The sequence below is a fragment of the Salvelinus namaycush genome, unplaced genomic scaffold (assembly GCF_016432855.1).
Source record: "Salvelinus namaycush isolate Seneca unplaced genomic scaffold, SaNama_1.0 Scaffold1436, whole genome shotgun sequence".
NCBI classification, from domain to species: domain Eukaryota; kingdom Metazoa; phylum Chordata; class Actinopteri; order Salmoniformes; family Salmonidae; genus Salvelinus; species Salvelinus namaycush.
The window spans coordinates 1-65590 of NW_024058160.1; the positions used below are offsets into that span (position 1 = coordinate 1).

A 65590-nucleotide genomic window follows, 5' to 3' on the forward strand; every position below is an offset into this window, starting at 1 on the left:
CGACCCGTGATAGTTGTTGATAATCCTAGTCATATTAGCGACCCGTGATAGTTGTTGATAATCCTAGTCATATTAGCGACCCGTGATAGTTGTTGATAATCCTGGTCATATTAGCGACCCGTGATAGTTGTTGATAATCCTAGTCATATTAGCGACCCGTGATAGTTGTTGATAATCCTAGTCATATTAGCGACCCGTGATAGTTGTTGATAATCCTAGTCATATTAGCGACCCGTGATAGTTGTTGATAATCCTAGTCATATTAGCGACCCGTGATAGTTGTTGATAATCCTAGTCATATTAGCGACCCGTGATAGTTGTTGATAATCCTAGTCATATTAGCGACCCGTGATAGTTGTTGATAATCCTAGTCATATTAGCGACCCGTGCTAGTTGTTGATAATCCTAGTCATATTAGCGACCCGTGATAGTTGTTGATAATCCTAGTCATATTAGCGACCCGTGCTAGTTGTTGATAATCCTAGTCATATTAGCGACCCGTGATAGTTGTTGATAATCCTAGTCATATTAGCATATTAGATCTTTCCTCTTTCTAAATTTCTAACTGATATTTTCATCTCTGTCACGTGAAACCGATTGCGTGTGCGGTGTGATTTTGACAGGTGTTTTCCCGCTAATTGCATTATGGAACAAACATTTGCACATAGCCTTGTGTGGCCTACTGCCTTGTGTGGCCTACTGCCTTGTGTGGCCTACTGCCTTGTGTGGCCTGCTGCCTTGTGTGGCCTACTGCCTTGTGTGGCCTGCTGCCTTGTGTGGCCTACTGCCTTGTGTGGCCTGCTGCCTTGTAAGGCCTACTGCCTTGTGTGGCCTACTGCCTTGTGTGGCCTGCTGCCTTGTGTGGCCTACTGCCTTGTGTGGCCTGCTGCCTTGTAAGGCCTACTGCCTTGTGTGGCCTACTGCCTTGTGTGGCCTGCTGCCTTGTGTGGTCTGCTGCCTTGTGTGGCCTGCTGCTTTGTGCGCATTGCTGCGCTTATAATGTGAAGAAATAATAATTTATCAACATTTTAAGCTGAACGTTCTGCTCTGTTGCATCAGACTCATTTGCTCTTTAACGTTGTTTTATGTAGCCTAGGCCTTACTGGTTGTATGGATGTGGGATCTATCGTCCCACAACTGTCCCAGAGTCTGTTTGGAATAGGCTTTATTTCTCCACAACCTGACCAATAGAATAGGTCAACTTTTCTACTATAGTATATTGACATGGGCTAGTGATTTAGCTGTTCGTTACTCGTCTTGTTGACTAGTGATTTAGCTGTTCGTCACTCGTCTTGTTGACTAGTGATTTAGCTGTTCGTCACTCGTCTTGTTGACTAGTGATTTAGCTGTTCGTTACTCGTCTTGTTGGCTAGTGATTTAGCTGTCCGTTACTCGTCTTGTTGGCTAGTGATTTAGCTGTTCGTTACTCGTCTTGTTGACTAGTGATTTAGCTGTTCGTTACTCGTCTTGTTGGCTAGTGATTTAGCTGTTCGTTACTCGTCTTGTTGGCTAGTGATTTAGCTGTTCGTTACTCGTCTTGTTGACTAGTGATTTAGCTGTTCGTTACTCGTCTTGTTGACTAGTGATTTAGCTGTTCGTTACTCGTCTTGTTGACTAGTGATTAGCTGTTCGTTACTCGTCTTGTTGACTAGTGATTTAGCTGTTCGTTACTCGTCTTGTTGGCTAGTGATTTAGCTGTTCGTTACTCGTCTTGTTGGCTAGTGATTTAGCTGTTCGTTACTCGTCTTGTTGGCTAGTGATTTAGCTGTTCGTTACTCGTCTTGCTGACTGGTGATTTTGCTGTTTGTTACTCGTCTTGTTGACTGGTGATTTAGCTGTTCGTTACTCGTCTTGTTGACTAGTGATTTAGCTGTTCGTTACTCGACTTGTTGGCTAGTGATTTAGCTGTTCGTTACTCATCTTGTTGGCTAGTGATTTAGCTGTTCGTTACTCGTCTTGTTGACTGGTGATTTAGCTGTTCGTTACTCGTCTTGTTGACTGGTGATTTAGCTGTTCGTTACTCGTCTTGTTGGCTAGTGATTTAGCTGTTCGTTACTCGTCTTGTTGGCTAGTGATTTAGCTGTTCGTTACTCGTCTTGTTGGCTAGTGATTTAGCTGTTCGTTACTCGTCTTGTTGGCTAGTGATTTAGCTGTTCGTTACTCGTCTTGTTGGCTAGTGATTTAGCTGTTCGTCACTCGTCTTGTTGGCTGAGGAAAAGTAAACGTGGACAGTTATTCTAACATGTTCAAAGTGGACATCAGAATTCAGTAAGAAGTACCGCACATCGATGGGTCCTCGACTTGTTCTGTTAATATGAATGACCTCATTCTAAATGTGATTTCTATCCTTCTTCATTAGCATAAGGCTGGTTTGACTATCCGTTAGCATAAGGCTGGTTTGACTATCCGTTAGCATAAGGCTGGTTTGACTATCCGTTAGCATAAGGCTGGTTTGACTATCCGTTAGCATAAGGCTGGTTTGACTATCCGTTAGCATAAGGCTGGTTTGGTTTGACTATCCGTTAGCATAAGGCTGGTTTTGACTATCCGTTAGCATAAGGCTGGTTTTGACTATCCGTTAGCATAAGGCTGGTTTGACTACCCGTTAGCATAAGGCTGGTTTTGACTATCCGTTAGCATAAGGCTGGTTTTGACTATCCGTTAGCATAAGGCTGGTTTTGACTATCCGTTAGCATAAGGCTGGTTTGACTATCCGTTAGCATAAGGCTGTTTGACTATCCGTTAGCATAAGGCTGGTTTGACTATCCGTTAGCATAAGGCTGGTTTGACTATCCGTTAGCATAAGGCTGGTTTGACTATCCGTTAGCATAAGGCTGGTTTGACTATCCGTTAGCATAAGGCTGGTTTGACTATCCGTTAGCATAAGGCTGGTTTGACTATCCGTTAGCATAAGGCTGGTTTTGACTATCCGTTAGCATAAGGCTGGTTTTGACTATCCGTTAGCATAAGGCTGGTTTTGACTATCCGTTAGCATAAGGCTGGTTTTGACTATCCGTTAGCATAAGGCTGGTTTTGACTATCCGTTAGCATAAGGCTGGTTTTGACTATCCGTTAGCATAAGGCTGGTTTTGACTATCCGTTAGCATAAGGCTGGTTTTGACTATCCGTTAGCATAAGGCTGGTTTTGACTATCCGTTAGCATAAGGCTGGTTTTGACTATCCGTTAGCATAAGGCTGGTTTTGACTATCCGTTAGCATAAGGCTGGTTTTGACTATCCGTTAGCATAAGGCTGGTTTTGACTATCCGTTAGCATAAGGCTGGTTTTGACTATCCGTTAGCATAAGGCTGGTTTTGACTATCCGTTAGCATAAGGCTGGTTTTGACTATCCGTTAGCATAAGGCTGGTTTTGACTATCCGTTAGCATAAGGCTGGTTTTGACTATCCGTTAGCATAAGGCTGGTTTTGACTATCCGTTAGCATAAGGCTGGTTTGACTATCCGTTAGCATAAGGCTGGTTTGACTATCCGTTAGCATAAGGCTGGTTTGACTATCCGTTAGCATAAGGCTGGTTTGACTATCCGTTAGCATAAGGCTGGTTTGACTATCCGTTAGCATAAGGCTGGTTTGACTATCCGTTAGCATAAGGCTGGTTTGACTATCCGTTAGCATAAGGCTGGTTTGACTATCCGTTAGCATAAGGCTGGTTTGACTATCCGTTAGCATAAGGCTGGTTTGACTATCCGTTAGCATAAGGCTGGTTTGACTCTGTGTTAGCATAAGGCTGGTTTGACTCTGTGTTAGCATAAGGCTGGTTTGACTCTCCGTTAGCATAAGGCTGGTTTGACTATCCGTTAGCATAAGGCTAGTTTTACTCTGACGTGGGCTTGTATGCACTTTAAAATCATAGGTTTGGACTATCTTCTGTCTCTTCTGACCAGCACGGGACTGTTTTAGGATTGTTTGATCACCATGTTGTCTGCTGTGTTTTGATCAAGCCTCTATCTCACTGTACAATTCCTCCTTGTCCTCGTCTCCTTTCCTCTTCCTGTCTTTTCTCCAGTCCGCAAGAGGCGAGTGGAAGGGGACCAGTAAGGGGCGGAGCCTGTCCTGTCTCCCAGCCTGTCCCGTCGTCTCATCTCGCCGTATGGAATACATTTTCAGCCAATCCCCTGGTCTCATCTCACCGTGGCGTGCGTGTGGACGTTGTGCCAAAACCCGGAGCAAGGCGCCCTCAACCAGACAGGGACTGAGTCCCAAATGGCACCCGTGTTCCCTACGTAGTGTACTACTTTTGACCAGAGCCCTAGGGGCTGTGATCGTGTACTATAGAGAATAGGGTTCCATTTGAGACTCAGCTAACATCATCTATCTGAGAAGAAGATAAATAACTGGAATAACCCTCTCCTCTAGTACCTACATATCTATACATACATGTTGTTATTATTATTGTTTATTATACTATTGTTAGAACTACAGCTGTACATCTTATTGTTGAGTTTTTTTCAGTTCATTTCAGGCGCTTTCTATTTTTCTTTTCTCTGAATGATTTATTTTCTGTTTTTTTTTACTGTGTTTAGAGCAACATGAACATTACTGTAACCTAACCAAGTAACCATGGGTTTAAACATACTATCCTAACCTCTGACCTCTTACCCCTACAGTGGTGTAGGGCCCTGACCTCCAACCCCTACAGTGGTACGGGACAGGCCTCCCTAGCTAGACTGCTGTATCTCTTGGTTCTGATCTGTAGATCGGTGCTTCCTAGACAGGGGGAAGAGAGAGTCAGGACCCACTGGTCACCTCTAGCAGACTGGTTCACCTGGTAGGCCTTTAGCCTCCTGGGGTTGATGTGGTGGGTTGTCCTGGTAGGCCTGTCTGTTTAGCCTCCTGGGGTGGATGTGGTGAGTTGTCCTGGTAGGCCTGTCTGTTTACCTCCTGGGGTTGATGTGGTGGGTTGTCCTGGTAGGGCTGTCTGTTTAACCTCCTGGGGTTGATGTGGTGGGTTGTCCTGGTAGGGCTGTCTGTTTAACCTCCTGGGGTGGATGTGGTGGGTTGTCCTGGTAGGGCTGTCTGTTAACCTCCTGGGGTTGATGTGGTGGGTTGTCCTGGTAGGGCTGTCTGTTAACCTCCTGGGGTTGATGTGGTGGGTTGTCCTGGTAGGGCTGTCTGTTTAACCTCCTGGGGTTGATGTGGTGGGTTGTCCTGGTAGGGCTGTCTGTTAACCTCCTGGGGTTGATGTGGTGGGTTGGTGCAGCTGGAGTGTACTCTGAGGAGTGTATGAGAACAGCTGCCTCTCTGAAAAAGTCTCAAGCCCTGAAGAACGTTTATAGATGTCTTAATACTGTCGTAAAGAATTTAAAGTCTTAAAGAATTAAACAAGTCTTACAATTAATAATACGGTGGTTCTCTTTCAATCTCAACAGTTTTTTTTTTTAATCGATTCAGACTCATATGTAATGTGTTTATTTTATTTCCCTCTTAATGTCACTGGGAAACGTATGTGGATGTTATTTAACCAAGTAAATATGATGAGGTTTTTAATCCACGGTGATGAAGCATTGACCTGATCTCCTGCTGTCCTTGGTTATTGGTCTGGCGTGAACGTCAGCTCAACCAATGGGCTTCTCCGATACTGAACCATGCCAAAGACTAATATGCAGCGCTTACATACGTACTGGACTTGTGAGGAGATACAACTCCATGTCACTATATTCTCTTTAGATTACACATATCCTGTCAGAGAGTAGGCCAGATTAGACAGAAAACAACATATGGGTTCATTACACTTATTTTTTAAATTTGATGTGCACAGTGTCGTGTACAATGTCGTCATCGTTTGATGTGCACTGTGTTCCTTCTCTCTGCTGGGCTGTTGTTGCTAACGGTGATGGAACAAGCAAAGATGGCCGTCAGTGGAGCAGTGTCTGTGTGAAGGAATGCCATGACAATGAGAGAGACGCAGGAGAGAGCTCCACACCACACAGTGGTCTGGAACAGGCTCCTAGCCCTGGCATGCTACTCATTATGGATGAAAGCATGCTGTGTTAAACTCAGCTGGATTCTCCTGAGAACACTAGCCTACTGTAAAACAGACTAAATACAGCCTGATGTTGACACTCACCATTTATAGAGAATTACAAACTGGGTGGTTCAAGCCCTGAATGCTGATTGGCTGACAGCTGTGTTATATAAGACCGTATACCACGGGTATGACAAAACATGTATTTTTCCTGCTGTAATTACGTTGGTAACCAGTTTATAATAGCAATAAGGCACCTCGGGGGTTTGTGATATATGGCCAATATACCACGACTAAGGGCTGTGTCCAGGCACTCCGCGTTGTGTCGTGCTTAAGAACAACCCTTAGCCGTGGTATATTGGCCATATACCACACCCCCTCCGGGCCTTATTGCTTAATTACAGGCTGGCCTCCTGGACACACATGAATCCTACTCCTGGACCAAAACTGCTGTCTGTGTCCAGGAAACTGGTCCTATGTGTTAATGTACTAATCTGGTGTAGGAAGTCATCATGTTGTGATCATGTGGTTTGTCTGGACCAATACTGTGGTCATGTTTCATTTCATAATCATATCTGGTGAACCAGCCAGTCAGCCAGCCAGCCTTGATTCTGTGGGTGGGATAGAGCGATGTGATTGGTTGACTAAGGTTATTTGGAGTGATGCTGTCTGCTATACTATAATGTCTGAATCCCAAATGGTTCCCTGTTCCTTATATGGTGTACTTCCTGTTGACCAGGGCCCATCGGGTGTAACCCAGGCGATAGTAACCTGGCTCTGTGCTCTGCTCTGTCCCATACTCTGATCTTAATCATGTATATTGTTATAGTTGACCATCTCAAAATGTTTACCCTCACATACATTCCACACCGTCTCACACACACACACACACACACACACATTCCACACCGTCACACACACACACACACACACACACATTCCACACCGTCACACACACACACACACACATTCCACACCGTCACACACACACACACACACATACATTCCACACCGTCACACACACACATACACACACACACACACACACACTCCTGTGTGTATCAAGTAAATGTAAAGCCCCTGATGCGGAGGGATTTTTTTTGTTGTATGATGAAGCTCCATGTCTGGACTGAAGAGAAGAGGAAGTAGGAAGCTGTACTGTTCATATTAACCACCAAGCCTGGTAAAAAAGGCCATGTCAACTATAATACGTCCTCAACCAATAAATGTTTTTACATACGCTGTCCCTCTCTGTTGTCTTCACTTTTGATCCATGTAGTTCACGTGCACTATGTTATAGTTGTACTGAATTCAGTAACTTTGTATTGTTCCCCAAGGTGAACTTATGGTGTAGTCAATGTCATTGTTCCAAGAAGAGCCATCAGTCTCAACATGATGCATTTATCAGGTCCAAAAACAACGCAGGACATCACACTGGCTGTTCAACAAGTACAGAGTTGTACTGTACTCTATTCAAGTGGAAATGAAGCCAGATCACAGTTGTGTGATTACCTTTTGAACTCACCTTGGGTTCAAAGGGCATTCCCATAGCGATAGTGATACGGGCAGGTCGTTATATACACTGAACAAAAATATAAACGCAACATGAAGTATTTTCAAAGATTTTCTCTGTTACATTTCATGTAAGGAAATCAGTCAATTGAAAAAATGCATTAGGCTCTAATCTAATCTATGGCTTTCACATGACTGGGAATACATATATGCATATGTTGGTCATAGATACCTTTAAAAAAAGTATATGTTGCATTTGTCTCATGCAGCGTAACACATCTCCTTCACATTGAGTTGATCAGGCTGTTGATTGTGGCCTGTGGAACGTTGACCCACTCCTCTTCAATGGCTGTGTGAAGTTGCTGGATATTGGTGGGAACTGGAACACGCTGTCGTACACATCAATCCATCCCAAACATGCTCAATGGGTGACATGTCTGGTCAGTATGCAGGCCATGGAAGAACTGGGACATTTTCAGCTTCCAGGAATTGTGTACAGATCTTTCCGCCATGCATTATCAAGCTGAAACATGAGGTGATGGCGGCGAATGAATGGCATGACAACGGGCCTCAGGATCTGTTTAAGGTTATTTCTGTGCATTCAAATTACCATCAATAAAAGGCAAATTTGTTTGTAGCTTATGCCTGCCCATACCATAACCCGACCATAACCCGACCACCACCATGGGACACTGTTCATAACATTGACATCAGCAAACCGCTCGCCAACACAACGCCATACACGCTGTCTGGGGTGACAGGTAGCCTAGTGGTTAGACCGTTGGGCCAATAACCGAAAGGTTGCTGGATCGAATCCCTGAGCTGACAAGGTAAAAATCCTGTCGTTCTGCCCCTGAACAAGGCAGTTAACCCACCGTTCCCCGGTAGGCCGTCGTTGTAAATAAGAATTTGTGCTTAACTGACTTGCCTAGTTAAATAAAGAAAAAAGAAAAAATACACAGGTGCACCTTGTGCTGGGGGACAATAAAAGGCCACTCTAAAATGTGCAATTTTGTCACCTAACACAATGCAACAGATGTATCAAGTTTTTAGGGAGCGTGCAATTGGCATGCTGACTGCAAAAAAATAAGCTTTTTGTGTGTATGGAACATTTCTGGGATCTTTTATTTTAGCTCATGAAACATGGGACCAACACTTTACATGTTGCCTTAATATTTTTGTTCAGTGTAGTTGGAAGGATTCTACAGGAGTGTGTGGGTGTACTGTGTGTGTGTGTGTGTGTGTGTGTGTGTGTGTGTGTGTGTGTGTGTGTGTGTGTGTGTGTGAGAGACGTCCTCTAATTAGATCCAGTTTCTGTGATTGTTTGCACATGCCTGCAGGATGATGTCATGAGTGACTACATTCCTCTCTGGGTTAACTGTGGCAGAGTGGAGTGTTGGTTCTCACTGCCATAGTGTGTGGAGGGGGGGGGGGTTGGATCTCACTTTCATAATGTGTGTGTGTGTTTGTGTGTGTAGCGTTGGATCTGGTTGCCGTAGCGGACCTCTGTGGAACTCTGGCCAGAGGGGAAATGAATGAGTCATGAGTTTCCACTCCCTGAGAAGACAGAGAGAGAAAGAAAGAAAGAAAGAGAGAGAAGAATGGAGAACAGATCATGAGAACAGTTTCCATCTCTCTCTCTCTCTCTCTCTCTCTCTCTCTCTCTCTCTCTCTCTCTCTCTCTCTCTCTGTCTCTCTCTCTCTGTCTCTCTCTCTCTCTCTCTCTCTCTCTCTCTCTGTCTCTCTGTCTCTCTCTCTCTCTGCTCTCTCTCTCTCTCTCTCTCTCTCTCTCTCTCTCTCTCTCTCTCTCTCTCTCTCTCTCTGTCTCTCTCTCTCTCTCTCTCTCTCTCTCTCTCTGTCTCTCTGTCTCTCTGTCTCTCTCTCTCTCTCTCTCTCTCTCTCTCTCTGTCTCTCTGTCTCTCTCTCTCTCTCTCTCATGTATGGGGTGTTATCACAGTAGAGGTCAGTACTGTAATAGAAAACACTGATGCAGCAGTTGTGGTGTAGCCATGGTTACCAGACAAGCTCTCTCTACTTTCCACAGAATATAATATAAACTGATAATAGAAATGGACACGTTATTGTCCACCCAGTGTCATACCCAACATCATAATCAAACATTAGGATATCACGAAGACAGATATCAGAGATATAGAGATATGGGCCAAGAGATATCAGAGATATAGAGATATGGGCCTAGAGATATCAGAGATATAGAGATATGGGCCAAGAGATATCAGAGATATAGAGATATGGGCCTAGAGATATCAGAGATATAGAGATATGGGCCTAGATATATCAGAGATATAGAGATATAGGCCTAGAGATATCAGAGATATAGAGATATGGGCCTAGAGATATCAGAGATATAGAGATATGGGCCTAGAGATATCACAGATATAGAGATATGGGCCTAGAGATATCAGAGATATAGAGATATGGGCCTAGAGATATAGGCCTAGAGATATCAGAGATATAGGCCAACAGATATCAGAGATATAGAGATATAGGCCTAGAGATATAGAGATATAGAGATATAGGCCTAGAGATATAGAGATATAGGCCAAGAGATATCAGAGATATAGAGATATATGCCTAGAGATATAGAGATATAGGCCAAGAGATATCAGAGATATAGAGATATGCAGAGAAGCCCTTCTCACAGTAGTAAGTGAATGCAGCTGAAGCCAGTAAGACTTGGATCAGTTTTTTGCCTGTGAAGTGAGGTCAGGCAAGCTGGAGCTCTTATGAGATTTATAGTTCTGTTGTCTGAAATCAGTTTTAATGAGAAGCTTTGCCAGATCAGGCCTGATAGGGTTTTACTGCAGTGGTAGAAGTCACCCCTAATCATAGATCTAGGTCCAGATTATTTCACTCCACAGTCCTAACCATTAGAGGGATGAAATACTGTAGACCTGACCCTAGATCAGTGGTTAGGGACAGCTCTGACCCTAGATCAGTGGTTAGGGACAGATCTGACCCTAGATCAGCGGTTAGGGACAGCTCTGACCCTAGATCAGTGGTTAGGGTCAGATCTGACCCTAGATCAGTGGTTAGGGACAGATCTGACCCTAGATCAGTGGTTAGGGACAGCGCTGACCCTAGATCAGTGGTTAGCGGCAGCTCTGACCCTAGATCAGTGGTCAGGGACAGCTCTGACCCTAGATCAGTGGTTAGGGACAGCTCTGACCCTAGATCAGTGGTTAGGGACAGCTCTGACCCTAGATCAGTGGTTAGGGACAGCTCTGACCCTAGATCAGTGGTTAGGGTCAGATCTGACCCTAGATCAGTGGTTAGGGACAGCTCTGAACCTAAACCAGTGGTTAGGGACAGCTTCTACTTCCTTGAGGAAATAACTGATCTGGACTCAGTTCATTGGTCTTTTCAGATACACCAGTCCAGTCCATTTCTCATAACATTCGTTCTGTATTTTTCTATCCATTTAATATTCCTATTGATGCCTTCCTATTCCTTCCAAATGTTCTTATGATTTTTGGTTGCACCTCGTCTCACGTTGGTTGAGCGTCTTCTATTCCTTTCCTTATTCATTAAACCACAGGGGTGTTTGTGTTATTAAATGTGACCATCATTACTGAGTGTGTGTGGTTTTGTCAAGATCATGGGCAGGGTAGAGGGTGGGGCATAGGACTCTGTGTGGGCTGTGATTATGTTGAGAATAAACTGGACTGAATCCAGGGTCAAGGTGAACAGGCATGATGTAACACGCACACGGCGTGGCAGCAGTGTGTTTGGTTTCCGGATGTGAAGCATGTGTGTGTGTGTGTGTGTGTGTGTGTGTGTGTGTGTGTGTGTGTGTGTGTGTGTGTGTGTGTGTGTGTGTGTGTGTGTGTGTGTGTGTGTGTGTGTGTGTGTGTGTGTGTGTGTGTGTGTGTGTGTGTATTTTAAAGTCTCCCCTGGTCGACCTGTAGTTAAGAGCACAATGTGAGTGATAGAGCATGTCCGTACAACTCCCCTTTCTCTCTTCTGGCAGCAGACAGGGAGTTTGTTCTCTCTCTCTCTCTCTCTCTCTCTCTCTCTCTCTCTCTCTCTCTCTCTCTCTCTCTCTCTCTCTCTCTCTCTCTCTCTCTCTCTCTCTCTCTCTCTCTCTCTCTCCCTCTCTCTCTTCCCCTCCCTCCCTCCCTCCCTCTCCCGCTTTCCCTCCCTCACTCCCTCCCTCTCTCTCTCTCTCTCTCTTTCTCTCTCTCTCTCTCTCTCTCTCTCTCTCCCTCTCTCTCTTCCCCTCCCTCCCTCCCTCCCTCCCTCCCTCCCTCCCTCCCTCCCTCCCTCCCTCCCTCCCTCCCTCTCCCGCTTTCCCTCCCTCACTCCCTCCCTCTCTCTCTCTCTCTCTCTCTCTCTCTCTCTCTCTCCCTCTCTCTCTTCCCCTCCCTCCCTCCCTCCCTCTCCCGCTTTCCCTCCCTCACTCCCTCCCTCTCTCTCTCTCTCTCTCTCTCTCTCTCTCAATTCGATTCAAAGGGCTGTATCGGCATGCAAGTAAAATAGATAATAAACAAAAGTTCCTAAGGAATAGAGACATTTCAAATGTCATATTATGGCTATATACCGTGTTGTAACGATGTGCAAATAGTTAAAGTACAAAAGGGAAAATAAATAAACATACATATGTGTCGTATTTACAATGGTGTTTGTTCTTCATTGGTTGCCCTTGTGGCAACAGGTCACAAATCTCGCTGATGTGATGGCACATTGTGGTATTTCACCCAGTAGATAGTGTGGTATCCCGGGAGGTCTACCCCGGGGTTTGGTAATAGAGGGGAGGTACGTGCTGTGACGTTGGCTCCCTCTGCCGGGAGTACACGGGCTGGGCACCCCGACACGGATGTCTCCAAGTACAGGTAATTAGAGGAAAGTGCCAACCAGTCGTGGAGGCCACATAAAAGGAGCACTGTGGCACACGGTGATAAAGAACAGAGAGAGACCGACACAGAGCAGTACAGGTAATTAGGGGAAAGTGCCAACCAGTCGTGGAGGCCACATAAAAGGAGCACTGTGGCACACGGTGATAAAGAACAGAGAGAGACCGACACAGAGCAGTACAGGTAATTAGGGGAAAGTGCCAAGCAGCCGTGGAGGCCACATAAAAGGAGCACTGTGGCACACGGTGATAAAGAACAGAGAGACCAACACAGAGCAGTACAGGTAATTAGAGGAAAGTGCCAACCAGCCGTGGAGGCCACATAAAAGGAGCACTGTGGCACACGGTGATAAAGAACAGAGAGACCGACACAGAGCAGTACAGGTAATTAGAGGAAAGTGCCAACCAGCCGTGGAGGCCACATAAAAGGAGCACTGTGGCACACGGTGATAAAGAACAGAGAGACCAACACAGAGCAGTACAGGTAATTAGAGGAAAGTGCCAACCAGCCGTGGAGGCCACATAAAAGGAGCACTGTGGCACACGGTGATAAAGAACAGAGAGAGACCGACACAGAGCAGTACAGGTAATTAGAGGAAAGTGCCAACCAGCCGTGGAGGCCACATAAAAGGAGCACTGTGGCACACGGTGATAAAGAACAGAGAGAAGCTGAGAAGAACAACCGAGCCAAACCGACCTGATGTCGTTGTTATGGTTATTTTATTGCCTAGTAAAGTCACGTTTGCTGACTAGAACCTCCCCGTCTCTGTGTTCATCTCTGCACGCTCAACCCAACACCCCATGGTTTACCACAATAGTATATCAAAATTGTATTTATTTTCAAATTCTTTGTGGGTTTGTATTCTGAGGGAAGTATTTGTCTCTAATATGGTCATACATTTGGAAGGAGGTTAGGAAGTGCAGCTCAGTTTCCACCTCATTTTGTGGGCAGTGTGCACATAGCCTGTCTTCTCTTGAGAGCCAGGTCTGCCTACGGCGGCCTTTCTCAATAGCAAGGCTATGCTCACTGAATCTATACATAGTCAAAGCTTTCCGTAATTTTGGGTCAATCAGAGTGGTCAGGTATTCTGCCACTGTGTACTCTCTGTTTAGAGCCAAATAGCATTCTAGTTTGCTCTGTTGTATTGTTAATTCTTTCCAATGTGTCAAGTTTGAGTTTTCTCATGATTTGGTTGGGTCTAGTTGTGTTGCTGTCCTGTGGCTCTGTGGGGTGTGTTTGTGTTTGTGAACAGAGTCCCAGGACCAGCTTGCTTAGGGGACTCTTCTCCAGGTTCATCTCTCTGTAGGTGATGGCTTTGTTATGGAAGGTTTGGGAATCACTTCCTTAAAAACTAAAAGGACAGTAAGAAAAGAATCCTGTGAAAGTGAAAAAACAACAGGCTGAGGGAAGTGGATGATTCCACAGCATAGGGAAGACAGGACTTTTATTGGTCCATCAGCATTATTACAGGTTCTTAACAGTTGTTATTAAAATATATCAATTACTTTCTGTTGCAATCTAAAACATTGTTGCTGAATAAATAAGTGTAGACATTTGTAACGATTGTCGTCGGGAGAAGGAGAAGAGGACCAAAGTGCAGCGTGGTAAGTATTCATAATACTTTTAATAAATATGAACACTCGAACAAAAACAACAAAACGACAAACGATCATCACTGGAGGCTTCTTGCCATGGATCATCACTGGAGGCTTCTTGCCATGGATCGTCACTGGAGGCTTCTTGCCATGGATCATCACTGGAGGCTTCTTGCCATGGATCGTCACTGGAGGCTTCTTGCCATGGATCATCACTGGAGGCTTCTTGCCATGGATCGTCACTGGAGGCTTCTTGCCATGGATCATCACTGGAGGCTTCTTGCCATGGATCATCACTGGAGGCTTCTTGCCATGGATCATCACTGGAGGCTTCTTGCCATGGACCATCACTGGAGGCTTCTTGCCATGAATCATCACTGGAGGCTTCTTGCCATGGATCATCACTGGAGGCTTCTTGCCATGGATCATCACTGGAGGCTTCTTGCCATGGATCATCACTGGAGGCTTCTTGCCATGGATCATCACTGGAGGCTTCTTGCCATGGATCATCACTGGAGGCTTCTTGCCATGGATCATCACTGGAGGCTTCTTGCCAGGGATCATCACTGGAGGCTTCTTGCCATGGATCATCACTGGAGGCTTCTTGCCATGGATCATCACTGGAGGCTTCTTGCCATGGATCATCACTGGAGGCTTCTTGCCATGGATCATCACTGGAGGCTTCTTGCCATGGATCGTCACTGGAGGCTTCTTGCCATGGATCATCACTGGAGGCTTCTTGCCATGGATCGTCACTGGAGGCTTCTTGCCATGGATCGTCACTGGAGGCTTCTTGCCATGGATCGTCACTGGAGGCTTCTTGCCATGGATCATCACTGGAGGCTTCTTGCCATGGATCATCACTGGAGGCTTCTTGCCATGGTAATGGCTGGAATGGAATAAAAGGAATGGTATCAAACATATCAAACACATGGTTTCCATGTTTAAGATAGCCTACCATTCCATTACTCCATTCCAGACATTATTATGAGCCGTCCTCTCCTCACCAGCCTCCTGGGAGGCTGGTGAGGAGAGATATGTGCGTCATCTTGTGTAGCCAGTTTGTCAGAGTTTTGTTTCCAGAAGCTCTGCCTCCTACTTCCTCATAAGTCACCTCAAGCTGATTAAAGTTTGGATTCCATCTCATACAAGAATAACAAGTATATCAAGTTATGTTGAAAGCTACTTCCCTGCCTTGCAGTAGACACACCAGATTTATTTTCTCTCCAGTCTTAAATTATTTGTGGTATTTTATTTTGCTGTTGTGAAAGAAGCAGCTACTCTTCATGGGGTACACACAGAACATGGAACATTACATAATATAGAACATTAATAGACACGAACAGCTCAAGGACAGAGATACCTACATTTAAATATGACCCAGATGAGCAAGCTTGAAGCCAAACCCTTCTCAATTGGGATCTGCATGTATCTAATTGTAAGTATTATTTGTATGTATATTTAAAGCTGCCAGGGACAATGGAGTTAATGGGAGAAATGCTTTAAACTAATAAATCCCAACAATTAATATTCAAGTCAATGTTGATGGTTGGCAATAACTGTGTGTATGAACCAGACAGGCTAAAGTTTCAAGTACCTATGGTTCCCTTTACAATTTACCTTACCTTGATAAAAGGACACATTTTTACATATTTAAGGAAGTCTGTCTTGTGTAGTCTTCTGTCTTTAGTCTCAGGTGATTAAATAGTAAATCCATACCATACCATATGATATACTCCTCTGTAAACTGGTCATCTCTGTATACCCATCGCAAGATCCACTGCTTGATGTTTAATTATAAAACCCTCTTAGGCCTCACTCCCCTCTATCTGAGATACCTACTGCAGCCCTCATCCTCCACATACAACACCCGTTCTGACAGTCACATTCTGTTAAAGGTCCACAAAGCACACACATCCCTGGGTCGCTCCTCTTTTCAGTTCTCTGCAGCTAGCGACTGGAACGAGCTGCAACAAAACACTCAAACTGGACAGTTTTATCCCCATCTCTTCATTCAAAGACTCAATCATGGACACTTACTGACAGTTGTGGCTGCTTCGTGTGATGTATTGTTGTCTCTACCTTCTTGCCCTTTGTGCTGTTGTCTGTGCCCAATAATGTTTGTACCATGTTTTGTGCTGCTGCCATGTTGTGTTGTTGTCTTAGGTCTCTCTTTATGTAGTGTTGTGGTGTCTCTCTTTATGTAGTGTTGTCTCTCTTTATGTAGTGTTGTGGTGTCTCTCTTTATGTAGTGTTGTGGAGTCTCTCTTTATGTAGTGTTGTGGTGTCTCTCTTTATGTAGTGTTGTCTCTCTTTATGTAGTGGTGTGGTGCCTCTCTTTATGTAGTGGTGTGTTGTCTCTCTTTATGTAGTGGTGTGGTGTCTCTCTTTATGTAGTGGTGTGTTGTCTCTCTATGTAGTGTTGTGGTGTCTCTCTTTATGTAGTGTTGTGGTGTCTCTCTTTATGTAGTGGTGTGGTGTCTCTCTTTATGTAGTGGTGTGGTGTCTCTCTTTATGTAGTGTTGTCTCTCTTTATGTAGTGTTGTGGTGTCTCTCTTTATGTAGTGTTGTGGTGTCTCTCTTTATGTAGTGGTGTGGTGTCTCTCTTTATGTAGTGGTGTGTTGTCTCTCTTTATGTAGTGTTGTGGTGTCTCTATGTAGTGTTGTGGTGCCTCTCTTTATGTAGTGTTGTGGTGTCTCTCTTTATGTAGTGTTGTGGTGTCTCTATGTAGTGTTGTGGTGTCTCTCTTTATGTAGTGTTGTGGTGTCTCTCTTTATGTAGTGTTGTGGTGTCTCTATGTAGTGTTGTCTCTCTTTATGTAGTGTTGTGGTGTCTCTCTTTATGTAGTGGTGTGTTGTCTCTCTTTATGTAGTGTTGTGGTGTCTCTCTTTATGTAGTGTTGTGGTGTCTATCTTTATGTAGTGTTGTGGTGTCTCTCTGTATGTAGTGTTGTGGTGTCTATCTTTATGTAGTGTTGTGTTGTCTCTCTTTATGTAGTGTTGTGGTGTCTCTCTTTATGTAGTGTTGTGGTGTCTCTATGTAGTGTTGTGGTGTCTCTCTTTATGTAGTGTTGTGGTGTCTCTCTTTATGTAGTGTTGTGGTGTCTCTATGTAGTGTTGTGGTGTCTCTCTTTATGTTGTGTTGTGGTGTCTCTCTTTATGTAGTGTTGTGTTGTCTCTATGTAGTGTTGTGGTGTCTCTCTTTATGTAGTGTTGTGGGGTCTCTATGTAGTGTTTTGGTGTCTCTCTTTATGTAGTGTTGTGGTGTCTCTCTTTATGTAGTGGTGTGTTGTCTCTCTTTATGTAGTGTTGTGGTGTCTCTCTTTGTGTAGTGTTGTGGTGTCTATCTTTATGTACATTTACATTTACATTTAAGTCATTTAGCAGACGCTCTTATCCAGAGCGACTTACAAGTACATACATTCATACTTTTTTTTTTGTACTGGCCCCCCGTGGGAATCGAACCCACAACCCTGGCGTTGCAAGCGCCATGCTCTACCAACTGAGCCACACGGGGCCCTATTTATGTAGTGTTGTGGTATCTCTATGTAGTGTTGTCTCTCTTTATGTAGTGTTGTGGTGGCTCGCTGTATGTAGTGTTGTGGTGTCTCTCTTTATGTAGTGGTGTCTCTCTTTATGTAGTGTTGTGGTGTCTCTCTTTATGTAGTGGTGTGTTGTCTCTCTTTATGTAGTGTTGTGGTGTCTCTCTTTATGTAGTGTTGTGGTGTCTATCTTTATGTAGTGTTGTGGTGTCTCTCTTTATGTAGTGTTGTGGTGTCTCTCTGTATGTAGTGTTGTGGTGTCTATCTTTATGTAGTGTTGTGTTGTCTCTCTTTATGTAGTGTTGTGGTGTCTCTCTTTATGTAGTGTTGTGGTGTCTCTATGTAGTGTTGTGGTGTCTCTCTTTATGTAGTGTTGTGGTGTCTCTCTTTATGTAGTGTTGTGGTGTCTCTATGTAGTGTTGTGGTGTCTCTCTTTATGTTGTGTTATGGTGTCTCTCTTTATGTAGTGTTGTGTTGTCTCTATGTAGTGTTGTGGTGTCTCTCTTTATGTAGTGTTGTGGTGTCTCTATGTAGTGTTTTGGTGTCTCTCTTTATGTAGTGTTGTGGTGTCTCTCTTTATGTAGTGGTGTGTTTTCTCTCTTTATGTAGTGTTGTGGTGTCTCTCTTTGTGTAGTGTTGTGGTGTCTATCTTTATGTAGTGTTGTGGTATCTCTATGTAGTGTTGTCTCTCTTTATGTAGTGTTGTCTCTCTTTATGTAGTGTTGTGGTGTCTCGCTGTATGTAGTGTTGTGGTGTCTCTCTTTATGTAGTGGTGTCTCTCTTTATGTAGTGTTGTGGTGTCTATCTTTATGTAGTGTTGTGTTGTCTCTCTTTATGTAGTGTTGTGGTGTCTCTCTTTATGTAGTGTTGTGGTGTCTCTCTTTATGTAGTGTTGTGGTGTCTCTCTTTATGTAGTGGTGTCTCTCTTTATGTAGTGTTGTGGTGTCTATCTTTATGTAGTGTTGTGTTGTCTCTCTTTATGTAGTGTTGTGGTGTCTCTCTTTATGTAGTGTTGTGGTGTCTCTCTTTATGTAGTGTTGTGGTGTCTCTCTTTATGTAGTGTTGTGGTGTCTCTCTGTATGTAGTGTTGTGGTGTCTCTCTGTATGTAGTGTTGTGGTGTCTCTCTTTATGTAGTGTTGTGTTGTCTCTCTTTATGTAGTGTTGTGGTGTCTCTCTTTATGTAGTGTTGTGGTGTCTCTCTTTATGTAGTGTTGTGGTGTCTCTCTTTATGTAGTGTTGTGGTGTCTCTCTGTATGTAGTGTTGTGGTGTCTCTCTTTATGTAGTGTTGTGGTGTCTCTCTTTATGTAGTGTTGTGGTGTCTCTATGTAGTGTTGTCTCTCTTTATGTAGTGTTGTGGTGTCTCTCTTTATGTAGTGTTGTGGTGTCTCTCTTTATGTAGTGTTGTGGTGTCTCTCTTTATGTAGTGTTGTGGTGTCTATCTTTATGTAGTGTTGTGGTGTCTCTCTTTATGTAGTGTTGTGGTGTCTCTCTTTATGTAGTGTTGTGGTGTCTCTCTGTATGTAGTGTAGTGGTGTCTCTCTTTATGTAGTGTTGTGGTGTCTCTCTTTATGTAGTGTTGTGGTGTCTATCTTTATGTAGTGTTGTGGTGTCTCTCTTTATGTAGTGTTGTGGTGTCTCTCTTTATGTAGTGTTGTGGTGTCTCTCTTTATGTAGTGTTGTGGTGTCTCTCTCTCTTTATGTAGTGTTGTGGTGTCTTTCTATGTAGTGTTGTGGTGTCTCTCTTTATGTAGTGGTGTGGTGTCTCTCTTTATGTAGTGTTGTGGTGTCTCTCTCTTTATGTAGTGTTGTGGTGTCTCTCTGTGTAGTGTTGTCTCTCTTTATGTAGTGTTGTGGTGTCTCTCGTTATGTAGTGGTGTGGTGTCTCTCTTTATGTAGTGTTGTGGTGTCTCTCTTTATGTAGTGTTGTCTCTCTTTATGTAGTGTTGTGGTGTCTCTATGTAGTGTTGTGGTGCCTCTCTTTATGTAGTGTTGTGGTGTCTCTCTTTATGTAGTGTTGTGGAGTCTCTATGTAGTGTTGTGGTGTCTCTCTTTATGTAGTGTTGTGGTGTCTATCTTTATGTAGTGTTGTGGTATCTCTATGTAGTGTTGTCTCTCTTTATGTAGTGTTGTGGTGTCTCTCTTTATGTAGTGTTGTGGTGTCTCGCTGTATGTAGTGTTGTGGTGTCTCTCTTTATGTAGTGTTGTCTCTCTTTATGTAGTGTTGTGGTGTCTCTCTTTATGTAGTGTTGTGGTGTCTCTCTTTATGTAGTGGTGTCTCTCTTTATGTAGTGGTGTCTCTCTTTATGTAGTGTTGTGGTGTCTATCTTTATGTAGTGTTGTGTTGTCTCTCTTTATGTAGTGTTGTGGTGTCTCTCTTTATGTAGTGTTGTGGTGTCTGTCTTTATGTAGTGTTGTGGTGTCTCTCTTTATGTAGTGTTGTGGTGTCTCTCTTTATGTAGTGTTGTGGTGTCTCTCTTTATGTAGTGGTGTGGTGTCTCTCTTTATGTAGTGTTGTGGTGTCTCTCTTTATGTAGTGTTGTCTCTCTTTATGTAGTGTTGTCTCTCTTTATGTAGTGTTGTGGTGTCTCTCTTTATGTAGTGGTGTGGTGTCTCTCTTTATGTTGTGGTGTCTCTCTTGTTGAGATGTGTGTTTTGTCCTATATTTTTATTTTATTTATTTTCATTTTTAATCCCAGCCCCCGTCCCCGCAGGAGGACTTTTGCCTTTTGGTAGGCCGTCAATGTAAACAAGAATTTGTTCTTAACTGACTTGCCTAGTTAAATAAAGGTTAAATCAAATAAATGATCCATAATATCGCCTGCTTTGAATCACATTGAGGGTCTAGAGCTCAGGATCTTTATGATTTTTAACAGTATTTAATCCTCTCTTTCAGAAATGATGTGGACTTTGACAGACTGTCTGCGTGTTACTCTCCTGCTTCTCCTCCAAAGAGCAGTCTCTGGTAGAGTGCCCTAACATGATCTCTCTGTTAGTCTCTTTTTTAAACTGAGTTACAGTTTAAAAAAGGAAATCAATCAATTGAAATACATAAATTAGGCCCTAATCTATGGATTTCAATTGACTGGGCAGTGGCGCAGCCAGTCCCAGCCAATCAGAATTCGTTTTTCCCCCCAAAAGGGCTTTTTTACAGACAGAAATACTCCTCAGTTTCATCAGCTGTCCGGGTGACTGGTCTCAGATGATCCCGCAGGTAAAGAAGCCGGATTTGGAGTCCCTGGGCTGGCGTGGTTACACCGGGTCTACGGGTTTCAGTCTGATTGGAATAGGTCCAAATTCTCTGAAACCACATTGGAGGTGGCTTATGGTAGAGAAATGAACATTAAATTATTTGGCAACAGCTCGGGTGGACATTCCTGCAGTCAGCATGCCAATTGCAAGCTCCTTTAAAACTTTGTGTTGTGTGACAAAACTAAACATTTTATGGTGGTCTTTTATTGTCCCCAGCACAAGGTGCACCTGTGTAATGATCATGCTGTTTAATCAGCTTCTTGATATGTCACATCTGTCAGATGGATTATCTTGGAAAAGGAGAAATGCTCACTAACTTGGGTGTAACAAATGTGTTCACAAAATTTGAGAGAAATAAGCTTTTTGTACGTATGGAAACTTTCAGGGATCTTTTATTTCAGCTCATGAAACATGGGACAAACACTTTACATGTTGCGTTTATATTTTTGTTCAGTATAAATCAAGTATTTGAGCCAGGTTTGGTGTTTATCTTTAGTGTGGCATGTTAAAGTGGGGCGGCAGTGTAGCCTAGTAGTTAGAGCGTTGGACCGGTAACCGAAAGGTTGCTAGATCGAATCCCCTAGCTGACAAGGTAAAAATGTGTTGTTCTACCCCTGAACAAGGCAGTTAACCCACTGTTTCCCGGTAGGCCGTCATTGAAAATAAGAATTTGTTCTTAACTGACTTGCCTAGTTAAATAAAGATTTAAAAAATGTATGTAAAAGTCTGAATTGGACCAACAGTTGATGATGTGCATGATAGTTTTTGAAAGTGAATAGTTGTTTCTCTTTCCAGAGAAGTTTGAGGTTCTTAATCCGACTCGTGACATTGTTGCTGTGGCTGGTGATGACATCATTCTGCCCTGTTACATCAAACCCAACATCAGCGCTGAGGACATGAGAGTTGAATGGTTCAGATTCAACCTCCCAGACACTCAGTCAAACATCCGCGTCCATCTCTACCAAGACGGCAGAGACAAATACCATGATCAGATCAGCTCCTACGAGGGAAGGACATCATTGTTTAAAGAGGAACTGAAGAAGGGCAACACCTCTTTGAAGCTGACCAGGGTACAAGGAACTGATGATGGATTTTACAAATGTCTTGTTCAGTCTAAGACACATTATGATGATGCTACTGTTCAAGTCTACATAACAGGTACATTTATTTCCCCATACAGTGCATTGGGAAAGTATTCAGACCCCTTTACTTTTCCACATTTTGTTGTGTTACAGCCTTAGTCTAAAATTGATTCAAGTTTTTCCCCCTCATCAATCTACACACAATACCCCATAATGACAAAGCAAAAACAGGTTTTTAGAAAAACAACGGAAATATCACGTTTACATAAGTATTCAGACCCTTTACACAGTACTTTGTGGAAGCACCGTTGGCAGCGATTACAGCCTTGAGTCTTCTTGGTATAATGCTTCAAGCTTGGCACACCTGTATTTGGGGAGTTTCTCCCATTCTTCTCTGCAGATCCTCTCAAGTTCTGTCAGGTTGGATGGGGAGCATCGCTGCACAGCTATTTTCAGGTCTCTCCAGAGATGTTTGATCGGGTTCAAGTCCAGGCTCTGGCTGGGCCACTCAAGGACATTCAGAGACCTGTCCTGAAGCCACTCCTGTGTTGTCTTGGCTGTGTGCTTAGGGTCGTTCTCCAGTTGGAAGGTGAACCTTCGCCCCAATCTGAGGTTCGGAGAGCTCTGGAGCAGGTTTTCATCAAAGATCCCTCTGTACTTTGCTCTGTTCATCTTTCCCTCGATCCTGACTAGTCTCCCAGTCCCTGCCGCTGAAAAACATCCCCACAGCAAGATGCTGCCACCATGCTTCACCGTAGGGATGGCACCAGATTTCCTCCAGACATGCCGCTTGGCATTCAGGCCAAAGAGTTCAATCTTGGTTTCATCAGACCAGAGAACCTTGTTTGTCATGGTCTGAGAGTCCTTTAGGTGAGGAGTGGCTTCCGTCTGGCTACGTTACCATAAAGGCCTGATTGGTGGAGTGCTACAGAGATGGTCGTCCTTCTGGAAGGTTCTCACAACTCCACAGAGTATCAGAGTGACCATCGGGTTTTTGGTCGCCTCCATGGCCAAGACCCTTCTCCCCCGATTGCTCAGTTTGGCTGGGCGGCCAGCTCTAGGTATAGTCTTGGTGGTTCCAAACTTCTTCCATTTTTGGAATGATGGAGGCCACTATGTTCTTGGGGACCTTCAATGTTGCAGGACATTTTTGGTACCCTTGCCCAGATCTGTGCTGCAACACAATCATGTCTCTATGGACATTTCCTTCAATCTCATGGCTTGGTTTTTGCTCTGACATGCACTGCCAGCTGTGGGACCTTATATAGACAGGTGTGTGCCTTTCCAAATCATGTCCAATCAATTGAATTTACGACAGGTAGACTCCAATCAAGTTGTAGAAACATCTCGAGGAGGATCAATGGAAACAGGATTCACCTGAGCTCAATTTCGAATCTCATGGCAAAGGGTCTGAATACTTGTGTGAATGTAAGGTATTTCTGTTGTTAAATTTTGATACATTTGCAAAAATGTCTTTAAACCTGTTTTGGCTTTGATATTGTGTGTAGACTTGATGAGGAAAAAACAAATGTAATACATTTTAGAATAAGCCTGTAACGGAACAAAATGTGGAAAAAGTCAAGGGGTCTGAATACTTTCCAAATGCACTGTAAATACAATAGCCCACAGTGATTTGCTCTGTTCCTTCAAGTATATGATTCTGTTCCCAATCTCAGTGGTACTTCAACTCCAGTCTCCCTTTGTGTCTGTAGCTACAGGATCCAAGCCAGAGGTTTTCATTGAGGGAGAGAAAGAAGGAGGGGTGGCTCTGCTGTGTGTATCTAAAGGCTGGTTCCCTGAGCCTGAGTTGGAGTGGCTGGACAGTAAAGGGGTCACTCTGTCTGCTGGATCTTCAGAGACAGACAGGGACTATGAGGGATTCTACATAGTCAAATTAAAGACCATCGTAAAGGAGACTGACACCAACGTCTTTACCTGCAGACTGAGACAGAAGCAGCTCCATGAGGTGATGGAGACAGAGTTTCACGTCCCTAGTGAGTAGCACAACATCACGTTGTTGTTTAACTGATATGAAACACTTTTAATGTATTCTTTTTTATACATCTTTTGGTACTTTTTACCCCTTTTTCTTCCCAATTCCGTGGTATCCAATTGGTATTTTACAGTCTTGTCCCATCGCTGCAACTCCCGTACGGACTCGGGAGAGGCGAAGGTCAAGAGCCACGCGTTCTCTGAAACACGACCCTGCCAAGCTGCACTGCTTCTTGACACAATGCTCGCTTAACCCGGAAGCCAGCCGCACCAATGTGTAGGAGGAAACACCGTACAGCTGGCGACCGAAGTCAGCGTGCAAGCGCCAGGTCGCCAGAAGGACTCGCTAGGGCGCGATGGGACAAGGACATCCCAGCCGGACAAACCCTCCGCTAATCCGGATGACGCTGGGCCAATTGTGTGCCACCTCATGGGTCTCCCGGTCACAGCCAGCTGCAACACAGCCCGGAATCTAACCCGGATCTGTAGTGACGCCTCTAGCATTGCGGTGTTGTGCCTTAGACCGCTACGCCACTCGGGAGGACTAACACTTTTATTGTTTTATATGCTTTCGTATTACAAATGCTAAGTATTAATTAAACATAAATAGGACAGTTGGATACAAGTTTGTCAACATTTTTAGAACTCTAAAGAATTCTAATGTCAAAATGAAACCACGTTGGTTTTGTAGATCCAGCTATATGCCTCCACTCCAAATGAATGGAAAAGATAAGCACAACATTAATCCAGGAAAATTTGGGATTGAGGAATATTGCTGGATTTTTGCAACTGATGTCATGGGATGTGGTTTCATCTTGACATTAGTCTACATTTGAGGTCTGTAAACATCTGACAAAACTTTCTTTATGAGTGAAATGTCCCTTTAATATTATTTGGTAGCAGTGGTAAGCATGCCACTAATCTCAGTTGATTTGTGTCTTGCAGGTGAGCTGTTCTTTTTTCACACACACACATGGAGAGTGGCGTTTGTAGTGATTGTCTCTCTGGGCGTTGTCCTTGTGAGCATTATCAATGTGGCCATATTAGCCTTCAACATCTGGCGCTGGAAGGGTTTGCGCATCGACTATGGTAATAAAAAACAAATGAAATGGTTTATTTGACTGAATGTAAACATTTTACAGTGCAGTTTACAGAGTGGCATACACAAAAGTTGGGTACTAGAACGGAAAGGTTGCTAGTTCGAATCCCAGAGCCGTCAAGGTGGATTTTTTGGGGGGGGTTGATCTGTCCTTGAGCAATGCACTTAACCCTAATTGCTCCAGGGTCGCAGCAGTCAATAATGGCTTATACCTGGCCATGACCCCACTCTCCAAGGGTGTCTCAGGGGGAGTTGGAATATGCAAAAAAGACATTTCCATTTCACACCAGGTTAACCACTTGTACATGTAGTGAAACAGGACAAATATAAACACCCCCTATTTGACCTTTAGAAGTAAAAAGCACACATTGGTCAGATACTGTGCATGTGTATATAAGGATTTGTGTAAAGAAAATGAAAGGTTATATATATAGGGCAAACATTTCTATTTGAAACCTTTTCCACAAGTACTACATTTTTAAAATTCAAAATCAAATAACTTAGACAGGGCTTAGACTGTTTACTGCCAAAAATAAGGTATTGAATACTTGTTTTATTTTTATTTATAAATGCTTCCTGATCTTTCTTACAGTGCATTTGCAAAGTGTTCAGACCCCTTGACTTTTTCCACATTTTATGTCACAGCCTTATTCTAAATTGTATTATTATTTTTAAAATTCCCCCTCATCATTCTACACGTAATACCCCATAATTACAAAGCAAAAACAGGTTTTTAGAAATGTTTGCAAATGTAAAAAAATAATGAAAATAAATATAACATTTACATAAGTATTCAGACCCTTTACTCAGTACTTTGTTGAAGCACCTTTGGCAGCGATTACAGCCTTGAGTCTTCTTGGGTATGACGCTACAAGCTTGGCACACCTGTATTTGGTGAGTTTCTCCCATTCTTCTCTGCAGATCCTCTCACGCTCTGTCAGGTTGGATGGGGAGCATTGCTGCACAGCTTTTTTCAGGTCTCTCCAGAGATGTTTGATCGGGTTCAAGTTCTGGCTCTGGCTGGGCCACTCAAGGACATTCAGAGACTCGTCCCGAAGTCACTCCTGCGTTGTCTTGGCACTGTGCTTAGGGTCGTTGTCCTGTTGAAGGTGAACCTTCGCCCCAGTCTGAGATCCTGAGTGCTCTGGAGCAGGTTTTCATCAACGATCTCTCTGTACTTTGCTCTGTTCATTTTTCCCTCGATCCTGACTAGTCTCCCAGTCACTGCCACTGAAAAACATCACCACAGCATGATGCTGCCACCACCATGCTTCACAGTAGGGATGGTGCCAGGTTTCCTCCACACGTGACGCTGGCATTCAGGCCAAATACTTCAATCTTAGTTTCATCAGACCAGAGAATCTTGTTTCTCATGGTCTGGGAGTCCTTTAGGTGCCTTTTGGAAAACTCCAAGTGGGCTGTCATGTTCCTTTTACTGAGGAGTGGCTTCCATCTGGCCACTCTACCATAAAGACCTGATTGGTGGAGTGCTGCAGAGAGTGTTGTCCTTCTGGAAGGTTCTCCCATCTCCACAGAGGAACTCTGGAGCTCTGTCAGATTGACCATCGGGTTCTTGGTCACCTCAATGACCAAGGTCGTTCTCCTCCGATTGCTCAGTTTGGCCGGGCTGCCAGATCTAGGGAGAGTCTTGGTGGTTCCAAACTTCTTTGATTTAAGAATGATGGAGGCTACTGTGTTCTTGGGGACCTTCAATGCTGCAGACATGTTTTGGTAGCCTTTCTCAGATCTGTGCCTCGACACAATTCTGTCTTGGAGCTTTACGGATAATTCCTTCGACCTCATGGTGTGGTTTTTGCTCAGACATGTACTGTCAACTGTGGGACCTTATATAGACAGGTGTGTGCCTTTCCAAATCATGTTCAATCAATTGAATTTACTACAGGTGGACCCCAATCAAGTTGTAGAACCATCTCAAGGATGATCAATGGAAACAGGATGCACCTGAGCTCAATTTCGTGTCTCATAGCAAAGGGTCTGAATACTTATGTAAATAAGGTATTTCTGTTTATTATTCTTAATACATTTGGAAACTTTCTAAAAACCTGTTTTCGCTTTGTTATTATGGGGTATTGTGTGTAGATTGATGAGGAACATTTTCTTTTAATCAATGCTGTAATGTAACAAAACGTGGAAAAAGTCAAGGGGTCGGAATACTATCTCTCAGATACAGGACAGATACTTCAGAACAAACTTCCTTTAGATTTTTTGGGGGGGTCTATCTGTTGTTCCATGTAGTGAATCTGTTATTGTTATTCAATATGTTTGTATGGGCTAATAGCAGTAAGGCCAAAAAATATTTTTCATATAACATATTTATATATGTTTTTTTGATACCTCAAATGGTCTTAAAATTCTAAATCAAGTAGCTAAATGATCCTTGGTATGACCTTAAAACAATTCCATATAGCTTAGTAGAACCCCCATCCCCCAGTTTAGACAGGGATTAGACTCTTATGGGTCAATGTAAGGTTTCTTTACATCACAGTGCATGATTTACCTGAACCACATAAGTGTAACTTTGCTCTTTGATGAAGAGAACCTTTCCAAAAAACATCTTGAGTAGGTCCTTTTGTGGACCTTTCCTCTAACTGTTATCTATTGTCATTCAGTATCCAAAGCTGAACACAGTCAGGAGCTAGATAAGTAGTGTCTTACTGTCAAACACGCAGTTTTCTCCTTCAGAAATGGAACTTTGTTAGAGAAAACATTAAAGTTCCTTTGTTAATTAAGGATGTTCTCTCCGTTGTCTCTCTTTTGTATGTCTGCAGAGTTAAAGATGAACACAGTCTTGAGTTGAGAAAGAAGTGTCGAACAGTCCTATGTTGTAACAATCAGCTTGGATCGCAATCTATGCTATCGCATAAAGTTCAAAGAAATACAGTGTTCATATGAGAGTAACCAAAGCAAAACAGACAAAATGAATGAAGTGAGAAAAATATGCATATATTGTCATAGAAAGTGTATAAATTCAAATAAACACTATAAACAATTCAAATAGACCACAAATAAAACAAACAACATATGACTGCTTTGTCATTGGGGTTAACAATCCACAAGAATGATCAACAATTATCACTTGGAATGGTTAATCTAGACTCTTAAAAGGTTTCTCAAACAAAAGAACCTCAGCTAGGTGCACACCAAACATTTCCCTAAACTCTATTTATAAAATGGCCATGCCTTCTTAAAGGGATAGCCCACCAAAATGACAATGGCGGCCATCTGAGATTTGACAGTGAAAATAAGGCAGTCAGAACTGGCAAATACATAATATAACAGTATTAAAATGAAAATGTACATACAGGCTACACCTTGCAAGCATTTTAAAACTTTAAACCAGACATAATTATATGTCTATGTGCCTATCACCTCACAATTGTGGCAGCGTCACAATGTGTCAAACTCATTCCACGGAGAGTATGTGTGAGTTTTCACTGCTCTCTTTATTGATGAATGAAGGTCACTGATTAGTAAGGAACTCCCCTCACCTGGTTGTCTAGGTCTTGATTGAAAGGCAAAACCAAAAACCAGCAGACACTAGGCCCTCCATGGAATGAGTTTGACACTCCTGGTCCTATGCATCAATTTGTAATATGTTAATATTTTAATAATTGTCTTCTCCATGGATGTGAGATGTATTCATTAAGGATGTTCACTCTAAATGTTCTATTTTTATGTCTGTAGAGAAAGAGAAAGATCACAACACTTGTAAGCTGAGTAAGTAGTGTCCAACAGTCCTACGCATCAATGTGTATTTTTTTTACTCCCAGTTGTATTGGGATAACAAACAACAATTGGAGACAAACAATTCCCATTACATGAATCTGTAACAGAAATGACTAGCAGTACAACATCTAGATTCATGGATAAAAAATCTTTACATATTTGACATTATTGCTTTTCATCACATTGTTTTCACTGTCCCCCATCCCCCTGTCACAAAATGAATTGAATTAATTGTTCACTGTTAAGAATGCTTTAATGGTCTTTAATTCATCTGTTTGTCTACAGAGATACTCGCTGATCAGCTGGGTAAGTAGCAGCTATACACGATGCATTACTAGACCCCGATGGTCAATATATAAAACATACATGTATATTCTAAGGCAGGGCTCTCCAACCCTGTTCATTCAGAGCTACCCTCCTGTAGATTTTAAATTCAACCGTAGTTGCACCTCACCTCATTCAACTTATTAACCAGCTAATTATTAGAATCAGGTGCACTAGATTAGGACTGGAGCGAAAAACTACAGGATGGTATCTCTCCAGGAACAGGGTAGGAGAGACCTTTTCTAAGGGCTTACAATTTGCATTGTGCAAATATGCAAATAACACAAAGATTAGTCATAATTATGTGGTAAAATATCTCTGTATTGGAATTATTTTATGTTCACGCCAAGAATTATATTTTATTTCATTATTTTATTTGAAAATGTTCACACTTGAACAAGAATTGTTTGATTATTTTATTTGTTTCATTTACCCACAGATTTTGTAAACATGAAGGGGAGTCCAGGTAAATTAATTTCACTGAATTGTATTTCAAATAGATTAGATTACTTCATACTGTTGTTTGCAGGTATATTACAGTATATTATGGAAGAGTGATGTATTTTTACACCATGTCACGTTGGATATGTTTCTGGTTCTGAACTTGTATTAAAAAATCGATCTTACCTTATCAATAAAGTTTAGAGAGGGAGATCTGTCATCATGTTCCAAGGGCTCCATACAGTATACTCTACTGTAACATTATATCACCATTGTTTCTGGTATCCCCCAAAACTGACAAACTCTTTCTCTGTATTCTAGAACTTGAAACCATCAGAAATCATGCAGGTCAGTGTGTAATACTCTCCAGTACACCCACCTAGAGTTTCATAAGAATATGAATATCTTCACATTCCGGTATTACTTGAAATATCATGATCACACGTTCATATCTAGAGTATACTGTATATTATCAATAACAACCTATAGGCTACATATGTCTACAGTAATGTACTGTGCATTAAGTCCTGCAGTAAAATATCGTTCCCCATATTGATGTTATTTTCTTTCAATTTTTATCAACAATTTTTCACTTCAGAGTGGATGTGACCTTGATACAGCACATCACTATACATGTGTCCCAGAGTAATGTACTGAGCAGTAAAATCCACTCCCCCATATTGATATGTTTATTCTGGGCTCTCGAGTGGCACAGCGGTCTAAGGTACTACATGTCAGTGCAAGAGGTGTCACTGTAGTCCGTGGTTCAAATCCTGCATCACGTCTGGGTGTGATTGGGAGTCCCATAGGGTGGCGTGCAATTGGCCGGGGTAGGCCGTCATTGTAAATAAGAATTTGTTCTTAACTGACTTGCCTGGTTAAAATAAAAATGTTTTATAATTCTAATAAAGTGTATGTTTCTCTCCACAGTGAATGTGACTCTAGACCCTGATACAGCACATCCTAAACTCATCCTGTCTGAAGACGGGAAACAAGTGAGATGTGGAAACATTAAACAGGATCTCCCTGACAACCCAGAGAGGTTTGATACTGGTCACTATGTCCTGGGAAAGGAGGGCTTCTCCTCAAGGAGATTCTACTATGAGGTGCAGGTGGAGGGGAATACTGGGTGGACTTTAGGAATGGCCAAAGAGTCCATCAACAGGAAGGGGAAGATTGACCTGAACACTGAGAATGGATGCTGGACTTTGTGTCTGATGGATGGAAAGTATAACATTTTCACTGGTCCCTCTGTCACCCTCTGCCTGAGAGAGAAGCCCCAGAAGGTGGGGGTGTTTGTGGATTATAAGGAGGGTCAGGTCTCCTTCTATAATGTGGAGGCCAGGTCTCATATCTTCTCTTTCACTGGCTACACCTTCACTGAGAAACTCTATCCATTATTTTATTGTGGTACTATTGATAACTCAGCCCCACTGGTCATCACTCCTGTAGATGTCACTGACTGACTGTTTTATACCAAACATTGAAATACTGTTAATGTGTGTGTCTGTGTGTGTTTGCATGTGCATGCAAGTGTGTGTGTTACTCAATCTGAATGAATTTTTATGTGTTTATTACTATATTATTATACTAACAGAGAGGAAATTCACCTTGTATAATTTATGCTGAATGTCATCCTATTGAGATGTCAGAATTTGGGGCGAGCTCTTGTAACTTCTCATGGGTTATGTTCTGTGTTGGACTGTGATGTTATGCCTTTCATAGACTCCAGGTACAGTGGGGCAAAAAAAGTATTTAGTCAGCCACCAATTGTGCAAGTTCTCCCACTTAAAAAGATGAGAGGCCTGTAATTTTCATCATAGGTACACTTCAACTATGACAGACAAAATGAGAAAAAAAAATCCAGAAAATCACATTGTAGGATTTTTAATGAATTTATTTGCAAATTATGGTGGAAAATAAGTATTTGGTCAATAACAAAAGTTTATCTCAATACTTTGTTATATACCCTTTGTTGGCAATGACAGAGGTCAAACGTTTTCTGTAAGTCTTCACAAGGTTTTCACACACTGTTGCTGGTATTTTGGCCCATTCCTCCATGCAGATCTCCTCTAGAGCAGTGATGTTTTGGGGCTGTTGCTGGGCAACACGGACTTTCAACTCCCTCCAAAGATTTTCTATGGGGTTGAGATCTGGAGACTGGCTAGGCCACTCCAGGACCTTGAAATGCTTCTTACGAAGCCACTCCTTCGTTGCCCGGGCGGTGTGTTTGGGATCATTGTCATGCTGAAAGACCCAGCCACGTTTCATCTTCAATGCCCTTGCTGATGGAAGGAGGTTTTCACTCAAAATCTCACGATACATGGCCCCATTCATTCTTTCCTTCACACGGATCAGTCGTCCTGGTCCCTTTGCAGAAAAACAGCCCCAAAGCATGATGTTTCCACCCCCATGCTTCACAGTAGGTATGGTGTTCTTTGGATGCAACTCAGCATTCTTTGTCCTCCAAACACGACGAGTTGAGATTTTACCAAAAAGTTATATTTTGGTTTCATCTGACCATATGACATTCTCCCAATCTTCTTCTGGATCATCCAAATGCTCTCTAGCAAGCTTCAGACGGGCCTGGACATGTACTGGCTTAAGCAGGGGGACACGTCTGGCACTGGAGGATTTGAGTCCCTGGCGGCGTAGTGTGTTACTGATGGTAGGCTTTGTTACTTTGGTCCCAGCTCTCTGCAGGTCATTCACTAGGTCCCCCCGTGTGGTTCTGGGATTTTTGCTCACCGTTCTTGTGATCATTTTGACCCCACGGGGTGAGATCTTGCGTGGAGCCCCAGACCGAGGGAGATTATCAGGGGTCTTGTATGTCTTCCATTTCCTAATAATTGCTCCCACAGTTGATTTCTTCAAACCAAGCTGCTTACCTATTGCAGATTCAGACTTCCCAGCCTGGTGCAGGTCTACAATTTTGTTTCTGGTGTCCTTTGACAGCTCTTTGGTCTTGGCCATAGTGGAGTTTTGAGTGTGACTGTTTGAGGTTGTGGACAGGTGTCTTTTATACTGATAAGTTCAAACAGGTGCCATTAATACAGGTAACGAGTGGAGGACAGAGGAGCCTCTTAAAGAAGAAGTTACAGGTCTGTGAGAGCCATAAATCTTGCTTGTTTGTAGGTGACCAAATACTTATTTTCCACCATAATTTGCAAATAAATTCATTAAAAATCCTACAATGTGATTTTCTGGAGAAAAAAATTCTCATTTTGTCTGTCATAGTTGAAGTGTACCTATGATGAAAATTACAGGCCTCTCTCATCTTTTTAAGTGGGAGAACTTGCACAATTGGTGGCTGACTAAATACTTTTTTGCCTCACTGTATGTCTGCACTCTAACACAAGGCCATTGTGTTCTGGAACTGTTGCTTGTATAAATAACTGTTGTGTAACAATATAATAGTATTATCACCTCCCACTATATAAGGGACATGTAACCATTTACTCTTGGAGTTCTTCCCTGTGAAATCAGAGACAGATCTCCTTCACAACTGCTTGACTAAAGATGTTTCTATTATACAATTAAATAGTCTTTGCCTTCATCTTTGGATCGAGTTTTCCACAACATTTGGTGCCGTGACCCGGATAAGAGCAACCTGACTTTTTGATCCATTTCGCTCGGCTTGGACCCAGACATCCCTCTGGCCACAACTCAAAATCTCTGTGAGGGCCTGTATGTTTTCAAGCCGAGCCCTAACTTCACTGCGCTACGGATCCCTTTCACGGGATCACTTTCCTAAACAACCGCTAGAATTGCAGGGCACCAAATGCATAAATATTACAAAAAATATTTATAATCATGCAATCACAAGTGAAATATACCAAAACACAGCTTAGCTTGTTGTTAATCCACCTATCGTGTCAGATTTTGAAAATATGATTTACAGCGAAAGAAATTTAAGCTTTTGTGAGTGTATCAATCAATGCTACAACAGCTAGCCCCAAATTAGCATGGTCACGAAAGTCAGAAAAGCAATAAAATGAATCGCTTACCTTTGATAATCTTCAGATGTTTGCACTCACGAGACTCCCAGTTACACAATACATTTTATTTTTGTTCGATAAATATTACTTCTATAACAAAAAAACGCCATTTGGGTTGCGCGTTATGTTGAGAAAACTACAGCCTCGTTCCGGTCCTGAAAGGAAGATGAAAATTCCCAAACGTATCAGATTAAAAAATATTACAAAAAATATTTATAATCATGCAATCACAAGTGAAATATACCAAAACACAGCTTAGCTTGTTGTTAATCCACCTATCGTGTCAGATTTTGAAAATATACTTTACAGCGAAAGAAATCCAAGCTTTTGTGAGTGTAGCAATCAATGCTAGAACAGTTAGCCTTATATTAGCTTGGTTAGCTTGGTCACGAAAGTCAGAAAAGCAATAAAAGTTATCGCTTACCTTTGATAATCTTCGGATATTTGCACTCACGAGACTCCCAGTTACACAACAAATGTTATTTTTGTTCGATAAATATTACTTTTATCACAAAAAAACGCCATTTGGGTTGCGCATATTGTTCAGAAAACCAAAGCCTTGTTCCGTTCGACAAATTCCAAAAAGTATCCGTAATGGTCGTAGAAACATGTCAAATGTTTTTTATAATCAATCCTCAGGTTGTTTTTAACAAACATAATCGATAATATTTCAACCGGACCATAACCTATTCTTTAAGAGAGAAAAGGAAAATGGGGAGCCCCTCTCTCGCGCGCAGGAACTATTCAGAGGACACCTGACCTCTTTTGAAACATCTCGCTAATTTTTCCAAATAAAAGCCTGAAACTATGTCTAAAGCCTGGTCACAGCCTGAGGAAGCCATTGGAAAAGGAATCTGGTTGATACCCCTTTAAATGGAGGATAGACGGTCCAGGAAACACAGATTAAAAAAAATATATATCACTTCCGGGTTAGATTTTCTCAGGTTTTCGCCTGCAGAATAAGTATTGTTATACTCACAGACAATATTTTGACAGATTTGGAAACTTTGGAGTGTTTTCTATCCTGATCTGTAAATTATATGCATATTCTACGATCTGGACCTGAGAAATATTCCGTTTACCTTGGGAACGTTATTTAAAAAATAATAATAATAATAATCTGACCCCTAGCGTTAAGAGGTTTTAATGGTGAAAGATCACTTGTCCTCCTCATTCCCAAAATGTAGGGGTTCCATTTGGCTGAACTATTTCCCTATAATAATGAGTGTCCAGGGAACTGGTTCAGAGGAGATAAAGAAATTGATCCAGAGAGTAAATCTAAGGAAACTGATTAAGTGTCTCCAATAGTAGGGATTTGTTTTCCTATAATCATGTGAAATTACTGTTGGATTAGTATATAAGCAGGAACTGGATAGCCTACATTTGAACACTGCAATTGTCACGCCCTAACCATAGAGAGCCCTCTGGGTTCTCCATGGTGTATAGGTCAGAGCGTGACTAGGGGGGTTTCTAGCGTTTGTATTTCTATGTTGGTGGTTTGTATGGTTCCCAATTAGAGAGAGCTGGTAATCGTTGCCTCTAATTGGGGATCATATTTAGGTAGCCCTTTTTCCCACCTGTGTTTGTGGGATATTGTTTTGTATATGTGCATGTAGCACCACGTAGGTCACGGTTCGCTGTTTGTTTATTGTTTTGCTGAAGTTTCACTGTAAATATAGATGTGGAACTCTCATCACGCTGCGCCTTGGTCCGTCCATTATCACGACCGTGACAGCACAAGCAGGAACTGGATAGCCTACATTTCAACACTGCAGTAGTAGGAACTGGATAGCCTACATTTCAACACTGCAGTAGTAGGAACTGGATAGCCTACATTTGAATTATTATTATAATATATATGATCGGTTTGCACACATGAGTTGGATAAGGAAGTGATGGAGTATGTCTAATGAAATTGGTAAAATATAAAAATGTTAACACTATATTAGAAATAATTGGATAACTTGCAGGAGAGGAGAAAGTTAAAGGTAATTACAGAAAATTTACTCTAATTGTTTGGTTGGTATTTGGACAGGTTGAGTATAGGGAAGAAATGTATTCAGACCCCTTGACTTTTTCCACATTTTGTTACGTTACACCCTTATTGTGAAACTTATAATATTGTTTTTTTCTCAAATCAATCTACACACAATACTCCATAATGAGAAAGGAAAAATAGTTTTTTTGATATTTTAGTAAATTTATAAAATAAAAAAAAGTGAAATATTACATTTACATATGTATTCAGACCCTTTACTGGGTACTTTGTTGAAGCACCTTTGGCACTTATTACAGCCATGAGTCTTCTTGGGTATGACGCTTCAAGCTTGGCACACCTGTATTCGGGGAGTTTTTCCCATTCTTCTCTGCAGATCCGCTTAAGCTCTTTCAGGTTAGATGGGGAGCATCGCTGCACAGCTTTTTTCAGGTCTCCAGAGATGTTTGATCGGGTTCAAGTTCAAGGACATTCAGAGACTTGTACCGAAGCCAGTCCTGCGTAGTCTTGGCTGTGTAGTAAGACATATAGTAACAACATTGGAACTGCTATTTAGTTACATATTCATTGTGAAAAACAACAACACAAAAATACATTGCCGGTACAAAATCTTTGGAATTAGCATTAAAACACATTCCTGTCCCTCTCTTCCCCTCCCCCTCTCTCCCCTGTCACGCCCTGACCGTAGATTGCTTTGTATGTTTCTATTTTTTGTTTGGTCACGGTGTGATGTGGGTGGGCATTCTATGTTTGTATGTCTAGGTTTTGTATTTCTATGTTTAGGCCTGGTATGGTTCCCAATCAGAGGCAGCTGTCTGTCGTTGTCTCTGATTGAGAACCATACTTAGGTAACCTGTTTTCCCACTGAGTTGTGGGTGGTTATTTTCTGTTTAGTGTTTGTTGCACCTTGCAGAACTGTTCGTTTGTCGTTTTGTTGTTTTTGTTCGAGTGTTCATATTTATTAAAAGTATTATGAATACTTACCACGCTGCACTTTGGTCCTCTTCTCCTTCTCCCGACGACGTTCGTTACACCCCCTCTTTCCATCTCTCCCCCCTTTCACCCCAAATGCTCTTCTATATGCTTCCAGGTGGATTTTTCCATCTGCACAGAGCGTTTATTAACAGCCTGTGGCTCTGGCATCAGACAAATGATCTGTCCATCAGAGTAACAACAAATATCTTCCTTTGGACTTGGCCAGAATAATTTGTTGATGCCATTCCGGTGCATGTACTTCACCTTAATGTGATGTTCCTCTACATCCATGATGATGCCAGGGGATCCTTCATGGTCATACTTGACAACACCACTCCTCTAGATGATTAAGTTCAATGGTGCTAGGTCGCCATGTGGTGTCAGCCTTGTCATGAGATGCAGGGAGCTGGTTAAATACTGCAGAGTCACCCAGAGTTGCCTCTTTGAGCTGTCAACAAGGACAGTCCAACATGCCACTATCCTTCTTGCACAGACAAGTAATGTCCCTATATTTTATCTGGCCTGGTGAGACACTGATAACCTGATGAATCTTCATCGTTCTTTTAATGGCATCTAAGGCAGGCATCTGAGGTGAGAAGAGATAGCGTATGATAAGATATAAAGAGTATCAAACACTTTATACATTTCAATATTCAACCAGCTACTGTACAAGAAAAATGTATGTACGTATGTGTGTATGGGGAGGAAGGAGGGTTACCTCTGCTCTTGCCTCCACATCACTCTCAGTAAAGAAGAACATCTCCACAGAGGAGTTAAGACCCTTTAGGACATTGTACAGGGCCTGTGCATCTGGATACCCTTTCCATGGTGCACTGCTCTATCTGCACATCTCTTGAGGGTCCCTCAAACACCATCTGCCGTGGCTGGCCTCAAAGAAATTCCAGTTGACCTCTTGAAAGCCTTGTTTGTGTGGTTCTGTGGCAAGTAGGTAGAAGTTCCCTTTTTGCTTGTATTGTGTAGCCGGCCTGTCACTAAAGAAGTGAAGCCGGCTGACTTCAGGGTACTTCTGCTTCAACATAGCAGAAGGAGGTATAGGACAACTGCCCTAGTTCCTCAGACAGGATTTCCTGTGCAGATTTTTCATTGTGTCAGTCAGAAGCCTCTTCTGCATTTTGTTCTTAGTTGTTTGATGGTTTGTTTGCGTCCGGTCGTTATACGACTTACATCATCACGGAGAATGAAATCCTTCACTTTCCTTTTGATTTCTGTATCTGTTCTGCTTCCCTTCCTCGTCAAAAAAGAGAAGAGCCCTCTTAATAGGTGATGTCACATTCTGACATCTCAGCAATGCTTTGACTGTTGAACGATGCGATACAGATGCCTGTTCTCCCCTAATCCTTGCATACCTCTTCCTGTATTTACCCTTCTTTCTGGATCAGCATTACGTCGTTCTCTGTATTGGCGCTGTCTTTCAGCAGCACTAAGAGGAGGTGTCATTCCTTCAGAAAGACCTGATTCAATTGATATGTATTTATTCTTAAAATACTATACATGCTATATATACTGTAATTATGTAATACAATTTATGAACAAAAACACATATTTTGCAACACATTACTGCAAGATATCCATTTGTCCACCCTGTCATGTGTACATGGACATTTTGAGCTAAAATTAGCAACTATGCTCCAAGTGATCATGATGAAGCTAGGATAATGGCTGCCACTTGAAAAGGAATTTGCATTGTTTGACAAATATATTTTAAAATTATGAAATTCGATTAAGGTGGTTGTAGAATTTAATGGCTCTTTTCTGGATTTTGATCATTAGCGGATATCGGCCTAATTCTGCATGCATTATTTGGGGTTTTATGTTGTACGCATAGGATATTTTTGGAGGTGTTTGTCCCATTTTGTGAATTCTTGGTTGGTGAGCGGACCCCAGACCTCACAACCGTAAAGGGAAATGGGTTCTATAACTGATTCAGGTATTTTTTGCCAGATCCTAATTGGTATGTCAAATTTTATTTTCCTTTTGATGGCGTAGAGAGCTCTTCTTGCCTTGTCTCTCAGCTCGTTCACGGCTTTGTGGAAGTTACCTGTGGTGCTGATGTTTAGGCCGAGGTATGTATAGTTCTTTGTGTGCTCTAGGGCAACGGTGACTAGAATGAATTTGTATTTGTGTTTCTGGCGACTGGACCTTTTTGAAACACCCTTATTTTTGTCTTACTGAGATTTACTGTCAGGGCCCAAGTCTGTCAGGGCCCAGGTCTGACAGGGCCCAGGTCTGTCAGGGCCCAAGTCTGTCAGGGCCCAGGTCTGACAGGGCCCAGGTCTGACAGGGCCCAAGTCTGGCAGAATCTGTGCAGAAGATCTACGTGCTGATGTAGGCCCTCCTTGGTTGGGGACAGAAGCACCAGATCATCAGCAAACATTTGACTTCAGATTCTAGTAGGGTGAGGTCGGGTGCTGCAGACGGTTCTAGTGCCCTCGACAATTAGTTGATGTATATGTTGAAGAGGGTGAGGCTCAAGCTGCATCCCTGTCTCACCCCACAGTCCTGTGGAAAGAAGTGTTTTTTTGCCCATTTTAACCGCACGCTTCTTGTTTATGTATATGGATTTTATAATGTATGTTTTTCCCCCAACACCTCTCCATCAATTTGTATAGTAGACACTCATGTCAAATTGAGTCAAAAGCATGAGGAGACTTTGCCTTTCTTTTTGTATTTTTTAAATTTTATTATATATATTTTTTTAATTTATTACAAAAAAAACACAAGGAAGGGGTAACATTAAATCAAATCAAATCAAATTGTATTGGTCACATACACATGGTTAGCAGATGTTAATGCGAGTGTAGCGAAATGCTTGTGCTTCTAGTTCCGACCATGCAGTAATATCTGACAAGTAATCTAACCTAACAATTTCACAATAACAATTGGGGTGGTAGCGTAGCCTAGTGGTTAGAGTGTTGGACTAGTAACTGTAAAGGTTGCAAGATCAAATCCCTGAGCTGACAAGGTACAAATCTGTCGTTCTGCCCCTGAACAATGCAGTTAACCCACCGTTCCTAGGCCGTCATTGAAAATAAGAATTTGTTCATAACTGACTTGCCTAGTTAAATAATAAAAACAACAACTACCTTATACACACAAGTGTAAAGGAATGAATAAGAATATGTACATAAAAATATATCAATGAGTGATGGCCGAACGGCATAGGCAAGATGCAGTAGATGGTATATCGTACATGAGATGAGTAATGGAGGGTATGTAAACATTATATAAAGTGGCATTGTTTAAAGTGGCTAGTGATACATTTGTTACATTGATATAGAAGCTGTTTTTCAGTCTCTCGGTCCCAGCTTTGATGCACCTGTACTGACCTCGCCTTCTGGATAGCGTGGTGAACAGGCAGTGGCTCGGGTGGTTGTTGTCCTTGATCTTTTTGGCCTTCCTGTGACATCAGGTGGTGTAGGTGTCCTGGAGGGCAGGTAGTTTGCCCCCGGTGATGCGTTGTGCAGACCTCACTATCCTCTGGAGAGCCTTGCGGTTGTGGGCGGAGCAGTTGCCGTATCAGGCGGTGATACAGCCCGACAGGATGCTCTCGATTGTGCATCTGTAAAAGTTTGTGAGTGTTTTTGGTGACAAGCCAAATTTCTTCAGCCTCCTGAAGTTGAAGAGGCGCTGCTGCGCCTTCTTCACAACGCTGTCTGTGTGGGTGGACCATTTCAGATCGTCAGTGATGTGTACACCGAGGAACTTAACTTACTACCCTCTCCACTACTGTCCCGTCGATGTGGATAGGGGGCTGCCCCCTCTGCTGTTTCCTGAAGTTCACGATCATCTCCTTTGTTTTGTTGACATTGAGTGTGAGGTTATTTTCCTGACACCACACTCCAAGGGCCCTCACCTCCTCCCTGTAGGCCGTCTCGTCATTGTTGGTATTCAAGCCTACCACTGTAGTGTCATCTGCAAACTTGATGATTGAGTTGGAGGCGTGCATGGCCACGCAGTTATGGGTGAACAGGGAGTACAGGAGAGGGCTGAGAACGCACTCTTGTGGGGCCCCAGTGTTGAGGATCAGAGGGGCAACCTACCCTCACCACCTGGGGGCGGCCCGTCAGGAAGTCCCAGGGCCTCGAGCTTAATGATGAGTTTGGAGGGTACTATGGTGTTAAATGCTGAGCTGTAGTCGATGAACAGAATTCTTACATATGTATTCCTATTGTCCAGATGGGTTAGGGCAGTGTGCAGTGTGATTACGATTGCGTCGTCTGTGGACCTATTGGGGCGGTAAGCAAATTGGAGTGGGTCTAGGGTGTCAGGTAGGATGGAGGTGATATGGTCCTTGACTAGTCTCTCAAAGCACTTCATGATGGCGGAAGTGAGTGCTACGGGGCGGTAGTCATTTAGCTCAGTTACCTTAGCTTTCTTGGGAACAGGAACAATGGTGGCCCTCTTGAAGCATGTGGGAACAGCAGACTGGGATAAGGATTGATTGAATATGTCCGTAAACACACCAGCCAGCTGGTCTGCGCATGCTCTGAGGACGCGGCTGGGGATGCCGTCTGGGCCTGCAGCCTTGCGAAGGTTTAAATGTTTAAATGTTTTACTCACGTTGGCTGCAGTGAAGGAGAGCCCGCAGGTTTTGGTAGCGGGCCGTGTCAGTGGCACTGTAGTGTCCTCAAAGCGAGCAAAGAAGTTGTATAGTTTGTCTTGGAGCAAGACATCGTGGTCCGTGACGGGGCTGGTTTTTCTTTTGTAGTCCATGATTGACTGTAGACCCTGCCACATACCTCTCGTGTCTGAGCCGTTAAATTGCGACTCTACTTTGTCTCTATACTGATGCTTAGCTTGTTTGATATGCATTGCAGAGGGAATAGCTACGCTGTTTGCATTCGGTCATGCTTCCGATCACCTTGCCATGATTAAAAGCAGTGCTTTCAGTTTTACGCAGATGCTGCCATCAATCCACGGTTTCTGGTTGGGGAATGTTTTAATAGACGCTGTGGGTACAACATCAGCGATGCATTTTCTAATAAACTCGCTCACCGAATCAGCGTATTCATCAATGTTGTTGTTCGACGCTATGCGGAACATATCCCAGTCCACGTGATCGAAGCAATCTTGAAACGTGGAATCCAATTGGTCGGACCAGCGTTGAACAGACCTGAGCATGGGTGCTTCCTGTTTTAGTTTCTGTCTATTGGCTGGGAGCAACAAAATGGAGTCGTGGTCAGCTTTTCCGAAAGGAGGGTGGGGGAGGGCCGTATATGCATCGCGGAAGTTAGAATAACAATGATCCAGGGTTTTGCCAGCCCGGGTCGCGCAATCGATATGCTGATAAAATTGAGGGAGCCTTGTTTTCAGATTAGCCTTGTTAAAATCCCCAGCTACAATAAATGCAGCCTCAGGATATGTGGTTTCCAGTTTACATAGAGTCAAATCAAGTTCGTTCAGGGTCGTTGATGTGTTTGCTTGGGGGGAATATACACGACTGTGATTATGATCGAAGATAATTCTCTTGGTAGATAATGCAGTCGGCATTTGATTGTGAGGAATTCAGTCAGGTGAACAAAAGGACTTGAGTTCCTGTATGTTGTTATGATCACACCACGTCTTGTTAATCATAAGGCATACACCCCCGCCCTTCATCTTACCAGAGAGATGCTTTTTTCTGTCTGCGCGACGCGTGAAGAAACCAGGTGGCGGTACCGACTCCGATAGCGTGTCTCGAGTGAGCCATGTTTCCGTGAAACAAAGAATGTTACAGTCTCTGATGTCTCTCTGGAAGGCAACCCATGCTCAGATTTTGTCTACCTTGTTGTCAAGACACTGGACATTGGCGAGTAGTATGCTCGGGTGGTGCGCGATGTGCCCATCTACGGAGCCTGACCAGAAGACCGCTCAGTCTGCCCCTTCTGTGGTGCTGTTGTTTTGGGTCGCCGGCTGGGATCCGATCCATTGTCCTGGGTGGTGGGTCAAACAGAGGATACGCTTCGGGAAAGTCATATTCCTGGTCGTAATGTTGGTGAGTTGACGTTGCTCTTATATCCAATAGTTCCTCCCGACTGTATGTAATAAAACCTACGATTACCTGGGGTAACAATGTAAGAAATAACACACACAAAAAAAAATACTGCATAGTTTCCTAGGAACGCGAAGCGAGGCAACCATCTCTGTCGGCGCCGGCACAATTGTTTATGCTGTGAAGTGTTTTTAAAGTATTAGAGTATTCAAGTATTAGAACATGAAGGACAAACAATACAGCATCAAGACACTATCAAACATGTATCAGTCTTTCCGCAACAGAGCCATCCTTATGTGTGAGGGTGCGTGTGCACAGTGGTGGGCCGTCAGGGCCCTTCTCTGCTGGCCTAAACATCATCAGAATATAAAATATATTTTCCCACAAATATGTATTAAATTATTCCCCAGAGTAAGAGTTATACTCTTCATTTCATAGCTTTCCTCTTGGTTGCACTGCTTCCAGCCCCAGGTTGAGATTTGGAGGGCTGGTCTTTATGTTAGATCTTTTATCCAATCATATTCAGCCATCATGTGTTGCCAGGAGTCTAAAATCTGCCCTCAGGCCTTCAAAATCAACAGTGCGGGCGCTTGTAGCTTAAAGTGAATGGAAATGAAAATTTAGTGTCAACCAATCAGCTTTAGAGTTGGCTATTGTACGCCTGCTGGCTGGCTCCAGTGTTACACAGGAGCCAGCTAGCAGGCGTAGTGCGTGCACGTCTTTTGATTGGATTACCAATATTGAGAGGCAGGTCCTATGGGCAGGTCTATGCAGAACCTCAGAACTAGGAAACTGAATTTGATAAACAAATTAATTTGCGTACTACTAAAGCTGTTTTTTCAACCCACAATGGCGGAAGGAGGATAAGATATCGATTTGGTCGAGGATATAATTATAACGCCATTCTCAAGACAAACTTTTCAAGAAAAGTTAGACATTATAAGGAGAGGTCGCCCGATGCCGACGCCACAAAGCCTGTCACAGGCGGGAAAGGGGTTCGTTAGCCACTTTCAAAGTTCCAACTATGAGCGCTATCAATGGCTCACAGGCTCCGAGAAGCACTGCAAACTGTACTGCTGGGAATGCCTATTATTTGCAAGTGATCGATTTGGTGTTTGGAGCCACACTGGCTTTGCAAACTTGAGTTGTCTAACCAAGGCAGCAACGAGACACCAAAGTACGGCTGGGCACTTACAAGCAATGGTGCTTTTGAAAACTTTTGGGGACACCCGAGTGGATCTACAGCTCAACGAACAATCGCGCAGGGCAACGGAGCTGCACAATGAAAAGGTGAAGAAAAATAGGGAAATATTGAAAAGACTCATTGATTGTGTCATGTTTTTGGGTAAACAGGAACTTTCATTTAGGGGACACGATGAAAGTGCTGACTCCACAAACAAAGGGAACTACGTGGAGCTTCTTTCTTTTCTTTCTGAAAGCAACACAGATTTACAATACCACCTGTCCACTAACAAAGTGTTCATTGGGACGTCAGGCAAAATACAAAATTACCTAATTTATGCTATTGCTGAAGTGATGGGAGAAGAGATCAAAATGGAGATTTAAAAAGCTCCCTTTGTTGCTGTTATGGTGGACGAGACAACAGATGTGGGAAATGCAGCACAGCTCTCACTCGTCCTGCGTTATGTGACGGACACAGGAGTCAAGGAGCGATTTATCCGATTTGAAGATGTGACAAGCGGCAAGCGAGCTGATGACATTGCCGCTCTTATTTTCCGTTTCTTGGAGGAAAATTAATGTAGTCTGGATAAAGTTGTGGCACAGTGTTTTGATGGCGCAGCAGTCATGGCATCTGGACTCAATGGGGTGCAGGCTAAGGTTAAGGAGAGGGCACCGATGGCCTTATTCATTCACTGCTATGCACATCGACTAAATGTAGTACTGACTCAAGGAGCCTCAAAGCTTAAAGAATGCAAGGTCTTCTTTGCCAACCTCAATGGCCTTGCAGCATTTTTCTCACGATCCCCTAAGCGCACGCAACTGCTGGATGACATCTGCAAGCGTCGTCTTCCTAAGGTTGCACCAACGAGGTGGCAATATACATCTAGATTGGTCAATGCAGTCTTTGAAAAGAGAGTTGCTCTAAAGGAGCTGTTTAACCACTTACTGGAACATCATGATGACCATGACGGGGATACTGTGCTGATGGATTTAATGCACGTTTGGATGATTTTGAGTTTTGTTTTTTGCTTGAAACATTCAATGGGATTTTTATTATTCGGATGTGCTTTTTGGAATTCTACAGAAACAAACTTTGGATGTACAATTCTGCCTGACAAGGGTGAACGAGTTTTGTGACACAATTGAGCGAGAGAGGTGCAGGTTCAGTCAAATCTACGATGACACAGCGCTGCATCTCAAGTTCACCCAGCGCACGCAGAGGCCCCGCACAAGGAGACCCTCGCACATACTATCAACAACTCCACAGCAATATTCTGGATAACATTCTTTGCCAGATAAGAAACAGGTTTCAAGACCACGCAAAATGTATGTTTCTCTCCCTCCTGGACCCCCAGGCACTTTCAGACCTACCGGAAAAAAATTCCCGCAAACAGCCTTCTCCAGCTTAACAGAGAGTCACGGAACACTGTTCGACCTATCCAAGCTAAAAACAGAACTGACTGTAATGTATGCTATGACTGATTTTGAAGGGAAAAGTCCCTCTGATCTCCTTGATTTCCTTAAGCAGAAAAATCTGAATGAGGACATGGGGCAACTTTACACATTGGCATGTGTGACAGTGACTATCCCTGTGTCCATGGTATTCCAGAAATGCTACTGGACAGACTCGGCTTTCAGCATTAGCCTCCATGTCGATAGAAAAGGACTTATTGGTGGAACTAAAACGCACAGATAGACTGTACAACAGAGTCATTGAAGTCTTCTTGAGGAAAGAAAGGAGGAAGGATTTTGTGTTCAAATAATCAGTCTTTGGTGAGTACAATGCATGTTACAATGCATGTTATTTTTTATTAAATGTGTATGTATGTTTCGCATTTTATTTCGTTAATATTAAATAGCCTATATATTAACAAAATTAAATGGCAAATAGCCTATGTTGCAAATTATTTGTTTTCTTTCTTTTATTTTCAGTGAATAGTTATGTGTCTTTATCATCACGGTGAAACTGCTTTGGGTGCGACAATGCGCTGTTTAGTGAACACACTGTATTTTTTTGGGGGGGACTTAAAGCTAAAGTTTGTGGACCAGAAATGGATAGAAGAAGAATATTAATATAACTCTGTTGCACTCAACTATGTTCTTGCCTATTAGTTGAACTGTACTGTATTGTACTCTTCCCCTGCAATTCTCTGAATAAAAATGTAAATTTCAAGGTGACGCAACGCCTGGTTATACTGCATTTCTGTCTAAATGTATAGTGTCTAGAGCCATGGCATCATAATGATGGTAATAAGAGGTGGATTAATTCGGGTGGGACTGTGTAGGACCTCACTGAAGGCCCAGGCCCACGGCACGCCACTGCGTGTGCATGATAGTGATATAAAATATACGTCATAGTTTCCTTTTTCATGATCACAATCTTGTGAAACCCGAACCCTGCAAGACCCCCCCCACAGTTCCCCAATAGCTGTCCCTCAACCATTCGAGAACCCAACCACAGTCCCCCCCCCCCGGAAAATAAATAAATAAATAATAATTCCATTCCCCACCCCCAAGAACCCCCCAATGCACCAACAACCAAGAGAATGAACTAAAGAGGAAAAAGGAAAAGACAGAAGAAAACAGCAAAAAACAATGATTTATTTTTAATTTTTAAATAATCCATTTAAAACAAAGGACATCAAGGATGACTGAAATCATAACAGCAATACCTACTTTATATGTTTGTGTGCATGTCTGGCACTATTACATGTGTGTGTGTGTTCTTGTATGTGTTTATTTGAATGAGAGTGTGTGTATATGCATGTGTACAAACACCTGCACGGCATCAGCCTCAGGCAAACCGGCATTAGTTGTAAAAACACTGCCACTTAGTGTCATTCAAATGTACTTTTATTATGTTTTATTTGGACTTTTTCTCCTTTATCTTTTGACCATCATTCTCTCTCTCACACAGCAACTCCACTCCCACTTGTCTCCAATTCCACATACTGAGCTTCCCTCAGCCTATCCCATCTATCTTTGCTGGCCACCCATTTCGTGTTTCTACGCAACACATATCTTTCAACTATGCTGTGATGTTTAATGTACAATTTGAATCTATCTAATCGAATAGAATCCACAGATTGCGTGTTGAAGATAAATACTTTTACTAAGAGTATTAGTATATTAGTAATTGACTGACCCGGTCTCTCCAGATCTCCTAACAGTACTATTTCTAGGGTCAATTTTAGATCAATGCTATGCATTTTCAGCCATTCCTGAACCTGAGACCAGAAACAGGCTACCTGAGGGCAATACTAAAATAAATGGTCTATTGATTCTGTATCCTCACAACAAAATCTGCAGAGCTTCGATGATTTTATGCCCAAATATTCAACATTTTGTTGGTGGCAAAAATTCAATATAAAATTTTTAGCTGAAAGCACGAAGTCATGGAATCGGTACATCAAAAATCTCTTCCCAACTATTTTACAATCTGTATGGCACAGTTGTCAACATCCTAGTCCTCAAATGAAACTGGTAACTGGAAACTTTCCTATTTATGCTATTTCTATTCCTCCGCCAGTTTTGATCCTTTATATTGGGCAGACAGACCAGTTCCCTACCTCCTCCCGCTGCCACCCGTCTCCTCCATTTTAAGGGCAATGCTGTAATCAATTGGTGGTACTCTTGGATTGAGCAGACCTTCCTGTACAATTCTGATAACTCCATGAAGGACATAACTCTACCATTACAATTTACAATATCATTTAAGAACAAAATACCCCTTTCAAAACATCTTTCCCATAAATACAGGTATTTTATCAACCAGCACATTTGAGTTCAGCCATAATATTTGTTGTGTAATATTTTTTATATATTTTCAGGGGGATGAAATTTAAATTGTAGCCAGCTCTGCAATGCTTGTTTGAAAAAGACAGATACTTTAAAAAAGTATCATTTTCAATTAATCGAAAATGAGACATGGCAATCTGCACAAAGGCAAAAAGGCAATTTTTAAACAATGGATGAGCTTTACTTAGTAATCTACTTGAGGACCATTTAGGGTTCAAATAAAACTTTTGAATGAGTGAAGCTTTTAGAGAGAGGTTTAGTGCTTTTATATTTAATAATCTCAACCCACCCAAATCATATTCATTATATAGATAATGGGCTCATTTTATTTTGTCTGGTTTAGCTTCCCAGATAAAGTGAAATATTTTTTGCTCATATGATTTGAAAAAACTGTAAGCGATGCGTAACTGGCTGCAGGGAAGTCAGGCGCAGAAGAGCAGAAATGGGTAACAGCCGGAGCACTTTAATCATGCAAAAACAAAAGGCACCCAGAACAGCAAAATACGGGTTGAAATAACCCGTCGCCAACCAGTCAGAAATGCACAAAACACTTACAACAAACAATTCCACACACAGACATGGGGGGAACAGAGGGTTATATACACGTCAAATAATGAGGGAATGTAAACCAGGTGTGCTGGAAAACAAGACAAAACAAATGGACAATGAAAGGGGGATCGGCGATGGCCAGAAGACCGGTGACGTCGACCGCCGAACGCCGCCCGAACAAGGAGAGTTGTGACAAAATCGAATCATCAGGAGTAGGCAGCGCCATAAGTGAGTAAACTGAGATATGACCAAGGAGTTAATCAGGGCAATTTTTCCATAAATAGACAGGTATTTACCTCTCCATGGTTGCAGGATCTTGTCTATTTTTACAAGTTTTCTATTGAAATTCATTGTGGAGATGTCACGACTCCCGCCGAAGTCCATTCCCTCATCACTCTATGTGTATATGATCCTCTGTTCCCCCCATGTCTGGGAGGAACTGTTCCCCCCATGTGTGTAATTGTTCGTTACGTGTCATGTGTGACGCTTCATGCTGGTTTTTCGCCGGGTCTTGTTTGGAACCCGTGGTATTGTATGCTGTACATTATTTGTGTGACGAGGGTGCTATTCGCTTTTGCCTTTGTCGTTACGCAGTTGCGTCCGACTGTTTTCCTTCTGCCAAATCAAGGGTGCCTGTTCACTCATCTCTGCTCTCCTGCACCTGACTTCGGTTAACCAGTTGCGCACACTGTTGACAGGAGAGCTTATTTATATATTTTGTGATATGAATACCAAGTATGTCTACTTCACCATCAGCCCATTTTATAGGTAAGCTGTGAGGTAATGTAAAAGGTGTATTTTTTAAGGATCCAATACGTAATATTGTACACTTATCATACTTAGGTTTTAGTCCAGAGAGTACAGAAAAGTTATCTAGATCTTTAATGAGACATTGCAGGGATCTAGCTTGCGGACTTAATATAAAACTTGAGTCATTGGCATACATGGACACCTTTGTTTTTAAGCCTTGGATTTCTAATCCTCTGATGTTGTTATTGGATCTGATTTTAAAAGCTAGCATTTCGATGGCCCCGCCAAAGATGGGGCCTCTTCCTGTTCGGGCGGCGCTCGGCGGTCGTCGTCGCCGGCCTACTAGCTGCCACCAATCCCCTTTTCTGTTTCATTTAGTGTTGTCTGATTAGTGCACCTGTTTCTTGTTTGGGTTTTGGTTTTGGGCTATTTAAACCCGGTAGGCCCGCCGACTTTTGTGCAGACTTGTTTTTCTGTTATTGGTGTGTGTATATTTTTGTGGATTTATTTTCCCGAACCGCTTCGTCCTGTTTGTTTTGGACTGCGTCTTTTTGCGCCCGTGTGTGTGGCGTTGACCGGCACTCTGTTGTTTGGGAATAAATATCCACATATCAAACTACCCTGCTCTCTGCGCCTGACTCCTCCACCCACTACTTCTAGAAGTCCTGACACCATATCATATCACCATCATAGTTGCATCATAATTACCTTTAACATAACTGAAAAACACATCCCAGCATTTCCATAGTAATTGACGTTTCACATGATCATGAAAGAGACCTTGCATTACTCTAGAGACGGCTTCACTACAGTACAAATGTATTCCGTACAATATGTTATTATTCCCCAATGCCCCTATTCTGATATCTTCCCCTTGCTTGTTGTAAACATATATAAACTTGTAGACAAATACATAAAAAAGATTGACAAACAATAAACATATTAAATTATAAAACAGTTCTCGACAATAGAGAGAGAGGGAGAGAAAAGAGAGAAAGAGAGAGTGAGAGAAGAGAGCGAGATCAGGTGTGTGTGTGTGTGTGTTTAAGTTCGTATGTGTAAGCAAGCATGTAGATGAGTACGTGTGTGTTCATATCCACTTCATAATGTTCAGATATTTTAAACAGCTCCCATAACCTTCTTTTTTTCCGGAACCTGAAGTCCCTGTAGAATTTAGTACAGCCACGGTGTTATGGAGCTGTCTCGGAATAGCTGTCCATCTATAAAGAGTGTCCACAATGAGAAAGGCACACCTACCATCCATCCTTTGTTGTCTTTGTACCGGATACAGTCTCTTACGACGTTCGTTTATCTCCTTTGGAAATTGGTAATTCAGACCGAATTTGGTCCCTTTAAGCTCCCTTCCTCTGCTTTTGATCAACTCCTTTTGTTGGTAGTGTTCAAATTTTACGATGATCAGTCAGGGACCCTTGGTCTTGTCGCTCCGAGCTCCAAGTCTGTGTACTCCAGGGGTGTCAAACTCATTCCACGGAGGGCCTAGTGTCTGCAGGTTTTTGGTTTTTCCTTTCAATAAAGCCCTAGACAACCAGGTGTGGGGAGTTCCTAACTAATTAGTGATGTTAATTCATCAATCAAGTACAAGGGAGGAGCGAAAACCCGCAGACACTCGGCCCCCCGTGGAATGAGTTTGACACCTGTGGTGTACTCGGTGGAAAGCCACCTTGTTTACAGTCTCTATAGGAAGTTTCAATGCGGATTTCATGAATTCTCTGATCTCGCCCTCTGGATTATTGGATGCATCCTCAGGAATACCTGCATGCTACGACTTTGTATGTCTAGTAGCGCCTCCTTCATCAGCCTGTTTTCCCTCAGTAGACAATCCATGTGTAACGTCCTGACCAGAGTTATTATGTGTTGTGCTTGTTTTAGTGTTGGTCAGGACGTGAGCTGGGTGGGCATTCTATGTTGTGTGTCTAGTTTGTCTGTTTCTGTGTTCAGCCTAATATGGTTCTCAATCAGAGGCAGCTGTCAATCGTTGTCCCTGATTGAGAATCATATATAGGTGGCTTGTTTTGTGTTGGGGATTTGTGGGTGGTTGTTTTCTGTGTCAGTGTTTGTGCCACACGGGACTGTGACGGTTAGTACGTTTGTTGTTTTGTATTTTGTCTAGTTTTCTTGTTATTAAATCATGGTAAACTTACCACGCTGTACATTGGTCCTCCGATCCTTCTCGCCTCTCCTCGTCTGAGGAGGAGGAAGAGCTAGACTGCCGTTACACCATGTTGGAATCGTGTATTTTTACCTTGGCTGTGAGTGTCTTGTTTTCTCTTTGGAGCTTGAGAATTTTGCTCTGGCTGAACTCCAAACTCCCCCTCAGCCCTACCTGCTCCTCACACAACTTTTCCACTGTTGCATGGATTCCAGCCAGAGCACTAGCCTCTACCTCAATGGTAAGTAAATTGTCAGTGTCTGTAGATTAATCTGTTTTAATTTTTTTTGTTGGGTTAAAGTTATTTTGTGAGGTGGTCGGATCTTTCCACGAAGGAGTATGTTGTTCCTCCATAGCGTAAAGCTGTTGGTACTCGTCAATTTCCCTCAGGATCTGCTTGGTATCCAGATTGGCTCTATACTGCAACCAGATGTTTTACGAAAAGATAACAATGAGTCTTTCCCACGACGACGACAGGTGTCTGTAGTACAGCTAGCCCTCACGGAATCCACGCAACAACAAAAAAAAAGAACACAAACTTGCAGTCCCAGCCGTAAAGGCTAACCGCGTCGTGGAATCCTTAGTAACAAAACTTTCGTTCGGATTAAAATCGATTTCATGAAAAAGTTTTAATGTAAACAACAAACCGAGTGTAGACAGTACAGTGTCCTGTTGCGCGCTCTGATGACGTCTCTCTCTCGTAACGTAGCCCTGTTTTGGTCTGTTTGTTTGTCAATTACGGTGTGCAGGGTGAATACGTGGTCTGTCGTATGGTCATTTAGTAAAAAGCCAATTTGACAAATGTCTCTCTCCCCATACCTGCCCTCTAAATACCTCTGCCCTCTAAATACACCTCTGCTGTCTTCAACCAGGATCTCAGCAATCACTGCCTCATTGCCTGCATGCGTACTGGGTCCGCGGTCAAACGACCACCCCTCATCACTTTCAAACGCTCCCTAAAACACTTCAGCGAGCAGGCCTTTCTAATCGACCTGGCCCAGGTATCCTGGAAGGATATTGACCTCATCCCGTCAGTAGAGAATGCCTGGTTGCTCTTCAACAGTGCTTTCTTCTCCATCTTAAATAAGCATGCCCCATTCAAAAAATGTAGAACTAAGAACAGATATAGCCCTTGGTTCACCCCAGACTTGACTGCCCTTGACCAGCACAAAAACATCCTGTGGCGTTCTGCATTAGCATTGAATAGCCCCCGCGATATGCAACTTTTCAGGGAAGTCAGGAAGCAATATACTCAGTCAGTTAGGAAAGCTAAGGCTAGCTTTTCAAACAGAAATGTACTTCCCGTAGCACTAATTCCAAAAAGTTCTGGGACACTGTAAAGTCCATGGAGAATAAGAGCACCTCCTCCCAGATGCCCACTGCACTGAGGATAGGAAACACTGTCACCACCGATAAATCTACGATAATCGATAATTTCAATAAGCATTTTTCCACGGCTGGCCATGCTTTCCATCTGGCTACCCCTACCCTGGCCAACATCTCAGCACCCCCTGCAGCAACTTGCCCAACCCCCCACCCCCGCTTCTCCTTCACCCAAATCCAGATAGCTGATGTTCTGAAAGAACTGCAAAATCTGGAACCCTACAAATCAGCTGGGCTAGACAATCTGGACCCTCTCTTTCTAAAATGATCTGCCGAAATTGTTGCAACCCCTATTACTAGCCTATTCAACCTCTAATTCGTATCTTCTGAGATCCCCAAAGATTGGAATGCTGCCGCCGTCATCCCCCTTCTTCAAAAGGGGGGGACACTCTTGACCCAAACTGTTATAGACCTATATCCATCCTGCCCTGCCTTTCTAAAATCTTCAAAAGCTCAAGTTAATAAACAGATCACCGACCATTTCGAATCCCACCGTACCTTCTCCACTATGCAATCTGGTTTCCAACCTGGTCATGGGTGCACCTCAGCCACGCTCAAGGTCCGAAACGATATCATAACCGCCATAGATAAAAGACAGTACTGTGCAGCCGTATTCATTGACCTGGCCAAGGCTTTCGACTCTGTCAATCACCACATCCTCATCGGCAGACTCGACAGCCTTGGTTTCTCAAATGATTGCCTCGCCTGGTTCACCAACTACTTCTCAGAGAGTTCAGTGTGTCAAATTGGAGGGCCTGTTGTCCAGACCTCTGGCAGTCTCTATGGGGGTGCCACAAGGCTCAATTCTCGGGCCGACTCTTTTCTCTGTATATATCAATGATGTCGCTCTTGCTGCTGGTGATTCTCTGATCCACATCTACGCAGACAACACCATTCTGTATACATCTGGCCCTTCTTTGGACACTGTGCAAACAAACCTCCAAACGAGCTTCAACGCCATACAACACTCCTTCCGTGGCCTCCAACTGCTTTTAAATGCTAGTAAACTAAAAGCATGCTCGTCAACGATTGCTGCCCGCACCCTCCAACCCGACTAGCATCACTACTCTGGATGGTTCTGACCTAGAATATGTGGGCAACTACAAATACCTAGGTGTCTGGTTAGACTGTAAACTCTCCTTCCAGACACACATTAAGCATCTCCAATCCAAAATTAAATCTATAATTGGCTTCCTATTTCGCACCAAAGCCTCCTTCACTCATGCTGCCAAACTTAACCTCGTAAAACTGACTATCCTACCGATCCTTGACTTCGGCGATGTCATTTACAAAATAGCCCCCAACACTCTACTCAGTAAACTGGATGTAGTCTATCACAGTGCCATCCGTTTTATCACCAAAGACCCATATACTACCCACCACTGCGTCCTGTATGCTCTTGTTGGCTGGCCCTCACTACATATCCATCGCCAAACTCACTTGCTCCAGGTCTATAAGTCTTTGCTAGGTAAAGCCCCGCCTTATCTCAGTTCACTGGTCACCATAGCAACACCCACCTGTAGCATGCGCTCGAGCAGGTAAATTGCACTGGTCATCCCCAAAGCCAACACGTCCTTTGGCTGCCTATCCTTCCAGCTCTGCTGCCAATGACTGGAACGAATTGCAAAAATCTCTGAAGCTGGAGTCTTATATCTCCCTCTCGAACTTTAAGCATCACTGTCTGAGCAGCTTACCGATCACTGTACCTGTAGACAGCCAATATGTAAATAGCACACCCGACTACCTCATCCCCACATTATTACTTACCCTCTTGCTCTTTTTCACCCCAGTATCTCTACTTGCACATCATCATCTGCACATCTACAGTTGAAGTCAGAAGTTTACATACACTTAGGTTGGAGTCATTAAAACTCGTTTTCAACCACTCCACAAATTTCTTGTTAACAAACTATAGTTTTGGCAAGTCGGTTAGGACATCTACTTTGTGCATGACACAAGTCATTTTTCCAACAATTGTTTACAGACAGATTATTTCACTTATAATTCACTGTATCACAATTCCAGTGGGTCAGAAGTTCACATACACTAAGTTGACTGTGCCTTTATACAGCTTGGAAAATTCCAGAAAATTATGTAATGGCTTTAGAAGCTTCTGATAGGCTAATTGACATCATTTGAGTCAATTGCAGGTGTACCTGTGGATCTATTTCAAGGCCTACCTTCAAACTCAGTGCCTCTTTGCTTGACATCATGGGAAAATCAAAAGAAATCAGCCAAGACATCAGAAAAAAATTGTAGAAGTCTGGTTCATCCTTGGGAGCAATTTCCAAATGCCTGAAGGTACCACGTCCATCTGTACAAACAATAGTATGCAAATATAAACACCATGGGACCACGCAGCCTTCATACCACTTGTTACGATTCCAATGGTGAATGAAGGAGTCAGGCGCAGAGAGCAGGGTAGTTTCGAGCAAGTGGATATATATTTTAATATTCCAAAATAGAATATAAAACGAGACGGCAACGCCATACAACAAAAGGGCGCGTCAAATCCAGTCCACAATAAACAAGGACAAAATCCACAACAATACAAACACCACAAACAGAATAACAAGCCCGCACAAAAGCCAGCGGGCCTACTGCCCTTAAATAGCCTACCCACAAAACTAAACTCAAAACAGGTGCACCCAATCAGTCCAAACTAACAGAAACAAAAAGAAGAGAATCGATGGCAGCTAGTAGGCCGGTGACGACAACCGCCGAGCGCCGCCCGAAAAGGAAGAGGCACCATCTTCGGCGGGATTCGTGACAGTACCCCCCCTCTGACGCGCGGCTCCCGCAGCGCGCCGACCCCGGCCTCGAGGACGACCCGGAGGGCGAGGCGCAGGGCAATCCGGGTGGCGGCGGTGGAAATCAACCAAGAGGGAAGGATCTAAAATGTCCCTCCCCGGTACCCAGCACCTCTCCTCCGGACCGTACCCCTCCCAGTCAACGAGGTACTGCAGGCCCCTCACCCGGCGTCTCGAGTCCAGAATAGCTCATACTGTGTACGCCGGGGACCCCTCGATGTCCAGAGGGGGCGGAGGGACCTCCGGTACCTCACCTTCCTGAAGGGGACCAGCTACCACCGGCCTGAGGAGAGACACATGAAACGAGGGGTTAATACGATAGTAAGAAGGGAGTTGCAATCTATAACACACCTCGTTTATCCTCCTCAGGACTTTAAATGGCCCCACACACTGCGGCCCCAGCTTCCGGCAGGGCAGGCGGAGGGGCAGGTTTCGGGTCGAGAGCCAGACCCTGTCCCCTGGTGCGAACACAGGGGCCTCACTGCGGTGGCGGTCAGCGCTCTTCTTCTGCCGTTCACTGGCCTGCCTGAGAGAGTCCTGGACTGCCCGCCAGGTCTCCCTAGAGCGCTGTACCCACTCCTCCACCGCAGGAGCTTCGGTCTGGCTCTGATGCCACGGAGCCAGGACCGGCTGGTACCCCAGTACGCATTCAAATGGCGACATGTTGGTTGAGGAGTGGCGGAGTGAGTTCTGGGCCAACACTGCCCACGGGACGTACCTCACCCATTCTCCTGGCCGGTCCTGGCAATACGACCTCAGAAACCTACCCACTTCCTGGTTCACTCTTTCCACCTGCCCATTACTTTCGGGGTGATACCCAGAGGTAAGGCTGACCGAGACCCCCAGACGCTCCATAAACGCCCTCCACACCCGGGACGTGAACTGGGGACCTCGATCAGATACGATGTCCTCCGGCACCCCGTAATGCCGGAAGACGTGGGTAAATAGAGCCTCCGCAGTCTGTAGGGCCGTAGGGAGACCAGGCAATGGAAGGAGACGACAGGACTTAGAAAACCGATCCACAACGACCAGAACGGTAGTGTTCCCCTGAGATGAGGGAAGATCAGTCAGAAAATCTACCGATAGATGGGACCATGGCCGTTGTGGAACCGGGAGGGGTTGTAACTCCGGGCAGCCGAGCGGAAATGGAGGAGAACTCGCCTCCCTGCGGACCTGGCATCCTTTCACTCCCTCCTCTACATTTTCCTCTTCTGTCTCTGCTGCTAAAGCCACTTTCTACCACTCTAAATTCCAAGCATCTGCCTCTAACCCTAGGAAGCTCTTTGCCACCTTCTCCTCCCTCCTGAATCTCCCCCCCCCCCCCCCCCTCCTCCCTCTCTGCGGATGACTTCGTCAACCATTTTGAAAAGAAGGTCGACGACATCCGATCCTCGTTTGCTAAGTCAAACGACACCGCTGGTTCTGCTCACACTGCCCTACCCTGTGCTTTGACCTCTTTCTCCCCTCTCTCTCCAGATGAAATCTCGCGTCTTGTGACGGCCGGCCGCCCAACAACCTGCCCGCTTGACCCTATCCCCTCCTCTCTTCTCCAGACCATTTCCGGAGACCTTCTCCCTTACCTCACCTCGCTCATCAACACATCCTTGACCGCTGGCTACGTCCCTTCCGTCTTCAAGAGAGCGAGAGTTGCACCCCTTCTGAAAAAACCTACACTCGATCCCTCCGATGTCAACAACTACAGACCAGTATCCCTTCTTTCTTTTCTCTCCAAAACTCTTGAACGTGCCGTCCTTGGCCAGCTCTCCTGCTATCTCTCTCAGAATGACCTTCTTGATCCAAATCAGTCAGGTTTCAAGACTAGTCATTCAACTGAGACTGCTCTTCTCTGTGTCACGGAGGCGCTCCGCACTGCTAAAGCTAACTCTCTCTCCTCTGCTCTCATCCTTCTAGACCTATCGGCTGCCTTTGATACTGTGAACCATCAGATCCTCCTCTCCACCCTCTCCGAGTTGGGCATCTCCGGCGCGGCCCACGCTTGGATTGCGTCCTACCTGACAGGTCGCTCCTACCAGGTGGCGTGGCGAGAATCTGTCTCCGCACCACGTGCTCTCACCACTGGTGTCCCCCAGGGCTCTGTTCTAGGCCCTCTCCTATTCTCGCTATACACCAAGTCACTTGGCTCTGTCATATCCTCACATGGTCTCTCCTATCATTGCTATGCAGACGACACACAATTAATCTTCTCCTTTCCCCCTTCTGATAACCAGGTGGCGAATCGCATCTCTGCATGTCTGGCAGACATATCAGTGTGGATGACGGATCACCACCTCAAGCTGAACCTCGGCAAGACGGAGCTGCTCTTCCTCCCGGGGAAGGACTGCCCACTCCATGATCTCGCCATCACGGTTGACAACTCCATTGTGTCCTCCTCCCAGAGTGCTAAGAACCTTGGCGTGATCCTGGACAACACCCTGTCGTTCTCAACTAACATCAAGGCGGTGGCCCGTTCCTGTAGGTTCATGCTCTACAACATTCGCAGAGTACGACCCTGCCTCACACAGGAAGCGGCGCAGGTCCTAATCCAGGCACTTGTCATCTCCCGTCTGGATTACTGCAACTCGCTGTTGGCTGGGCTCCCTGCCTGTGCCATTAAACCCCTACAACTCATCCAGAACGCCGCAGCCCGTCTGGTGTTCAACCTTCCCAAGTTCTCTCACGTCACCCCGCTCCTCCGCTCTCTCCACTGGCTTCCAGTTGAAGCTCGCATCCGCTACAAGACCATGGTGCTTGCCTACGGAGCTGTGAGGGGAACGGCACCTCCGTACCTTCAGGCTCTGATCAGGCCCTACACCCAAACAAGGGCACTGCGTTCATCCACCTCTGGCCTGCTCGCCTCCCTACCTCTGAGGAAGTACAGTTCCCGCTCAGCCCAGTCAAAACTGTTCGCTGCTCTGGCACCCCAATGGTGGAACAAACTCCCTCACGACGCCAGGTCAGCGGAGTCAATCACCACCTTCCGGAGACACCTGAAACCCCACCTCTTTAAGGAATACCTAGGATAGGATAAAGTAATCCTTCTAACCCCCCCCCCCCCCCTTAAAAGATTTAGATGCACTATTGTAAAGTGGTTGTTCCACTGGATATCATAAGGTGAATGCACCAATTTGTAAGTCGCTCTGGATAAGAGCGTCTGCTAAATGACTTAAATGTAAATGTAACTTCCCTCTCGGCAGGTGCCTAGGAGCCTTACTCTGTGCGCATACCGAGCAGGAGGAGACATAGAGTCTCACGTCCTTAGCCAAGGTGGGCCACCAGTATTTCCCCCTAAGACCACGCACTCTCCTCTCAATCCCCGGATGACCCGAAGAAGGTAGTGTGTGAGCCCACCGAATCAATCGATCACGGACACCAAGCGGTACGTACCTAAGGCCAGTCGGACACTGGGAAGGCGCAGGTTCTACCCTCAACGCCCGCTCGATGTCCGCGTCCACCTCCCATACCACCGGGGCCACCAGACAAGAGGCTGGAAGGATGGGAGTCGGATCGATGGGCCGGTCATCCGTGTCATAGAGACGGGACAGCGCGTCGGCCCTAGTGTTGAGGGAACCTGGTCGATAAGAGATCGTGAATCTAAAGCGTGTAAAGAACATGGCCCACCTAGCCTGACACGGATTTAGTCTCTTCGCCGCTCGGATATACTCCAGATTGCGGTGGTCAGTCCAGATGAGGAAAGGGTATTTAGCCCCCTCAAGCCAGTGTCTCCACACCTTCAGGGCTTTTACCATAGCTAGTAACTCCCGGTCCCCCACATCATAGTTCCGCTCCGCCGGACCCAGCTTCTTAGAAAAGAAAGCACAGGGACGGAGCTTCGGTGGCGTGCCCGAGCGCTGTGATAGCACGGCTCCAACACCAGCCTCGGACGCATCCACCTCCACTATGAACGCTAACGAAGGGTCCGGATGCGCCAACACGGGAGCCTCAGTAAACCGTGCCTTCAACTGGTTGAAGGCTCCATCTGCCTCGGCCGACCACCGTAGATGCACCGGCCCCCCCTTCAGCAGTGAGGTAATGGGCGCCGCCACTTGGCCAAAACCCCGGATAAACCTCCGGTAGTAATTGGCAAACCCTAAAAACCACTGCACCTCCTTTACCGTGGTCGGAGTCGGCCAATTACGCACGGCGTTAACGCGGTCACACTCCATCACCACCCCCGAGGTGGAAATGCGATAACCCAGGAAGGAAACGGCTGGTTTGGAGAACACATATTTCTCAGCCTTGACGTATAGGTCATGCTCCAGCAGTCGCCCAAGCACCCTGCGCACCAGGGAGACATGCGCGGCGCGTGTGGCAGAATAGATCAAGATGTCATCAATATAGACTACCACACCCTGCCCCTGCATGTCCCTGAGAATCTCATCTACAAAGGACTGGAAAACGGCTGGAGCATTCTTCAACCCATACGGCATGACGAGGTACTCATAGTGGCCTGATGTGGTACTAAATGCTGTTTTCCACTCGTCTCCTCCCCGAATACGCACCAGATTATACGCGCTCCCGAGGTCCAGTTTTGTGAAAAAACGCCGTGAAATGATTCCATCGCCGCAGCGATGAGAGGTAGCGGATAACTAAATCCCACTGTGATTGAATTTAGACCTCGATAATCAATGCACGGACGCAGTCCTCCCTCCTTTTTTCTCACAAAAAAGAAACTCGAGGAGGCGGGTGACATGGAGGGCCGAATGAACCCTTGTCTCAGAGCTTCCATGACATAGCCAACGTCTCCTCCTGTGACAATGGGTACACGTGACTCCTGGGAAGTGCAGCGTTCTCCTGGAGGTTTATCACGCAATCCCACCGTCGATGAGGTGGTAATTTGGTCGCTTTTTCCTTACTAAAAGCGATAGCCAAATCGGCATATTCTGGGGGAATGCGCACAGTGGAAACCTGGTCTGGACTCTCCACCGACGTGGCACCGATGGAAACTCCCACACACCTACCTGAACACTCATCTGACCACCCCTGAAGAGCTCCCTGTCTCCAGGAAATGAGAGGATTGTGAATGGCTAGCCAGGGAACCCCCAACACCACTGGAAACCCAGGTGAATCAATAAGGTAGAAACTGATCTGCTCCCTATGATCCCCCTGTGTTACCATGTCCAGCGGAATCGTGGCCTCCCTGACCAGCCCTGACCCTAACGGTCGGCTATCTAAGGAGTGCACGGGGAAAGGTGGGTCTATCTGCACTAGCGGAATACCCAACTTACGGGCGAGTCCGCGATCCATAAAACTCCCAGCTGCGCCTGAGTCGACCAGCGCCTTATGCTGAAGAGAGGGAAAAAACGCAGGGGAAAAAAAAAAAAAAACGTGACCAACAGGGAGCTCTGGGTGAGTCTTGTGCCTACTCACCTGGGGTGGCCGAGGAGTATTCCGCCTGCCATCTCGACTCCCAGAGGGACTCCTCCAGCACCGGTCCAAAGTGTGTCCTCTCCGGCCACAGTAGGTGCAAGAGGAGCCACCTCCTCCGGCCCCCCTAGATGCAGCTCCTCCCAACTCCATCGGAGTTGGAGCGGGAGGGCTGGGAGGTGGAATTGACAGGACCCCCTCTGAACGCCCGCGGGCAGCTAGCAGGTTATCCAGTCGGATCGACATGTCTATCAGTTCATCGAGGGAGAGTGTGGTGTCCCTACAAGCTAGCTCCCGACGGACGTCCTCCCTGAGGCTGCAACGGTAATGGTCTATTAAGGCCCTGTCATTCCACCCCGCACCAGCAGCCAAAGTCCGGAACTCCAACGCGAAGTCTTGCGCACTCCTCGTCTCCTGTCTGAGGTGGAACAGTCGCTCACCCACCGCACGGCCCTCCTGAGGGTGGTCAAATACGGCACGAAAGCGGCGGGTGAACTCTGGGTAGTGGTCCGGAACCGAGTCTGGGCCGTTCCAGACCGCGTTGGCCCATTCCAGGGCTCTACCCGTCAGACAGGAGATGAGGAGGCTAACACTCTCCTCTCCCGAGGGAGTCGGATGAACGGTAGCCAAGTAGAGCTCCAACTGGAGCAAAAACCCCTGGCACCCAGCCACCGCGCCTTCGTACTTCCTCGAGAGCGCGAGACGCAATGCGCCGGAACCAGACGCTGACGTGGATGGAGTAGGTTGCGACATCTGTGAAGGAGCTGGGGTAGACGTCGGGAAACCACTCCTCTCCCATCGCTCCATCCTCTCCATCATCATGTCCATCGCCGAACCAATCCTATGGAGAACGGCGGTGTGATGGAGGACACGCTCCTCCATCGATGGAAGAGGGGTGGTCGCTGCTTCTGCTGACTCCATGGTTGGTGCGGGCTTCTGTTACGATTCCAATGGTGAATGAAGGAGTCAGGCGCAGAGAGCAGGGTAGTTTCGAGCAAGTGGATATATATTTTAATATTCCAAAATAGAATATAAAACGAGACGGCAACGCCATACAACAAAAGGGTGCGTCAAATTCAGTCCACAATAAACAAGGACAAAATCCACAACAATACAAACACCACAAACAGAATAACAAGCCCGCACAAAAGCCAGCGGGCCTACTGCCCTTAAATAGCCTACCCACAAAACTAAACTCAAAACAGGTGCACCCAATCAGTCCAAACTAACAGAAACAAAAAGAAGAGAATCGATGGCAGCTAGTAGGCCGGTGACGACGACCGCCGAGCGCCGCCCGAACAGGAAGAGGCACCATCTTCGGCGGGATTCGTGACACCACTCAGGAAGGAGACGCGTTCTGTCTCCTAGAGATGAACGTACTTTGTTGCGAAACGTGCAAATCAATCCCAGAACAACCGCAAAGGACCTTGTGAGGATGCTGGAGGAAACAGGTACAAAAGTATCTATATCCACAGTAAAACGAGTCCTATATCGACATAACCTGAAAGGCCGCTCAGCAAGGAAGATGCCACTGCTCCAAAACCGCCATAAAAAAAGCCAGACTACGGTTTGCAACTGCACATGGGGACAAAGATCGTACTTTTTGGAGAAATGTCCTCTGGTCTGATGAAACAAAAATAGAACTGTTTGGTCATAATGACCATCGTTATGTTTGGAGGAAAAAGGGGGATGCTTGCAAGCCGAAGAACACCATCCCAACCGTGAAGCACGGGGGTGGCTGCAGCATGTTGTGGGGGTGCTTTGCTGCACGAGGGACTGGTGCACTTCACAAAATAGATGCCATCATGAGGTAGGAAAATGATGTGGATATATTGAAGCAACATCTCAAGACATCAGTCAGGAAGTTAAAGCTTGGTCGCAAATGGGTCTTCCAAATGGACAATGACCCCAAGCATACTTCCAAAGTTGTGGCAAAATGGCTTAAGGACAACAAAGGCAAGGTATTGGAGTGGCCATCATAAAGCCCTGACATCAATCCTATAGAAAATTTGTGGGCAGAACTGAAAAAGCGTGTGCGAGCAAGGAGGCCTACAAAACTGACTCAGTTACACCAGCTCTGTCAGGAGGAATGGGCCAAAATTCACCCAACTTATTGTGGGAAGCTTGTGGAAGGTTACCTGAAACGTTTGACCCAAGATAAACAATTTAGAGGCAATGCTACCAAATACTAATTGAGTGTATGTAAACATCTGACCCACTGGGAATGTGATGAAAGAAATAAAAGCTGAAATAAATCATTCTCTCCTACTATTCTGACATTTCACATTCTTAAAATAAAGTGGTGATCCTAACTGACCTAAGACAGGGAATTTTTAATAGGATTAAATGTCAGGAATTGTGAAAAACTGAGTTTAAATGTACTTGGCTAAGGTGTATGTAAACTTCCGACTTCAACTCTATCACTCCAGTATTAATGCTAAATTGTAATTATTTTCGCCTCTAGGGTCTATTTATTGCCTACCTCTCTACTCTTCTGCATTTGCACACACTGTACATAGATTTTTCTGTTTTTATTTTATTTTGTGTTATTGACTGTACGTTTGTTTATGTGTAACTCTGTGTTGTTGTTTGTGCTTTGTTTTATCTTTATCTTGGCCAGGTTGCAGTTGTAAATGAGAACTTGTGCTCAGCTGGCCTACCTGGTTAAATAAAGGTGAAATAAAATACATTTAAGAAAACACAGGATCTTTATTGTTCAACAGGTGAGCCCCTCTCTCTACCAGATGAGAAAGAAGACCGGATCTTTATTGTTCAACAGGTGAGCCCCTCTCTCTACCAGATGAGAAAGAGGACAGGATCTTTATCGTTCAACAGGTGAGCCCCTCTCTCTACCAGATGAGAAAGAAGACCGGATCTTTATTGTTCAACAGGTGAGCCCCTCTCTCTACCAGATGAGAAAGAAGACAGGATCTTTATTGTTCAACAGGTGAGGCCCCTCTCTCTACCAGATGAGAAAGAGGACAGGATCTTTATTGTTCAACAGGTGAGCCCCTCTCTCTACCAGATGAGAAAGAGGACAGGATCTTTATTGTTCAACAGGTGAGGCCCCTCTCTCTACCAGATGAGAAAGAAGACCGGATCTTTATTGTTCAACAGGTGAGCCCCTCTCTCTACCAGATGAGAAAGAAGACAGGATCTTTATTGTTCAACAGGTGAGCCCCTCTCCCTACCAGATGAGAAAGAAGACAGGATATTTATTGTTCAACAGGTGAGCCCCTCTCCCTACCAGATGAGAAAGAAGACCGGATCTTTATTGTTCAACAGGTGAGCCCCTCTCTCTACCAGATGAGAAAGAAGACAGGATCTTTATTGTTCAACAGGTGAGCCCCTCTCCCTACCAGATGAGAAAGAAGACAGGATATTTATTGTTCAACAGGTGAGCCCCTCTCCCTACCAGATGAGAAAGAAGACCGGATCTTTATTGTTCAACAGGTGAGCCCCTCTCTCTACCAGATGAGAAAGAAGACAGGATCTTTATTGTTCAACAGGTGAGCCCCTCTCTCTACCAGATGAGATAGAAGACAGGATCTTTATTGTTCAACAGGTGAGCCCCTCTCCCTACCAGATGAGAAAGAAGACAGGATCTTTATTGTTCAACAGGTGAGCCCTTCTCTCTACCAGATGAGAAAGAGGACAGGATCTTTATTGTTCAACAGGTGAGCCCCTCTCTCTACCAGATGAGAAAGAAGGTCTTGTGCTGTATGTCATCACCCAGCATTGATGCTCCGCACTGCTCACTCTCAGCACCCTTACAAAAAAAGACTGCAGTTATAGTGTAGTACACAGCAGTTATTCAGCAATTACTGCGTCCAAAAATACCACAGTCGACTGCAGTTACTGCACTTTTACTGCAGTTTCAAAACTGAAATCTCTTATTGTTAGAGCAGCAACTCTGCTTTATGTATGGCTTCACCTTTCAGTAAACACTGTGTGAAACAAGGAGACGGAGGGTGGCAGGGAGAGAGAGGGTCTGTCTGATAACCACTATGTTCAAACAAATTGTAAAAATTTAACAATCTTTCCCTTACGAATAAAAGATTACGGTCAGTGCGTAGTATAACTGCAGTACACCATAAATACTGCGTCCAAAATAACACTGTTTTTTTTACTGCAGTACTTTTGCAGTGTAACTGCAGTTACAATGCAGTATAACTGCAGTTATTCTGCAATTACTGCGTCCAAAATACCACAGTCGACTGCAGATTCTGCACTTTTATAAACTACAATCTTTTTTGTCAGGGTTAAATGATAAAATAACAATGATTTCCATTAACGTATTAATCTAATGCATGTTTACATGCCCCTTATTTCATAGCGCTCATCTGCCGCCACCTGGTGGATATTTAACGCAGTTAATCGTGCATTTCTGCGTCGTGCTGAACTGGGAAAACGCTAATCTGTCACTTCCGGTTCGTCTTCATCGAAAGAAATGGCGGACATGGACGAACTGTTCGGGAGTGATGGGGACAGTGACAACGAACAAAGAGGTGAAGTTAGCCATCAAAATGCTGTTCAGAAAAGTTAGTTAAACACGTCTAAAGTTACGCTAGATGAATAGCTTTATGCAGGTTACAGCTAGTAAGCTAGCTAATGTGATCTAGCTAAGGCCGGTTGGCTGATGCTAGCGAAGCTAACGTTAAGTAGCTAACAAGATAGCTAACGTTAGTAAAGAGGACCTTTGAGAATATCCATCAACAACCTAACTAGAACCAAAATAGCCAGACATACTTGGTCTAGCACATTACGTTAGCTAGCTAACCAACCAAGCTATCCCATAGGGCGTGCGCGGCGTAGCTACGTAGTATTTGTGTTTATTTCACATGCATGTACATTTTCCCTCAGCTGAAAGCTAACATGACAGTGTGTGTGTGTGCAGTGGTCTCGGCAGTGGCGTCTGGCTCTGGTTCAGGTTCTGAATCTGAGCCGGAGATGCCTCGGTCCCGTTCCCATAGTAACGTCTCCGGCAGCGACAGCGGGAGAGACGATGATGGACAAGACGGGGGAAAGCCCAACACCAAGGTGAGGTCCAGTTGTTTCAGTACATACACACACAGGAAACACTCTTAGCCTCAATAATGACATGGTATACTCTATGAACCAGGAGCTGTTTGGGGATGACAGTGAAGAGGAACGCCATAGCCGACACAGCGACAACCAATCA

General features: G+C 44.2%; 1 protein-coding gene and 1 non-coding gene across 2 annotated transcripts; one reads left to right on the plus strand and one right to left on the minus strand.

Annotated features, from left to right (window-relative positions):
* Positions 1 to 17406: 17406 nt before the first annotated feature.
* Positions 17407 to 17482, minus strand: trnaa-ugc. Its single transcript has one exon. It is a non-coding gene; the product is annotated as a tRNA-Ala (tRNA).
* A 4069-nt stretch (positions 17483 to 21551) lies between these two features.
* On the plus strand, positions 21552 to 30907 carry LOC120036687 (butyrophilin subfamily 1 member A1-like; the record flags this gene model as incomplete). The annotated part of the gene is made up of 4 exons (XM_038983076.1): positions 21552 to 21914; positions 23551 to 23832; positions 24776 to 24919; positions 30372 to 30907. Coding segments are annotated over 4 exons (1325 nt in total), but the record flags the coding sequence as incomplete, so codon positions are not given.
* Positions 30908 to 65590: the final 34683 nt, after the last annotated feature.